Consider the following 72,089-nt stretch of genomic DNA (forward strand, 5'->3'; position numbering starts at 1 on the left):
TCTTCAATTATTTATAACATTAAAATGTACAAATGTTTGATCAATGAACTTGAAAAAAACATGCAACTACAAAAACCATTTCACAGTGTTCTAAAGTTCATGTGGCAGAGATAGAGAAGAGAAATGATTATTAGCAGACGAAGAGCAGCATCTTAATAACATTCAGACCGTAGTAATGAGGCTGACACAAGCAAGGAAATTCAAAGCCAACACTGATCCGATGCTCCCTCCTTAACACGTAGACTGTGCCTAATTTCTCAGAATATACAATATAGTAAAAAATCGCGCTCTTGTCTGAGACCCCCCTCCGCTCTGACGCACAGTGGGATGATAGCAGGATGAAATACCTTTTGTTTCGGAACTTTGTCATTTTATAGTTAAGTATTTTGACTAAATACGCAGCTATGTCTTTTTTTTTTCTTTCTCAAGTTTTACTATTGCCATTAATAGCATTTTTAAGAAAGGAAGATGTCGCTGCTGAAAATAAGAAGTTTCAGATGAAGCTGTGTCAGGCCAGTCCAGCATGCCAGCAGCTGGGTGTGGACAGGTTAGAGCTGGTGACAGCTTCTGAAGCTGCCCGGCCCCCGTGGCACACGGCGTCAAAATGCGACACACTGGCCACATATCAGGATGAGCCTCTTGACACCCAAAATGGGATTTACTGTGCGCTGCTCGCCCATTCCCTTTTCGATTGCATCTCGGGGGGTGGGACAGGAGTCACCCAGTGCTGCCAGCGGCCAGTCACCTTACGTCCCTCATGGTTAACAATGCGGTTTGAAGGGAGGCCGTTGTCCCACAAGGCTGATGGTGCTGTTTTTTCATGCAAAAACATCACTTTTGGGGCAGGAACACATTTTCATATATAAAAAAAAAATATTTTACAAATGGCAACCTTTTCCAGAAAAGCAAACACAATTGGGTCAGCCAGCTGCGGGACTGCAATAAATCCTGTTTGCTCAGCACTTTTCTCAGATAAATGTTAATTCTCATTTAAGGGCTCTGGATATTAAGACACTTCTTATGCAACAGCAAACCGAAACCGGCCTGGTTTTATTGCTCAGCACTGAAACTGCAAAGTTTCGAAGCAGAATGCGTCTGCAGAGAGGGGGGGAGCGCAGGGAGAGCAGCTCCAGAGCGCGAGGCAGGGCGAAGGTTTGATGATGCACAAGCCTGTACGTGCGATCTTGCAAGGGCGAGCAAACGATATTTGGGAAGATGCGGCAAGCTTTGCTCCCTGGTTTGCAAGAGTCAGACTTAAGTAAGAGCCGCTGTCGTACCCGGCAGCGGAGCGAGGTGCATCCTCCCCTGTGCAGGAGGGGCAGCGACAACCGTGGGAGGTGGGAGACGTGCAAGGGAGCTCCTCCGCCCCGGGGGACGCTCTCCTCGCCCCGCAGAAGGTCATTTTGGGCCCCACGCTCGCGCCCGGGTCCTGCAGCTCCTCATTATGCCACGCGCCGGGCCGTGGCTGTGAAGTCTGCTGCAGACGCAGGACGGTGACGACGATGAAAGGCAGCAACATCAAAAGTGTCAGGGAGAGGGGAAGGCAACGCCGTACCGGTGTGGAAGCTACATGCATATTCCAATTTGCTATGTGACTGTGTTGCTAATTCGGAAGGGGGGAAAAAGCAGATTATACGCAGAACGGCATCCCATAAGGTGCATCAGGAATATGCAACTGGAGAAGAGTTTCTTAACAGCAGAGTCGCCCGCGATTGAATCTAGTCTCAACACACAAATAAAGTATAATTAGGGCTCATTAGGAGAGGAATTAGGGCTGCCGGATCTCAGGTCTGTCTGCAGACACCCCAGTAGGAACAAGCGGAGAGGAAATAAGGTTACAACCTCTGCGCTTCACCGGGGAATGAGGAGGGACGGGGAAACATCATCCTTACACGTGCTCTTCTCAGAGGAAGTATTGTGTGTTTTCAACCTGGTATTGCAATATTTTTAAAATGACGAAATTAGTCTGAAGGGGGGAAAAAAAGGAAAGTTACAAAAATTCTATTAATAAAATTTACTAGATTAATAAGCATCAGTATTACATATAAAAATTTGGCATTAAATATTTAAAAATCTATTAATAAAATACTAGATTAATAAAACCTAATATTAAATATAAAAAATTAATTGGGCGCAGTTCTTCGACTTTGTAATGTGAAAACCGCAGTAAGAGATCTGCCAGCTCTAACTTGCGTGAAGGCTCGTGACTGCGGCCGTGCGATGGAGCTGGAGGGAGAGGACTTTTAGGAACCGAGCTCAGTTACCCAGCGCTAACAAGAGAGTAAAGTAACAGTGTTTACTAATCTGCAAGATTTTGAGCCTACAAGACTGTGCATCCCAATATTTTTTGAGCAGAGATCCTACTTTTAAAGCAGGCCTCCTCATGAATATGAGAGTTTTGCACGGGAAGCATTCTTCCAGGACGATGTAAACTCCCGTGGCTGGTGATGCTCTCCAAGATTTTTGCCCAGAGTCGGTAAAAACGGTACCTTTTACCTCTACTTACTCAATGTTTATAGCAAATGGTAAAATCGTGTTTAAATTAGGATAAAAATACTAAAAGTAATATTTATTGACTTTTATGTTTCATTATCATTAGAAATTAGTTTGTTCGGTTTATAGCCAGATAAAACATTTTCTGTTGACCTATTAACTGGCACGATATATTATGAAGTTTTTGACAGTCGCAGTAAAATTTACAAACAGCTATTAAACCTTTTAACATACTAGATATGTCTAAGTCTCTATAACACAGAGAAATGATTTTTTTAAGATAATCTTCTACTGATATTAAATTCCTCCAAGACTTTAATATATTGTCAAAGTTTATGGGTCATAAAATAAACCTAGAGCTTACAAAAAATTTACACAAGGATATTATTTAAGAAAAAGGACGTGTAAGTTTTAGTACAGTAAGAATAATGATATAAGCCACTGAAACATATAAAAGTACATAGCAAATACTATGTTAAAATAACATTAAATGTCTCATATAAATCCACAAGTCAAGGTTTAAGGTTTTTTACAGTGTCTGAATCTCTTATTATTGTGTCTAGATAATGACACACTCACAGTGCAGCACTTAGAAAAGCTCTCTTTTGATAGATGTAAAAGCATGAAATAATGATAGACCGAGAAATCCTAATCTTGAATTTCCTGATAATGTAAGGTTAGGGCACATATTCCAGGGGCCTGATTCAACGATGTATTACTCCTTTCTTAGCCCGATGTAAATCATTTAAAATCAATAAAATGGGTCAGCTAGCTGGTGTAAATTGGCCTAGCTTCATTATAGTCCATGGATGGATGCCAGTTTACACCAGCTGAGAAATTGGTCTGGCGTAGTTATACCCGTGTAAAACTGTCAGAACCCAGTGATTAATCAGGAACTGAACATTTACGATGCCTTTTCTTCGTTTCCTTTATATATATATGTATTTAAAAGTTGGGTGGTTCGACACTGCCCTTGAAATAAGAGTAATGTCTTGTAACCTGATCCACGTTCAATAGAGCTGTCACATTTCTCTTATTAGCGAGCATTAGGCGCTTGATGGAAACGTGTCAGAGAATGTCAGAGACGCCGTGAGACTGGGGAAATTGCAATGCTACAGCTTAAGGCATCCTTCAGATTCGGCTGCACGGATTACATCTGAGCTCGGTGTGAGCCAAGAGGTGTCTTATCTGCGCTTGCCACTGCAGCTTGCGACTTAGAAGCAGACAGGCTGCAGTGGTCCTCCTCGGGTCTTGAAAGCCAGAAGAAGGACGAGAACACCTTGTAAAGCAGAATATTACCAATATTCTTGCAGCAAGCATGTTTAGCACTGCATGTATATAGTGAGATTTGTCTGGGGACTGAAAATAGTCCCTTCAACCAGTCTTCATGCCACAGTCTGGACCGCGCTGATGAGCAAGGCTTCATAAAAAATGCATGCAGGGATCTCCTTTTTGGCAGTTTTCTCCTTTCACGGTTTTCTGAAGCTGATGAGGTTCTCCATAAACGTAAGGCCATGGCTGAAGAACTACTGAACAGGAGGTGGGGGGGGAATAAGATGGGCGAGACTTGATCTCCAACTGTCACCTTTTTTAGTGCTTATATTTTAAGAAATGAGGCAATAGTGGAGACCTGCAAAAGCGGTTGGTACAACCAGCAATGTGAGCAGCTTATCAGACAGCTACGAGGAACTGCTGTGGCTTCCCTTTGATGCCAGGTCACGCAGGTGCTTATGGTTGTCCCACCTTGAACGTAGGTTCTGCGGTAGGATGGAGCACTGATTCCAGTTTAACCGAGGTGCTGCAGGACCATCTCCTAATGCCTAAAGACCCCAAACCAATGGAGTCTGCTTGTTTTTAATGTGTTGTCCCTGCTCTGGGGCCATGGCAGGTGAGCTTCCTGCCCCTGGAGCTGGTTCTCACCGCGGGCACCCGGCGGGAGGTCTCCTGCAAGGCCAGAGCCACCCGGGCACCGCAGAGTAGAGAGGGGCTGGGAGCCGCAGTAGCTCTCTGTTGTGCGAGCACGCAATATAACTGACGTGACTTTGTGGTTTCCTATCTCAGCTTTGAAATATAGTAAACTCACAAAAGCTACTGTGGAGTTCAGAACAAACACAGGGGGTATGTTTAGTTATTTGTTTTTGTAGTAAAATAAAATATTTATTATACACAGACACCTACTGTGAACAGAGGGTAAGGCCACTGTGTTTTATCTCTAGGGTGTCATGTTTGACTTCCATTAGGGATGTATTATAGACCTGTGGGTTTTCATGAATTCAGAAAGTCCACTTTGAACACTGATTTCAAAGCCTACAGGGGGTGTGAGGGATGTAAGAACATCGCTTCGTAGGAAGGAACCTGTTGCATCTAACAAACACCTTGTGTTTGATAAGTCAGAACTGAGGTAGGCTATAGACAAAGGCAGATTTTTTTTTCCTTAGGTGGATTTTAAAGGAAGATTTCCTATTGTTTGCTTTGCAACTTTAGCCCATCTGAAAGCTCAAGGTGAAGACAATGAACGAGCTCCTGAAAAATGCACCATTACATCAGCATACTTTCTACATTTTACCCTAATTCCCTCCCAATGAATCATATGGGAGGAGAAAATGACCTAAATGATCAGGTGGACACCGATAGATCACTGTAAGTGCCTCTCAGATTAATGATGCTGTCTACAACTCTGAGTAACGTCGGAGGGAAAAGCACACCAACGCAGTCTGCGGCACAACGGTATGGTCTAGTCTGACCTGGGCAGACACATTTATCCATAATCTGCGGCAGAGTTGAACGATAAAAGCAGAATGGAGTACGTGGGGGAGTCATCCCAAGCCAGTGCAAATTGGGTGGCAAAGGAAAAGCAGAGACACAGAAGAGGGCACTGGGTGGAAGGACTTCGGTATCAAATTGGCGAAGGCAGGAGAGGCTGAGGGTCTGAGCAGGATGATGAATAAGGGTATATTCTGGATGTTCGTTTACTATTTTAATTATTTTCTTCATTTTGCTTATTGCTAGCATATGAGGGAACGCATGTGGATTTGCTTCTGCAACAGTTTCATTGAGAGGTCGAAAAACACTGAATTTAGAGAAGTTGTGCCTGTGCAGCAGTTTGGGGGCTTCTCATATACAAGGAAAAAGATTTGGCTCTGCTGACTTTCTTCAGGCTGCTCATTGTAGAAAGATCAGGGCAAAAAGTTAGTGCCTGTTAAGCTAAGCATAACTGGGACTGGAAAAAGTGTGGTAATACAACGTACACCTAGAAAGGCTTGGTCACATGAGTCCTCTGCTGCTGATGACACTTTCAGATGATGCGTCTGTCTTTTCAGTTTTACTTTACTGATACTATTTTGACATGGGATAACATGTTCAGAAGCACTTCCATCTCATCTTGCAGTAGACTGTAGTGCTTACATGCTAAATCCTGTCCAGCAGGATTTTCAAAACACCATAAAAGCCAACCTGTTGTGGTAGGCTCTTTCATAACAGCCATTTAATAGAGGAAGAAATGAACATGATAATCTACTCTATCCACCAGATAAAATTGCAGTGGGGCTGCAAAAGCAGCTAAGTTAGCCTGTAAGTATTTATTGTTTTGGTTTGGCATGATTTTCTTGGGATACATCAAGGACTCAAGCTGCCTCTGCTGAAGTCAGTAGTGAAATTCCTGTTGGCTTTGTGGAAGCCAAAGGTTTACCCCATTCCTGCAAACTGCATCACATATTAAGTTTTCTGGAGGGTACCCTCACCTTTGGAAGCCAGTTTTGGTCCTACTGCTTGCTAATGATTCTTACCCAACATCCAAGGTTGTTCATAAAGTGCAGGGCTTTTCCTGGGTCCTACACACACTAATAATAACCTGTGAGAGAGGTTAGCAGCAATAGTCATGGACAGTAAGTCCCGACTTGGTTATGTGCTTCCCGTTCCACTTGAATTCAACCATTAAATCTGAACTTCCAGTTCAAATTAAATATGTCATGACCAATGTCAGATATATGGACAACTTCAGAGTGGAATAACCCAAGGCAATCTGCTCTGATCGTATCATGCCTTAAGTCTCAGACTAAATCCAGGGGGAATTTAATAAAATAACTCAGTCAAGCATTGATCTTTTCCTGATGGTTTTTTCTTTTTTTTTTTCCTTTCCAATGGCCTTCACACTCACACTCCTCCCTCTCCTTGCAAAACAACACTGTATCATGCAAGAATAACTCAAAATATTTCAGTAGTACAGCTATTGTATCTCTGCTATCGACCTTCTCCAACCCCATCTCTCATCTGACGACAGTGTTTTAATTTGCCAGTGTTAAATCATTTCGTTTCTCTCCTTTTCTGCCAATGTGCTGCTCTGTTGTGTATTCGTTGCGTAAAGTGTGCACACTCTTGTGAGACGCGATGGTAGCACTGCAGGGAAAGCAGGACGGTGTTGCGCTGTGGTCGGTAGTGCTTGGACACAGAGCTCAGAGGTCCCATCAGACTCTTCTTACGGCTCTGTCTGTCCATCCCTGCTGTTGTGGTGGCCAGGCAAGCCAATGCAGCTCTCCAGAAAGCTCTGCCGGGGTTACTCAGCACGACTACACGGTGATCCGCAGGGGATGAGGGACTGGCAGCGCATCGTGTATCATTCCCCGGCTCAGCCAGCAGGAAAGCGGGGCCCAGGCTTGAGAGAAGCTGCTCACGTTGCTTGGTGCAGCTCCCACACGTGCTTGGAGAACAGACAGGAGCATGCAAGGAGCTCGTCACAGGTCCTGACTAGAGAAAATGGAAGTCTAGCCTTCAATAAGATACAATATCTTGTAGCGTAAGGTGCTTCAGGCAGTCATTGCTTCCCTTAACTAGTAACATGGAGATCGAGAAACTTTTCCTTTAACTTTACTGATCAATGTATAACATTTAGCACAGAATCTAAGAGTGTATCAGCGTTGTTAGACAGGACACCACCAAGTGCAATCAAGACCACTGTCGAAAAATCTTTGGAGAGTGATCACTGCTGTTACAGTGCCCGGACAATCATTCTCACCTCTTTCTTCTCCATTATTTTGCCTTCAATAAGTAGTTTTCCCAGAATGCTAGCGGAAGGCCTCGAAGCGTTCGTGCTTCGGCCCTAAACAGGCGTTCGGGGTGGAGCTGTCAGGCAGAAGCACCGATCTGCTTCTGTGGCCATTGGGCAATCGGCAGCCTGTGGAGGTCCCTGCTGGAAATCGGCTTTGAAGACAGCGGTGAAAACGCACACTACCACACCGATCGCTGACAAGCTCAACATTTACAACTCAGAGTCCAGAAAGGAGAAAGTCCCATTAGACGAGGTTACTTTAAAAATGAGTCCTTGGGTAAGATCTCGCTCTGATTTGAAACCCTTCCAGGATTTGGAAGAGTTTCAAATAAAATTAAAAGAAAAACAAAGCCCAGACTCCTGAGATAACTCAACTACATTCAGTGAGTGAGTGTGAGGGTATGTTTTGTCTCTAAAGAAAATATCAGGGCCTATAGCAGTCGAGATAGTTTATAAGCATGAACATAACTTTGAATAGCCCTAGCTCTGGTTTACCATGACCTCTACAACTCAACTCTGAATAAAAAATATTCCCTTAATACCAGCTATGCACTAAAAAGGATACTTAAACTCAGCAGATTTGAAAATCACAGGCACGTCTCATTTCTCGTGATAATGCTGATCGACCTCTTTTTCCGCATTTTATTTTATTAATTATAAAATAGACGTTTATACAGGAAACTAAGAAAATAACTCTCCTTTCCCTAAAGATGCAATCCATGCACACGTCAGGAAACACAGGCAGATAGAATATAAGGAGCCTTTCATTTTATGTTTGAAAGCTTTCCTTTGTTTCACTTCTCCTTAAGTTTTAACTCTTGCCTGTTCCTTCCCTCGCCGTGAGGTGGTTAACGCACAATCTGATTTGTTTTGTTTTCGCAAAGGCAAAATGTGACTGCTCTTTAATACACACTAGCCCTTTCACGGAGCTCGCCTTGCCATCTGAAAATGGGCAGTATTAAACCGCCAGCACAAACTTCCCTTTGTGCTTTCGTGCTATCGGGTATGGTCAGCCGCGTGAAGAAGTGGTACCGGCAGCATGGAATAATCGTTTCTGACTATAGATGGATTGTGCGCTGCTTGCCGTGCCCTGGATGCTTGCCTTTCGCTTTTTTTATCTCAGCTGTTCTTCATACCTCAGCCATGTGTTTTCTCTCCGCCGCACTCACCCCATGAAACGGGCTGTGTACTCTAACTAGTCCCTTGTAGACCTACCTAGGTATCTACTTTTTTTTTTGCCTTCGCTGAGGAATTTTCATTGTTATCTTTCTTTTCTTTGCGGTGCAGAAGAGTAATTTAAAATTTCATAAACTGAAGAAAAACTGAAGTTGAGCATTTTTCTCCAAACATTGACCCTGATCCTCAGCTCCATCTCGAAAGTACTAGGAATGTCCTACCAGGAACCTTTAAATCCCAAACCTCCTTTAGCTCTGCGGGCTCTTAAACCGGGCACCATGAGTCCCAGTGCCAGTAACATCCGCGGAAGTGGAAGGTGGCAGAAGGCGACCAACGGGACTGGTAGCTGTCGTGGTAGGGGATGAAACACAACCACAGTATGCTCCCAAACCCGTCCTTCTGTAGCGATGTTGCTAAAGCCCAGGGCATCGTCACATCAAAACTTCTCAGTCATCTGCCCCATGAATCTGTCCAAGAAGTATGCTGTAAAAGTGAAAACTGGTATTACTGTGAGTAATACTGGTGTTACTTAACAGCAAAGCCAAGAAGGGCACCAGAGGTGGATGAGGTGGATGACTTGGTGGGAGATCGCACAGGAGAACTAAGTGCCCAGCACTCCCTTTGACTATTTGCTGGGTTTTAGTGTTTCTGGCAAACAGACCAGGGCACTGTCCTTTTAGTTTCCCTTGAAGGAGTGGGTGGGAAGTCCCCGCTGGTAGAAGGGTCCACGTTGTGGTTATTCCTGACCAGAGCTGTTGGATGAGTGAGCGGCTGAGGCCAATCACACCGAGAAGTAGCTGAGATATCTGTGCTCTCTGCACCAGTCGTGAAGAAAAGCACTTTTGGAGCAGGTGCAATCATACTAAAATGGAGGTTTCCGCAGTGTTAGTGTGCGTACCCACATGCGTGCGCGTGTACGACAGAGAACTGTTTTACAATATTTCATGTTTAAAACGGTGGGGAGTGATGGAGTTTCTCTAGCGTGACCAGTTCAACCTTCTCTGTGCTGTTGGACCTCTTTCTGTGCTTGTTCATGTGTACTGCATTACTCATATCGGCAAAGATGGGATGCTGAGCAGTCTCTTTAGCAGGATTCGGAATTACCTAAAGCTAGGATGGGAGGAACTTGCGAGTTTCTGTGTTTCAAAGCATTGGAGATGATGAAAAATATCAAGTCATATTAGCTGAGCATGTGGCTCGTCAGTGGATTAACCTAGAGTGAGAAAGGACAGACCTTTTCTAACACACTGAGAAAGGGGTCACGTCGCCAAGAGCTCTGGTAAAAGCATCTCCACCTAAAACCCCAGCGTGTCGAGGAGATTTTGCTCATTCCAAGCACCTGAACTTAATGGACTTTTCTGGCAGAGCTGCCGAGTACAGAAAACAGCACAGCGGTGACCGCGCAGCGCTTCCCACCTTCGTCCTGTGCGCTTGTCCGGGACTGCTCGTGCCATAAATCACCCACGAGTTTGCTGAGGCGATCCTTACACAGTCAGTCTATATCTTTAACACAAAATCACGGGGAGAGGAAAAAGAGAAAGATATACATCCCAGTTTCCTGGAGCAGCTTTTCTGTCTCAATAAACAAATTGCAATGTCCAAGCCTATGTGAGAGCCAGTTATAAAAGCCAGAAGTATATTTAGCTTCAGCAAACACGTCAGAAAGTCCTGGGCTCGTTGTTCCCTCCACAACATCCCGCTGAGCTGGGTTTCGTCCCTCGTCTTCGCCGTTTCGCTGACTCCCTTCATGCTCTGTTTTCTTCTCCGTTTCGCTTTGGTGTCTGTCCATTTTTCTTTTGCCTCCTCCGAAAGGTACTGCTCAAGTCTGTGCAAATCCGTTACTTTATATAAATGATGCTTTTGCCTCGGATTCACAAGCAAATTCGTGTGTGCGTGTACACGCACGCAACATTTTTCCCTTTCTGGCAAAATCAATTGAACCTGTAACTGAAGCAAATCCATGAAGTTAAACATAGAGAGAACTTAACTTTGATGTTAACACTGACTTATTGCAATATATGACAGTCCATAAAGGAAACAGAGCGTACGAATAGCCATAAATATATGCATTTTTAGAAGTCTAAAACTTTATCAGCAGAGGGCATACTGCGGGTGTGAAACGCTGGCTCGTACGGCTGACGTGGTGCTGAGGACCTACCACGTTCAGCACGACGACTGCTATTTTTGCTGTTTGTACCCAACTGCAGCAGGGTAGAAATTCCCAGCATGCACAATGCTGTGTTTGCTACGAGTCCTCCCCGTAACTGCGGGATTAGCGGTGCTGAGCATGCTGTATAACAGCTCTTCTCTTACCCTGCTGTCCCCGTGCAACCAGGAGATAGCTTATTGCCTTCTAAAGGTGCTTCGGGATGAAAAGAAGTGGTGTTCAAAACCCTATATTCCCTCCCAAATGTATTTTCATGCCACAGTGAGTTCAAAAACCCAGCAAATTTAGGACTTCCTCTGTTTTGCAAAAACCTTTGTTCCATTTCACAGGTGTTATGGACCAAATGCAGCCCAAGGGCATCCCGTCATTAACTTCCAGAGGATTTGGATCAGGTGCTCTGACAGCGTGTTATATGGTTAGATACAACACTGGACAGTGTGATGTACAGTTTGCCAACTAATTTCCAAATACGATTTAAATATATTGAAATATGTGTTATTCAGTCTGAAGGACAGAAGTACATTAGGTACCAACAGTAGCAAATTATTTAGGAATCTAGACTAAAAATGGGTTTCAGACTGTTGGCAAAAGGGATGACTGTCACCAAGAAGAGGAGGACAACAGTTTTTTTGGAAGATCCTCCAAAAAAGAGTCTAGCAATAGCTTGCCAAATTTGGTATTAAAAGATAAAGCTGTCTTGAGTCGAGTTCAGAAAAAGGTCTTAATGTTAACTGTTTTCAATTTTTTTGCATTAAATGAACTGAAATTCAGCCAAACCAGATTCCTCAGATTTGGGAAAAAAAAAAGAAAAAAAGTTCCCTCCCAAGCTGAGGAGAAGCAGGCCAAGTTTCGTCCTGACAGGAACATTTTTGCCAAAGTTATAAAAACTGAAGTGAAAGTAATGGTGCTGTATCTGGCGTTTATAAAGCAGCTTCATCCCCAAAGATCCTAACACACATTACATATAATGGGTTGGATTCTCCAGTCCTTAGTCATACCTTGTTCATACAAATTTTCATTAAAATATATAGAATTTGAGGGCTCTGGCCTGGAGGTCCCGCGCAGGAGGTCGCAGTTTGGCTCTACCCCCACATCCCTGTGGCAGAGGCCCCTCATTTACACAGGACTTTTGTTTTGTCCTGGCCTATCAAGACATTGCTGTTAAATACCTTCCACATTTTTTAAATCTAAATTCAATATTTAAACCTTTCACTACCGCATTACTTTTTCCAAAACTTCCCTTGGCTTTAAAATAATTCAGTTTTCTACCCGAGTGCCTTCCTTAATTATGTGCACATATAGATTATTTCCATACACGGCACTGGAATTCCATGTTTCCTTTGTTATGGTTTTTGCAGTTCTTTCCCAAGATTTTCCCTATATTTAGGTGGGGAACTTTCCCTGTAGTCGATGAATGGGTTTTGATCTTCAGGTGCTTTGAGCTATTCACTTGTTCATTCTGCCCCACGTAATCCTGCAAAGTTCTGCGTGGAAAGAGAAAAAAAGTTCTCCTTCTCTCTCCTGGATTTGCTCATACCTAGAGCACCCGGTTCAAGGAACCGCCTTTGACACCCTGTATGAGGAATGACTGGAGAAAGGGAATTTTCTAAGAGGACTCTGCGGTCCGGAGCGCGTGTGGGCCACAGCATCCGTGGCCTCCGGTCTCATCCCACGTCTCCAGCACGAGGCTGGTCCCCAGGGTGGAGCAGGGCAATCTGACTCCCCGCATCCACGTTAACCGAGAACATCCACTTAAGTAATAAGATTTCAATTACCCAAGTCAGAATTTCACATTAAACCTTAATCTGATACATTACCAGCCCAAATTAATGTCAGAAGGTGTCTGTATAGAGACTTTCATTCATTTAATGGTGGTTAGCGTGGGGCCTAAACAAATTATTTGCAAAAATCTCCAGACCACTGTAGAAAAGGCATTTCCAATGCTAATAGTCTTTTGATTTCCAATTAGCCCTATGCTCATAGCAAAAAATAGTGTTGCTTTGAACAGTAGCGGATTTACTGTAAGCTCTTCCCCGAAAGGTCAGTGGGAAGATGTATCCTTGTGGTAGGAAACCCGTATTTAGAGACAGGTACTTTTTGCAGTATGTCAACATCAACGTATATGCAAGGAGATACTTTAACAGCACTATAGCTAAGGCAGCACATATAAATCATATGCTTGGCTTTACTCCTGCATTACACCTGAAAGAAAACTAGCAAAGAGACAGAAAATGAGCTTTTTGTCTGACTTCGAAGAAGCAAACGGTGCTGCCTGTTCCGGAAGCTGCATTTTACAAAATCCACTTGAGAAATTCTTACGATTAAAAGCCCTGATTTACATGTTTATTTTTACTAATTTTTTGCTGCTGCTTCAATTAGACTCTGCAGTCACACTATAGACAGGGTATTGGTAAGAGACAGAAGCAAATGCTGTAACTGCTACCATTTGAATTAAAATGAACCTTTCCTTATTGCTACTTTGACTGCATGAGAGCATCTCGCAGCGCTCCCCTGAAGACCTTGGGCTCGCTCTTCCACCGCTCTTTCCAGCATTAAGGCTTGTCGTTATTTTTTTTTAACACCTTCGACCCGCAGGTCCGTACAGAATTAACTACAAAGTCCTGAGAAAGGGTTAACGCTCGCTGGCGGTTTGGTCATATTAGAACAATTACAGTGATTCATTGTCTATGTCTAATGGCATAATCTGATTGTAAAGACAGCAGAGTGGGCGTTGGAAAATATACAGCAGCCCACTGTAGTCAGTGTGAGGCATAACAGGAAATGGTTGTGGGTGTTAACCATGTCACAAATGGTTGGATTAAATGCTGACTCCACAGCCGAGAAGCCAAATAAAGATATGGGAAAGCGACCGTATATGTTTCAGTAACAATTAGGAGGTTATCTAATATTGTTTTTAGCCACAGAAAAGAAAGCGGCGGCGAAAAAACCATAGCAGGTGATTCTGCTTAAAATCGTATTTACTATCTTTTCATTGTATTAGCCAATAAGTAAAACCGTTTAGAATAATTTGCCGTGATTTGCTCAGAAAGCAAGGTATTTTACACTGAAATAAATAGGAAATATAACTCCTGATTATGATATTGTCATTAAGGTACTTATTTTCAATTAAGAATTTTTATTAGCTCTCATCAAGTTGAGTAATGAAAGTGCCGTAAAATATACTTCCTTTCCCACCCTGCCCGCTCCCCTCCCAGCCCTTTGGAAAAGGCCTCACCTTTCTGCAAAGGCAAAAAAAAATAAAAATAAAAATAAAAAATAAAGAGAAAGAGAAGGGGGGAAAAGTACAATTTACCAGTGTCCTGGGCTGGTTTTCCTCCCACCCGGGAGGCTGGTGGGTGCCCTCAGACACCCCCGGGTGCAGCCTCCCCAGCTCCCTCACAGGAAAAGGAGCCTTATTCTGCACTGATAATTTAATGAAAATGGGCGCATTCATTAAGATTTTTTTATTTTTTATTTTTTTTTTACATTTTTGGCCTCTTGGAGGAGCTAACACAAAGCGAACACTTTTTTTTTTTTATGCAAAGGCTTTAAAATCACAATAAACCCATTTTGATTGTAAATATATTTTCAGCTACATTTTATCAAATAATCTTACTCAAAAAAAATCTGCTTTATGAAGTTATGATGATCTAAATTGTTCTTTATCTTTCTCTCTCTTTCTCTCTCTCCTTTTTCACACATATTCTCTGGAGGATCTAAAAATAAGCCTCTAGCTATACAAGTCAGTGCTCCAGGTTTATCCCAGAGCCTAAGCAGTATTTCACAAAATACCTTTATTATTTTCTGGTGTTCCTCTGCATTGTGCGAAAACTCCAAGGTTATTTGAGATCAGGAGCGTAAGGCAAATGGACGCACCTGAGGCGAGGCTTGGGCAGGGGAATTTTGCAGAAACTCTGCTGTATAAACTGAAAGTGTGAACTTTTTTATTTTTTTGGTGCTTGTGTTATACTTTCAGTGGTTTCCATTCCCTTTCGGTAATGGAAAAGACTCCACTAATTGGCTGATGAATGTGAAGATATTCAGAGTGCTAAGAAATGTTGTGTCCTGCCTCTGCATAAATAAACTCCAATAGCCTCAGAAAAGCGTGCTTCTCCATCGTCATCCCAAATTACACTCCATCAACTTTTTGGCTATGCAGTATGCAGCAAAAAGAGGGGTTTTATGTCATTATGGGTGGAAGTGAAGCTATAAAAGCCAAGTTCAGTACCTCAGAAGTGTTAGATGAGAGGCTGGTGGGAAAAAAAAGCAGTTTTATAATGTCCAGAACCAGCACCCAGTGAAACTGCCCCCCAAATAACTGCAAATTCCCCCCTTCGCCCAGACGCTCAGGCCCCGCTGCCGCAGCTCACGCTGCAACAGGCACCCACCCATCACGCTTAGCTCTTTTCCTCTTATTCCCAGGATGGAAAATTATTTTCTTTTCCTTTTTTTTTTCCTCCCTGAACAGGCTTTTTTATTTCAGATGTTGGGTTTTGATTCTATACCATTGAACATAACGAGAGGGCAACCACTATGCTCAGCTGGAGTAGAATAAGACCCGAAAAAAGAGTATTAATTTAAGCAGGTTTTATGAGATAGCAGAATAGCATTGTTAGAGGGGTTTTTTTTCTCCCTTAATGAAATCTGAATATCCACGCAGTAAGTACCCATCCAGGTAACACAACGTTGCACGGCTTATCTTGGCGAGATGAAGGAAGGGAGACCAAACGGCCGGCGTGAGCGGCTTGCAGATGCCCAGGTTACTGCATCCCACCGCGACATTTCACTGCCGTCCTCTGGCAACACGCTCCATACCGAGGGCAGCTGCCAGTCTTTAGTGAGAACCAAAAAACAGCCCAGCCACGCAGGTTAAAACATAACCGAGTTATCGCTGTTGCTTACAAGCATAAATAACGTGCGTTTCCTGCATTTCTGTCCATGACCGGACCGAATAGGCGAGCGCAGAACGTAGCCCGACTGAGTAATGCAAAGGTGTATAGCTGTACACAGCTACAGAAACCCTTCCTCGAAGAACTAACAGGTTTTTATTACAGGAAGAATAAAACAGGATTTCACAGTCACTTGTCTTTGCAGTAACCGGCTTCGCACTTCCCTCAGCACTCTCGAGGGGTTAATGGCTACTTCAGGTGCGCTCCTCTCTTTACAGCCCTACGGCAATATCCCTTTCCCCTGAATCCGCTCATTCTGGCTGCTGGGGCAGCTTTCCCGGTGGGAAGGCGGCTTCGGGTGGCCTCGCGATGAGGTTAACGTGCTGGTTTGGGTTTTGCCACCCGTCGGCACGTCGTGGTTGTGGGGGGCGAGGATAAATCTCGCGAGTCCGAGACGGGCGCTGGATTCCCACGGCGCGGGATTCCCACGGCACGTGCGTCGGGAGGCCAGCTCCAACATTTGCTGGAAGAGTTTTTTCTCTCCTATTTCTGCTTCCCCTTGTCCAATTCAGTGACAAAAAAGGTGGATTTTACTCTTCCATCAGTTTGTTTCCAAAATTCTCTCTTCTGTAAAGGCACAAAATGACACAGATACAAAGTTTCCCACTCCTAATCTTAACACAGCAGTAAAATGTAGTAAAAGGTGGAAGGTGCAATGTAGGGAGCCCACCGAACACCCAGGGAAGGGTGGCATTTGTCTCCCTCTAATGCACTGTATCTCCCTGGAGTAAATAGGAGTCTGTCATGGAAATTAGTGAGAGCAATGCTTGCCCCTGAGACAACGTGTAAAATGAAATGGAAGCTAATTTCACCTAGACGCCTCAGCTCAGCTTTGCAGCATCCTTGCGCAGACGGGAATTGGAGCTGCTGATTTTATTTAGCCCAAATACAACTCGGAGACTAGAGACGGTCGCTTGCACGGCAAAGTCCTCAGCATGCAGGAGAGGAACCATTTATACCTGTCTTAAAGCTCCCAGTGTCTGTGAGACTATTTTTAAGGAGGGAAAAGCTGACAAGCACAGGTCTTGCCGATAAAGTTTGACTACTGCTTTTTGAAGCAGAGTTTTATAGCATCGAAACTGTGCCTGCCGTCTTATGTAGCCTTGTCACCGGGAGTGATGTGTCTCTGCTGGTAGTGTGAATCACCTCAGTAAAAAACCGGTAGAAATTGATGTACGAACTCTCAAAAAAATATTTAGGTATTGAAAACCAATTGTGCAAATTTCCGCCCAAAGTTTGTTTTCCCTTCGCAGCTCTGTTTATAACTCTGTGAGATATTTATACCGTCTCAACTTGTCCAAATGCCAACAAATCGCGTTAAAGAGGGGGGGCGCGTGAGGCATGTCGCTTAATTGTCACTGGTACGATGGAATGAGTCTCTGTTTGTAAATGAGCATGCATACCCCTCCTGTGATTTACTATATTCCTACAGTAAATTTTCTTGCGGGAGATTTTATGGTGCCTTGTTGAATAGTGAATGTTAAGTCAAACCTTCCTATAGCCGAGGAAAATAGAAGCCAGATCTGCAGAGAAAAGTAACAAGGAGTTTTTGTTAATGTGTATTCCTGCTTGCAGGAATACAACAGTAATTCTGCCCTAATGAAAATTGAATTTACTACCTTTTGTTTGTAGTTGTATCTTAAAAAAAAAGCCACACTCCTGTTAATCCCCAGGAACAGTTCTCTTCAACCATCAGAATGATAAAAGAGCACTAAAATACTTTGGCCAGGTTCCAGGTGGGTTTTTTTGAGGACTTTCCGAAGAAAATTCACATAACATGCTTTTTTCCATGGGAAGCATGTTTTTCCATGATTCATAAACCCGCTTTTATCCAGTCCATGAAAGGACCTCTCTCCATTATGTAGACCAGAGCTGACACATTTATGTGCAAAATTGCTGGAGCATTTACACCACTATTCATCAAGGCAGTGTCTGTGCTCCAGGAATATTACAATCACCTGGCACAATCGCTTTGACACACATGCACAAATTCTTGGAAGACTGTTATTATAACACACAACAAAATAAAACAACCTCTGTACTACCGGCCCACGTGTATAAAAAGTTATTTTTGATTTCCTGATGATGCACAGCCATACAAATTAGCAAATGTCATTGTGTTGTTGATGTAATATTGACTAATAAGTAGTGTATTGACTAATAAGTATTGACTAATTAGTAGTTTAGCTTCCACCTCGGCTCTGTTTCAGACCCACGCTAATCCGCGATCGTCAAAAAAATGACGCATTTATTCTGCAGTGTCAGGGTAGCTGCCATTGCCCCGAATGCTGACTTTATACCAGGAAAACACAGCGTTAGCATCCCCAAACATGATGCAGTCAGTTTTCACAGACGTGGGAGGGGCGAGCTTTTTGCTTCTCAAAATCGCCGTGGCTGTCATGTGAGCAAAGCATTTATTTTCGTGAGGATTTTCACTGAGCGTACTAGTAAAGATTTTTAAAAATTGCCTAAATAAGTATTTACATGATACTGCAACCCAGAATGGTTTCAAAGGAGCCTTTATGATCTGTCAGGTCAATAATCTGCATTTTTAAAAGTCCCTGAATACATATTTGCATGATCTGTATTTCAAAAGCTCTAGTAAATATGCATTTGCACAATAGACCATAACAATCTCTTTTAAGCCATCATGGTCTATATATAGCATTAATCCTCATATATTCCAGAGGAGTTTTATTTTCCAAAATAGCTTTTATTAATAAGATGTTCAGATGCCGTGGTTCTGAGGGTGATAGAGGGATGTAATCAGAAGGGATGAGGAGGGCTTTTCATGCAATTAAAAACTCATTTAAAAGTTAGACCAACAGTGCAAGCAAGCACTTGTTTCTTGACTTCCCTTTTAGGCAGTGGAGTTGTCCCAGAAACCTCCCCTTTGCAGGTTGTCGTCTGCTTTATTCTGCCTTGGCAATGGGCTATACCTTCCCGAATAGTCATTTCTGACAGGCAAGTGGCAATCTTTGCGTCGCAAATCCTTCTGTTGTGCTCTAGGCAGGAGAAACGGGGCAGAAAGTCTTGAATCGGGGATCTACAGAAGGTACCAGTGCAATACCTCGGTGGACACACAGCGTGCTCTTACCGAGGCAGCATTGCTGCTTCCCTCCTAGCCTGCAAAAAAAGACCCAGAGCGCTCTGTTGCAGAGGCACGTGGGCTTCGGCTAAAAAATAGGAAGGCTGATTTTGCTGGGACCAGCAGGAGCATCATTTTGCAGCAGGAGGATTGTTGCTCCTGCCCAAACCAAGCGCGGCTCCAGGTCGTTATCCGAGGAAGCCTGCAGTGCACTGCATGGATTCGGGACTGGAAACGAACTCCTTTTCCCCTTAAGTTTCGGCACGCTCAGATTTGGGGTTGCAGCCTGGCTGTTGTGCTTAGAGACGTTGGGCGCGAAACCCCAGTGCTGGTCCCGGATGATCCGCTATCGGCATCCCAGGGTCAGGGCCAGGTTTAAAACTGCCGTTCTGTCTCCATCAGCTCTCGTTAGCAGTTGCAGTCACGTTTCTTCACTTCTGCCAGGCCTGGCTTTGCCGTACACTGCGCAGAGGGACGTGGTACCGTGTCCCCCCATGTTCGGGCAGGCATCGTTTTGACACCAAGTAGCAAGATTAAAATTATGGGACAAAATCTGTCTTCAGATTTGGGGGTTCTTCCAGGCGAAGGCCACATGCATCTCAATCAGGCATCTTTTATTCCAGTTAACTCTGCTGATGGTGCATATGAACTTCTTGAACAGGGACACTGTTCAGTTCTGAGATATTTTAAGATTTAGGATCTCGTCCTGTCTTTGTATACTTCAGTAGCAAATTTCCTGCAGCTATATCCAGGCTTCAGCTCCCGTTTTCCATAGCCCGTGTGTGCTTACGGCTGTGGAGTCATGGTGTCAGGCACACAGCAGAGGTGGGTGCTCTTCTGTCACTGCCAAGAAAATTATTATGAAATTATCCATTGTAACAACGCATTTCTTTAAATACCTGTTCCTGAATTTACATTGCCTTTAGATATGATTAGAAATTATTTCATGTGAAAAACTTAGAGTGGGTTTGATGACTTTAGCTGTTTTTGCTGTGAACAGATGCTCTATTTCTCTGGCAACTTGTATTATTTGCGCAGTTTTTCGTGTGTTTTGCATTAAACTGACTTATTTTAGTGGAACAGCTTCAGCTTGAGGGCTTCAGTCCCCACGGCCAGTAGTTTGACGACTGCAGCATTCAGTTGGGACATTGGGGGGACAAAGTGTAAATACAGCAATCTGGGGACACGAACCTTGGTCTTCCACAGCCCTCCTGAGTGCTGCATCCGCTGGGAGAGTATACGTGTGCATACGTGAGACTGCACGGGTCCGCGTGTGTGCATCCCGCTGCACGTGTGCATTTCTCTACCCCCGTGAAAATCATTGGAAGAGCGACATCTCCTTCTAAGGAAGGATAAGACCCTTCCGCAGCGTAGGAAAACCATTCCCCATTTCGCTGGAAGTGACGGAAGGGTCTGTCCCCCGGTGCTCGGCCACCCCACGACGAGGCGGCGGGGACGTCGGCGGAGGCGGCGCGCGGCATCCCGCTACTCCTCTCCGGCTCCGCGGCATCTGGTGCAGGTAAGAGAAGGAGCCTGCACATATTGTTTCTGTTTGCGGAGGAAGTACACTCTGCACTTTCCCTCGACATAAATCCAGCCCGAGCGCTATGTCATTAATCAGGTGCAGAATCTGGAAAAATCATACCGAGACTTCGTGTCTTATATTAAAAGCAGCAACTTGCGGCTGGTTAGTTTGTTTATTGAAAATGTTTTATTAACACTGCACCTTACAGGCTGCGAAGAATAGGACAAAATAAGATTATTTCTGCATCCGCCTCCAGCTCAGATTTTTCTGCGTAAACAATTTGGATCACAGACTCTTAAGAATACATGTCTTGGTGCCACAGTCTGCACAGAGCGTAAGTCTATCAGATCACGGGGAATGGTAAAACACAGCGCAAGGTATTTCCAGACTTAGAAGGCTTCCTAGCATAAATCTGAGGCACAGATTAACCTCAAGCTTCATAAAGCTCACCTAGCTTCCCGTACCAGGCTATGAAACAGCCCCTTGGCTTCCCAGCGTCTCGCTCGGGATAGCCTGCTCCGGTTTTCCGTGGGATTGCAGCGGGAAGCCGCCCCGACCCGCTGTCGCTGCCAGCCCCAAGTGCTCCGGAGAGGCGCGGGCTGGGCAAGCACACAAGCACGCGCTCAGCACCCCGCGCTTAGCAAAATTAACCAAATGCAAATCGAACCCCCTTTCCTAATGGTAGAGCCCCAGCGCACAAAGATTTTCTTGCTCCATTAAAAAGACAATTTTGCCCGTGCGGTAATGGAAAACGTCAGACTCAAATAGGAAAGTGGGTGCCTCCAAGTATTTCATATTTTACAGAAATATGTTTTAAATGAAATACTGCCTGACAGATAAATTACATTGGCTTTGCGTACGTACCCGGCTGATTTAGTGCTACCAGCAGTGCAGATGGTTGGCGACAACTTTGTAGGTGCTTAAACATCTTAGTACATGAATGCAATTTTTGCACTAATGCAAAACAGTTGTGGAGTGACCCCTACTATGTAATGTTTTCCATTTAGAGAACTGATTTGGACTTACGGAGAAAAAAGTAATATACAAATTGCTGCAGGTAACCTGTAGCCTTTAAAAAGAAAAGAAATGCAATTATATCTGCTCTCTGCAACCGCAGTTTAATGAAAACTGAAGACTGAAATGGTCTCTCTAAGTTTCAGAACTTACAGCAGGTCCCTGCTTATTAACGGCACAGTTGTACTAGCAATTTGTTTTCATAATTATGTTCTTTGTGGTCTACACAGTTTTCAAATAGTGATGCAAAAAGGACAGCTGGAAATACTGCTAGTTGCTTACCTAATCCCCAGTGAGCATAAAAATAGATAGCAGTAAATGAGACCGTATGTAGGCAGCTAAATTAACAGTCAAAGCTGGGATTCTTTTTTAGACATAGTATACTTCAATGTATGCATTAAAAGATGGAGATGAAATGTATTAAATATCAGTAGGAATACTGGGCCCTTTGATTACACGAGCGAGGAGCAGAGCTCGTTCCGTGACTTAGAACACCCTGGTCTCGTACAAAGCAAATAATGAGCTTGACCACCCGAGTCCTAATATTTCCCACACAAAAAGTGAACACCAGGACAAATGGTTGCTTGTGGAGCAGTGCTAGTCCTCCTTCCTCGGCTGATGTTTATTCTCGATAGTAACGACACAGATCCGTGTTTAAGCCGCAATTTGAATAGGCTTCAAAGACGGTCACTCCTCCGGCAGCAGCCTTTTACCTGGCAGCACCGCTGGGTGCACGTGTCCCTTTTTGAGGCGGTGGCAAAGCTGAGCCTCAGGGGAGGCTTGGAAATGCTCAGTTTTAGGAGAAATTCAGCCAACTTTAGAAAGCCTGGAGATAAATAAAATCCGGCTCCGGCGCTGCACAGCCGCCCAACCCGTCATCACCGGGATACCCTTCCTTTGGTTTTCTCAGTGCCACTTTCCTTATTTATTTTTAATTCCTGGGAGTCGATATGTCTCGTCACCACCTAAATTTCCTCAAAGCGTCAGCATTAAAGGGCCAAGTCCATCCGTAACTGCGCTCTGTGGGTCATCCCACCTGAACGAATAATTGCCACGGATGTGGGCCACAATTAATAGAAATTGTCCCTAGGTGCTGCCAGGGCTGGGAGAGCTTCTCATGTCCAATACAAGCAAGATCAGCATGTCACCATCCGTAGCCACTGCAAGTGTGTGCATGTCTTTCCCTCCATAAGGGCCACAAAGGCTTTAAAACTCTAGATTAATGCAGATTTCACCTGCATTGGAATAACCAACTAGTGGGTCAGTTGTACAAATATATATAGAAATAAGCGTTTCATTATGCCGCTTTTCATTAGCTGAGGAGATGACCTGCACTACTGCCTCCTGCAAAACACCATCTAGTAGCTGTCATTGCATTGAAGCTACGAAGGTAAAAGTGGGGTGAAGCTGAGACGTGACATTTGCTACCAAAAAGCGTGCACATGGCTGCAGCCTCGTCACTCGTGGTGGAGGAAAACATACTCTCAAGGCTCGTGACTTCATTTCCCGACGTTCACCTTCCTCTTGAATATTCCTAGCAGATCTGGGCTGGGGAACTCAGCTGCAGAAAAACACTGAAATGCACGAAGCGGAGCCAAGAGGAAATTCGAATTTTACCAAAAGCCAGAGCCAAGCGAGGTGCCGCGGTCCAAGCTAATGCTCACGGTGAGATCACCGCGTCTCGGGCTCGCTCCGCAGCCGCAAACTGGGTGCGGCAAAGTTGCGCGAGGCAAATCCTGGGTCACGCAGCGATCATCTCCAAAGGGGGACGTTTAAGGTCCTGATCCGGAAGGCGCTGAAACCAGAAGAAAGGCTCCTGTTGGTTTAAGAGCAGAAAGCAAAAAAATTGCCTAAGCCCTGAAACGGTGCCGTTAAATATATCATTTTCTGGAAGTGTCCAAAAGGTCAGTGAGAGCAGCTGCGTTGCAAAATAATTCCTTGAATTTCTCCAGTAGAGCAGATACTCTGAGAGCTCAGTGCTAACCCGTTAGCTGTCAGTTTTACACACCCAGCTTTCTAAAACGGAGTGCATCCCTTCCTCTTTATCTTGACATCTAATGAACACGCAGCTAAAATAACCGAAATCCTTACCCTGCCCTGGAGACAGGGAGGAGCGCGCTTGCTCCAGGCACAGAAACCTTGGCTGCGTGGGGGGCGGGAGGGGAGCGTTCTTTAAGTATCCAAAGACCCAGTATGACGTGCATTAGGTTTTCTGGAGAAGCGGACCTCGGCGGGCTCGGCGGCTGGCTTCGGTCCCTGCGGGCAGCCGGGACGCTCAGCTGAGCCAGCTGCAGCTCCAGCCGGCGCGGAAGCCTCCCCGTTCTGCCCCGTTTCCCCAGTCTCAGGAGCTGCGTGTTTCTGCTCACCTACGCGGATCTGGCCTTGTTCCACCGCTCGTTCTGACTCCAGATGGCAGGGCCAGGTCGCCTCGGTTTGATCTGCGCTAGAACAGACTTTTAAGCAGTGTTTTGTTACTACCGTTTCCAGCCCTGAGCTCAGCTGCAGTCTCTGAAAGAGCACCGGTTGGAAAAGAGGAAAAAAGCCCCAAAACACTGTTGAGAGTAGAATGTAAATAGCTTGGGCGATGTTACATCGGAGGTTTAGTTCTTGTTTCATCCCTGCATAGATGGGAGATATATCTGAATCAGATATATTGAAAATTTGACTGGACAATCTCATCTCATTGGACCAGCTCCGAGCGGGATATTGGACTCTCTGACCTCTGGACAATCCTCCCAGCAAAATCAGTGTAGCCTAAGAACCTGTTATTCATAGTCTTAAAAACTGACTCGTGAAGCGTGTGCTTTGATTACATACCCTACACCAGCAGGTCTGTGCAAGGCTAGCTAATGCGCATGGCGATACAAAATGCCCAAAAGGCAGGCCTGTTCTGCGTATCTGCTCCATCAAGCTGAACTATTAAGGACACTATGAGAAAAAAACCCAAACCAGAAAAAAAAAAGTGCATCTTTTCCTTTCCTACGATCTACGCAATATAACCAAAACAGGAACATGTAATACTCATGGAGGAGGGGGGCTGCAGAAGAGAGGCAGTCTGGATATCCAAAGCAAAATGGTTTTTGATGATTATGGACCTATTTCATTTCCTCCTTGTAGGGCATTATAGGTCGTCTTGCGCGCACTGCCAGGTAGTCCTGGGATGCCCTCAAAGTCCTTCGGTGGCTCCAAAGGTGGGGCAGAACGAGGCTTTTCAACACTTTTAAGACCATTGTAGAAATAAGAGCAATATTACGCTTGGTTTAACAGCAGCATTCTGGTGTAAGTAGTCTTGGGGAAATTTAATGACACTTATATTCTTTCTACTGCTTTCACTTAACAAATCGCTAGCCAAGCCAGGGCCAGCAGCCCACACCGCTTGTTTTCCAGCCCCACAAGTCATCCTCGGCTCAGCGATTTCTCCCGCTGTCTTCCCACGGCGTTTTGTAGTTTTTCTGGCTTTTATGCTTTGCATTGGAGGGCGTCAAGCCCGTAGGGCAGGACTGACACAGCGCTCGCGGTGTAAGGGTATATGCCCTGGGGACCTTTCTGGACAGAGCTCGATTATACGGTTCCCCGAGACCGGAGGGAGCGGGACTCCGTGCTTGGGTTATCCCGTCTCCTTCTGTATTCCCGATAACTGCCCTTCCTGCCGGATTTCCTTCCCGTCTTCTCACCATTTGGGTTGGGAAGTTTTGACCCTCAGTGTCATTGCACGCGAGGAAAAGGCTGGGAAAGTCAGGAAAGAAAACACCTCCCAGATGGCTCAGAGACCCCTGGCTCTCGTAGAGAAGGTGAGACCCAGGCTCAGGCGTGGCTCTTACCATGCAAGCTAGACCAGAGATGGTGCACAAATCTTGGGGGAAAAAAAAAAGTTTGGCAAAACCAGCAAACATTAAAAGAGATGAGTTGTCAGCGGCATCGGCAGGCTGTGCCAGGAGCAAGGTCTGTGCAACTGAGCCGCGGAAGAAGCCAAATTCCCCTGTCGGGGGAGCTCCGGCCGCACGTGCTTGGCATTTTGCAGGAGAAAAAAAAGAAAAAGCCTTCATCCCTTTTCCTGGTGCAAGGACCGCTATGCAGATAAAATTTACTGGGAGGATAAAGCACGAGCATGAGTTTCTCCGCGGGCAGTGAGCCCACTGCCGTCTTGGAAAGGGCTGGCGAAGCGGGCACGGGCGCCGCGGCTGAAGCACCGAGCCTGCTGCGGCGGAGAGCCAGCGCCAGCAGCCTTCCCCTGCCTCTTCCCGGGCAGGAACGGGAGCGATCTCCCGAAAATCAGCCTCGCTGGCAAGCCCTCGCTCCGGCAGCCGTGTGCCAGCGCTGTCGGGCCGCGCGTGAGCCACTTGTGGTCCATCTACAGAGCATCGCGCGTGCCAGGCGCTGCGCCCGGGGTGGGCTGCGAGGGGGGAGCCATCCGAGGAAAAAGCCCACAGCATCTTTAAAAAAAAAAGCTTTTTCTTGCTGCCCTGATACTTCGTTTTAAAAATTTCGTTTAAAATTCGCTGTTGGCTTTAATCAAACTCAGGCAAGATTCGCAAGCCTGGTCGATTTAGGGATTTACAAAAAAAAAAAGATTTTTTTTTTAAACCAAAGGGAAAAAAAAGCGGAGTTTGCTTGCCAAGCAGGTTTTCCCAAGTTCTCATAGCTCTACATTATGTGGCTCTGTGTCTGGATCAAGTTCCAAGCCTGAATTCCAAATGACCTGGAAGGAGTCCTAAACTAACGTGGATGCAGGCATTTCAAAGCCCCGCTCCGCCGATAGCGACAAGGGTGAGGCAGGAACACTAAAGAAGACAAATAGGAATTCAGAAGCGGGCCAAGCTCGGAGATCTCCGCTTGTCTGAATGACCAAACAGGCTTCTGCCTCCCTGCTACCTGCCGCGGGGCATCTGCAAAGTCCCCTGCGCGGCCCCCAGCCCGGCAGCGCGGCATCACCGGGGGACGCCGGCGATCCTGTCCACGGGCTCCCCGCACACCTCTGAACCGGCCACCAACAGGTTTATGGATATCTTGGCTCAATTCTCCTGTCTAATATCTCATAAAGGGTTTTTGAGGCCATTTTCTGTTTGGCAGATGCAATTAGGGCAATTCTCCGAAGAGGGGTTTATCACCAGAAGTCTTTCCCTCCAGAGATGCTAGTCAAAGTAACCTGAAGTCAAACTGAATAAACAGAATTATTTTGCTAAAAGTTGCTGCATGGAATGATGTCCCTTGACGCGGGCGCTGCAGCAGGTTGCAGTCTCCTTTCGCAGTGAGCCTGACTCGGTGGTGGGAAGCGGGCGCGAGAAGCGTGTCCTGCAGTCCTGAAACTCGTGGTGGCCTCAGAGCTTTGCGAGAGTCAGGATCAATTGCATTTCACTGCCAAAAATCAGACAGACTCGGAGACTCGGGGCATGCTGTTTTAAACCTTGTATTTGGCAGCACTGTTTTACTAGAGAAGGCTAAGTAATACCCAGCTTAACGCCTTGAGTAAATAAAAGCAAAGTTACTACATCATCAAATTATCTCTGTGAAATAAAGGGTAGTAAATAGAAGGCTACAATTGCTTTTTACCTTCCTATCACTCTAAATATTGGATCTAGCCATGGCTGAGTCCCAGATGGTGAAGCATTTAACTTCATTTTCTAACCTCTTTTGGGGCTCGGTTTAATTTATTAACAGGTTACTCTCAGGACAGTTCATGCAACACGTAAGTGTAAATTGAACCAGGTATATCTGTGATTTACTAACCGGGTGACTTTCAAGCCCAGAAATAGTAGTCCCCTAGCCACCAGCACGTATCAGGTGCCCACGGAGAGGGCAAGGATGGGGTCTGAAGCCCGGAGGTGGCCCTCAGCCACTGCACAGGTCGCCGTGCCATCTTCTGACTTCAGGGTGCACCAGGAGCGTGGTCACCTCCAGGAAGGACATTCCGTGTTTCGACTTCAGTAGCAGGTGGACCTGAGCATCTCCTGCAGGACAGCCGAGCAAAGCTGGGCAAGGAAGCAGTCCTCTCTTTTCTCCTTGCTCTTCACAACCTCCTGCGGTGATGGCTGCTTCGTGGGCGATGCTACCTGTCATCTAAGGCAGATACGGAGTTAGCTGGGATTTCATTTCCATTCATGGGCTTGACATTGGCCTGGAAGGTCCAGCAGCCCCGTTGAGAAATGCAGTTAACTCCTCTGAGTCTAGAGTGAGCGGTATTTCCTTTTTTTCTCCTTCTTCTGTGATCACACAGTCCGCCGCCTGACCTTCCTGATGCCTGCTGAGTTGAATATGCATCAGAGCTGGGAAGCAGTCTCCACTTTCCCATCTTTTTATGCTGCCTTAAGTATCCCTTCCCATGTCAGCGTCTTTCCTCGCAGCACACCTCGGTTTCGTGATGTGCCGCTGCATTATCACCGCATGCCGTCCTGCTGACAAAAGCCACTTATGGGTCCCCTGCACCATGGTGGGATGCTCGAATGTCCACGCTTACGTGCTTCTCAGGGCAACGGTACATGCAGTCACACTTGCAGTCACCGTGCTAGTCCAAAAAGCCAGAAATTTTCAGGATATCAGGCCAATGCACACTGAATATATGGATATTATGAAATGAATAGTAAACTCAGGGCAGAGTTGGTGTGAAAATGCTATTTCTCCTTCACTGCAGCAGGGTTCATCTTGTAGAAGGAAGGCTAGGAACCTCCTGGCCATTTCCCAGGTGAGGAAAGAGTGACCAAGCACTTGGCTGGGTCTGAGAAAAGGGGAAACCGTGCTCCAGAGCAAGGTGGGGGATGCGATCGGGTTGCTTTCTCCTTTGTCACTATTTTATTGTAGCTTTTGGAATGCGTCGGCGTTGTGGTTATTAATTTATTGTTATGTGAATTCCAGCTGCTGGCCACGTGCTTTACCCACGAGCAGAAAACTAGCCGCTTGCTCCGGCTGAAAGAAGCTGTTTTAACGAATTTTGAGCGTCGTTGTTAAAGATAACCGGTGCTGGCTGGCACGGCGCGGTCGGCCGCGGGCGGGAGATGTGACGGACTCGGAGTGCCGCAGCCGGGCCGGGGACCGGGCGGGATTCCCGCAGCTGCGGGGAGCTGAAGGGCTGCCGAAACGTGCCGTGGTCTCCGTGAACATGGGCAGCGCAACGGAACAGCCGTGAGCTTTGGGCCAGTCGCTATGAGCTACTGCCGCTCTTGCTCCAGCGCTGCATCGAAGATGAAGCAAGCATATTTTACAGGAGCAGTAGAGCCGGTGTCTCGGCTTTCCGGAATGGGAAAGAGCTTTTTCGCTAGAGGGATCTTCCCAGCAGCTCCAGCAAATAAGCCCAATCCGGCCACTCTTGGCCACGTCGAGCAGCTTTTCGCAAGAACAGCAGACCTCGTGCCTTCAGCTTTCCCCGTCCAGGGTTCATACCTGCTGTTTAAATCACTTACATAGACTTTTCAGCCCCTTTCGCATGCCAGCACATGGCCCTTGCAAGCCTTCAGGGTTGGGGGCGACGAGGGGGGTGGCTTTTGCAAGCAGCGTGTACATTAATTCCAATGTAAAGAGCTGCAGTAAATCACTTAATGCCTGCATCAAGTTAGTTGTTGTTGTTTGGGCGAATTGGGACCATATTTGGTCCTGTAATAACCTAATAATGGACAGTGCAGGCATAGACCACACTGTAATGTATATTGTAGGGGAATATGGTAATAGTCTGAAATGGCAATTCTCCTAAATAAATAGCACATCAACTTACTTAAACCTAATCATAAATGGGACAAATTGGACCCATGTGCAAACAGAAATCCGAGCAGAACGGCGGAGTTAAAGAACCCATTGTTTTCCAGCCCGACCCTGGGCAGAGAAAGCCTGGGTCAGGTTACATCTGTTAAAATGATTCTAATGCCAGCCCAGTATTTTAATTATAAATATATAAAACATTTAATAAGAAGACATTCTGGGCTCACTAAGCCTTTAAAAACTGGATGTGGGCGGAGTGGGTAGAATGGTATTCCATGTGCCCCAGATAGAGTGCCAGCATATAATGATTGAATGTTTTCCTGTAATAAATTGAAAAAATCTGGTTTGTAAGAATGGATCCAAATCACTTGGCATTAGAAAGGTAATTTGTTACCTAGCTTCCTCTTGGAAACGAACTGGTTCCAAGTTTGCTGGAACTTCGTTTCTAGGGACTGCGAGGTCCAAAAAGAGAGAGAAAGAACGACCAGGATGCTTATGGCTCTGATCTTAAAATCCGCACACATACACACTGCCTCACCGGTTTTCTGCCTCTCTCTCTCGCTCTCTCTCTTTTTTTTTTTTTTTCACAGTTTTTCAGTGCTCCCTCTCATGGCTCCAAACGCAGGATTCAGCAGCCAAAAAAGAAAAAAAGAGGTTACTCAGGACAAAAGCCAGATCTATAGCCACCTTCTTTGTACCTTTCCAAATCTCAAGCCTGCTTAATTATGATTAATTGCCACATGGATAATCAGATACAGTTTCAAAAGGTTGGAGATGACAGTCCAAGGACACCAGGGAAGAAGGGAGGTTCGCCTTTGTTACAAGAAAAAAAATATCAGGTCCCTTCCTCAGCCCATAACCTTTTCTTATTTTAACAATTCCAAACGGAATTAATACCATCAGTATATTGTTCCCGCTCCTGGGAATTGAACTTCAACTGTACAATTTCTGCAGCTGTCACTTTTTTCAGCCCTGCTGTCAATAACGCGATGTTGGGGTGCCCTTCTTCCCCACCGAAAGCCGTCTCAGGTTTCTGCTTCATGTCTGTGCTTTCTGGGTGGTGTGACATGATGAGAAAGTATAAAAAATAATAACAGCAGTTAAAAAGCTTCCACTCTTGACTTAACTGGATCAAATGTAATAGACTACAGTCTTTTCTCCTGATTTCCTTTGCTTGTTTTAGAAAACACTGTGAAAAGTGCAGGAGATTTTGTCTTGCCAGCTCTTTCCTCCATTTAAAATCCCTTTGGCTAAGTCAAGGATCACAGTATGTCATTTCCAGCCTAACAGAAGTGCTGGGCCTTGTTCAGCTCCTATTACTAGGAGGCAAATCCCTAGGTTCCCGGCGCCAGTGTTTCTGCTTTTGGCTCCTTTCCCGGTATTGTTTCCTTCATTACATTCCAGAGTGCCTCTCAGCCAGTTAATGTTTGCACTGGGAGGTCCAAATATCCAGCAATCAGCACTGAACTTTTCTCTTTTTGTTGAGAATTGCAGGTTTCAAATGCAATCACTGGCTTTAAAGAAAAACTTACAGGTGAACACAACAGCACTAATTTCCATTTTATTCACAAACAGTTATATTTTCTGCAGTTTCGCCATATGCACTCGTAAAACAGTTTGAGGAGATGTCTGGCTTTTTCGGAGCTTGCGGAGGCTGGGATTGCTTTACGGATTTGGGGGTAAACATGCCCCTCTTCCTAGCACGCTGCCGCGTTTTAGCCTGCGAGCTCTCGCGCTCAGACCCCATCCCTGGGTGTTATTCCTGGTAATACTGCAGCATGCTCCCTTTCCTCGAAAATGTCACAAGCTGAAACTGGACAAAATAATTTGGATCGTGTAAAGGGCCAAAATGTGTGAGGGTTCGCAAAGACGCGTGCCTTGCCCCTGCGAGCAACGGCTGGGGGAGATGGTTGCTGAATTACTGTTGAGATCATTTAGCTCCTAAGAGGGAGGGCAGGTCGCCTTTTTTTGTGCTACCTGTTCTTATCTAAGCCCCCGAAAGGCATGGGGGCAATTTGTGTGATGGGTTAATGCTGATTTTTGCATTTTGGCTGCATTTTGGAAGGAAGCTGGTTTGGGTCCGGTTTTGAACAAGCTGCTGCTGCTGCGGCTGTTGCCGCTGCTGTCCCTGTCGCTGCTGAGCATCCGCAAAGGATGAGGCCCTTTTTCCTAAAAAACCGTGCGAGGCTCTGCCTTGTGCGATCAGAGTCGTGCTATGAAGTGAAGACTTTGGATAGGACAGCTAGCCCCGTGCAACTAGTTTTCTGTGGGTTTAGTGTTAAGTTTCTACAACTAGCCATGGGACTAGGCTTGATGAAGCAATTAAAGAAGTCCACTACGCTTCATTGTGGGGGGAAAAAAGTGTACAGGTTGGGAAATCCTCAGTGCTTTCCGCAACGCCTCCAGCTATGCTTCCACCCGTGATCGTATGTCATATGGATGGTGTCACCATGTCCTAAGGGTGCTAGCTCGCAGCGATGGTATTGAATTTGTGGAACCGTATATGCTCAGGGAGAATACTAATGTTAACTCGGTCTAAATAACAACACTGCCAAAGGAGGAAAGCAAAAGATGAAATGCAGTGGATTTCAGGAGGCAACAAGCTCTCATTTATTAAGATCACAGGCATTTTACAGGTTACAAATCACAAAGCAGAAATAACTTCATAATATACAGGTCAGGAATGTGCCTGGGATATTGAGGAACTATTTCCTTGGCAATAATCTGCCACAAATAGGCAGAAGCGTGTATTTTCTGGCACACAAATCATTGCTGATTAATTTTGTCTGCCTTTGTCTCGGAGAAGCAACAAGACACTTCCCCGTGTATTTTGTACTTACTCTACTTCTACAGTATTCTTTTTCAATGCATAATTTTTTGCAAGATAGGCCAAATACAATACTCTTTGTTTTACCTCTTTGACATCATTTTTGCGTGTCTGCACTCAGTATGGTTCAGCATGAAAAGCAAAGGTACCGTCTCTTGTGACCGGACAATCCAGAGACTGACACGGATCAGAGCCCACTTGAGGATTTATTTATTCAGAGCCCGGCAGAGCAACTCAAGTGGGGCGAGAGGAGGAATCCCCCTGTGCCGCTTGCTGGAAACGTGTCCGTCCCCGTGATTGCTTCGTCGGCTTGGAAGAGCGCGGTAGATACCTGTGTTCATGTAAACACCCGCAAAAGATTTCTTGACCCCGTGTTTAAACAGCTTTACAGATTAACACCGGCAAGGTCCTTAGCTACCGGGCTAATTTTAGTCCATGTCCTTATCAGCACCCTCTTTGACACGCAAGTACCTATCAGGAGAGCACTTAAAATGGTCTAGATCTTCCTGAAGCTGGTGGCACCTTAAGCTTAAAGTTAAGTGCTAGGACATGGCCCTAAAGAGGGGCCTAATCGAATAGCATGTGTCCTTACACTTCAACCAGCAGTGGCGGCAAGCCGGGTATTTTTTCCTCTCTGCTGCCAATTAGGGCTGCGTCCCAGGGAGGACAGGGGAAATACCGCAAGAAGAGAAACGGGAATTTTTCACTGCGGTAGCACCAAGCTTGGGGCTGGACGCAGCTGCGATGTCAGGGATGGACCTCAGGGCAGTGCAGCGCCTTCCCCTGTGCTTTTTGTATTGCGTCCTAAACCGAGCTGGGCTGGATGGTGGTCCTCCTCACACGAGAACTTGACGCCGTCCCCAGAAGGACAGTAGACACGATGAATGCCACGGGCTGCGTCGAAAACCATAACTTCCCTTTTTCACAGCTATCAAACATCAACAGACCAGGAATAGAGCAGGTGTAAACTTCTCCAGGTTCCCCGTGCCGCTGACGTGAGACATCCAGGCGTGTTATAATTTTTAAGTGTTCTCTCCAGTTTCTCAAAGTTTCTGCACACTTGGTAGAGATTTCCACTCCCAGCTGCATTCTCCGCGCTGGTTATAATGAATCACTCTGAAACAGGCTGCGGGAGAAACTTTTCCAGAAGTGAGAGAGGGGCAGTAAGTCAGAGGCTCGGGAGAACTAAGTCAGACAAGAGTAACTGCTGCGATAGAAAAATATAAAACAGAAACAGCCAAAGGAGAGGGATTTTGGAAATCTGTTCATCAGTGGAGAGCATAGCCAAGGGAGGTGGGAGGGGATGAACAGTGCCCTTGCAAAACCATAATTACAAGGTAACCAAAATATTTTATTTAATGATTTGTCAACACTTAGAGGCAGACTCTGTGAGAAAGATGATTTCTGTCATTCCCCCATAAAATGCCCCAAATCCTCTCCATAGTTCGCAAGCCCTCCGGGTCACGACACGGAAAGGCAAGATCGGCTTGGGGCTGGGCGGAGGAAGGTGGTAGCACCCAGCCCTCCTGCAGAAGAAGCTCCAGCTGTGTAAGCCACCCACCTCTGCACGTGCGTGTGCTCAGGTGGCCACGGAGAAGCCCTTGGAGCTCCGCTTGGCCAGCGAGGCTCCTGGCCTTGGCCTTGCCTCAGCTGAAGTTGTTTGGGGTTTTTTGTTGTTTTTCTTTTTTTTTTTAGTACATGGTGGTATCTTGCCAAGTCTTCTGCCGTATCTCCAAAATGCGAATGAGAAAACTAACAAAACGTGACCCTTGGCTGCTGCTGCCCTGAGCAGTGTCAGTGGGGGAAGCCGGCTATTACTGCCATTAATGTCCGTGACAATTCCCATTACTCCTTCTTTCACTTGGAAACCGCAGGAACTTTTAATGGAAGAGCTTTGTAACTGAGGCTGATAGAAAAGTGGAAAGGTGGTGTGTTTCTCTCTTTACCTAATTTATCTTCCACGGGATTGAAGTCATCACTAAAACAGCGTTGTTGTTACGGCTTCTGTTGTCGATGCTAGCCTCATATTTGCCTTCCCCAAGCTCCCACCTTCCTCCTCCTCGGCTGCTCCCTTCAGAATTAGAACAAAACGGAAAACAATGTGCTCATAATATTTCCTCTGATTCCAGAAAAAAGAAAGAAAACAAACAGCGAGCAGATGCTGATTTTCTCACTTAACTGCACATATTTTATAGTAATTCTCTCTGATTTTCTCCCAAGACACCCACCTGACCTTCCTTTCTCTCCAGTCTCTCCCAGTTGTGGCCAAACACTGCTAAGCATGTAAGATTCAGCCCATGAAAACAGGCTGCTACTAAGTGAAATTTGCCCTTTGACCTTAACGCCTTCGCAAGCACAATAGAGCGCAAGACGTATCTTTGCTAAATGGAATGCATTTTCATTGGCAAAAACTGGTTTTGTACGAAACCAAGTTAATTTTGAAGAGAATGCATTTTTCAGGATTTCACAAAAGCAAAAAAAAAAGAAGAAAAGGAAAAAAACAGCGATTTTCAAATGAAAAATGACAAGATACATTTTCCAAGAATTTTTGAGGAAATAAAAATAGAACATACTAAGTATTTTTCCTTCTCTCTGTGTATCCCAAAGTGATTTACAAGCAGGAATTAATTTTGAGTTCATGTGCTGTGATGAAGTAGGGATTAGGCAGCCCAGCATTTTTCAGAGTTTTCTGCCCGCCTTCAGCACACACCCTTTACCACATCTGATGGGGGGCTAACGTCTCTACGGCATCTAAAACAATGATCCATGTTGGCAAAGAGAAAGTTTGTAAAACTATTGAAATGAATTTTAGCTGCCTTTGTCATCTGAAAGCAAGGAGGAGGCTCCACATCATGTAAGAAGCCCGTTTTTCGTGCATCAGCAAGTGCTTTGCAGGACATCGGTCAGCCATGGCAAGCCCAGTCTCATTGCGGGATGGACAGACGGACGCCGTGAGCCGAAGTGAAGCGTCTGTGTTCACACACAGAGTCTGTTGCAAGACCTGGGAACAGCACTTTTCTGCTTTTCCCATCCGCAAAGAGCAAAGCTTGTGTTTTTCAGTCTAGATTATTATTTTCTTTTTCGGATTAAGGAAAACAAAAATGAGAGCGAAAGAAAAGCGGTGACTCATTGCAGTTTCTTTGCTGAAACACAGCTGCCCTTGTCACAGGAACATGATTCTTAGAGCCTGCATCCAAAATTTATTGCAAAATAAAATCGAAACTTTTAAAAACAATCAGGGCTAATGATGTTCCTAATTCTTTTTTAATACGTCTTCGTGGGTGTAGGTCCAGGCTCCAGCCAGGATCGAGGGCAGAACTGGAAACTTGGGAGAAACTAAGTTCTTGTGAAACTTTCAGAAAAATTTTGCAAACCCAAGTAGCTTATATTGGTTGGACAAGCTTCAAAATATGTAAGCACTCTTTCTTGTTTGTGATGCTTCTGGGCCTGCTGGGAATCCTTCAGTGACAGGTCGGTATAACAGCGCCCACGGCACTGCTGGGAGGAAATGCTGCATTTATTTTCCAGGTATTGATTTTGAAAATTTAGAATAAGCTGAGTCCAAAGATCCCAATTCAGAACATCATTGCATTGCTACCTCTCTAATAGCATTAATAATTTACTCATTAGCGCGGTGCCGGACTTCTGCGAATGAACCTGCTCCTTGTGGATGCTCCTGCCTCGTTGGGGAAGGCGGTGGCTGCCAGATGGAGAAGTATCTCCTGCGCCTGAAGCGACGATGTTATTTAAATAAGAATAACATGGCCAGCACCGCGTCGTACCCCAACATGAGGGAACGAAAGTATATGAGGGAATTTAGAAGAAGCGTGCCTCTGAAGGAGCTTTTGCTCATTCTGAGTAAAAGAAAAGAAAAAATTTCCTACGTGAGTAATCCAGGTGTGACTGGGATTCGCAGGCCCCCTTCATTTCGGGAACCCGTTCAATAAGAAAACGTGTCTTTGAGGTGTGGAGGGAGGCAGTGCAGAAGAAGGCATGAGAAGGCAGTGGGAGAAGGATGACCTGGATTTGCTTCCAGTCTAATTTTACATCACTTCAGCTATATTTAGTTACATTTATATCTGATACGGTTGCAAGTATTGGACTGTGATATTTTTGTTGTTGTTTTCTGAGTAATTTAGGTTTCTGAGAGTTTTTTTCTTTTTTTCCCTAAGACTTTGTGACCTTCTTCCATGAGTTTATTTTAGGTATAGTGGAATGTCCCAGAGAAAATTCCAAATGGTCCTTACTACACGAAATGTTTCCAGAAATGAAAAATTCTCAGTGGACTATGAAGCTATTTTTCAATCAGGGTGTATGGCACACAAACCACAGCTGAGCTTTTTTGACAGGAAACTATTGCCCAGTGGGTTAAAAGAAAATAAAGGATAATGGGATTTTTCCGTAAGGCTGGAGCCACTCACAGGGGTTTTCCTCCCCACTAGATGTCACTGGAACTGTTTGAAATGTTTGACGTGAACTGCCCTAAATTCCCCAGTTTTGAGCTTTGTTACAAATGTGAGACTTGGACCAGCTTTCTTTGAGGTCTGCTCTGGTTCACAAGCCTTTCAAGGGAACCTGGCCTAATCATGCAAAACTCATGGTTTGGCACGGATTTGAGGACGACGCAGGTGAAACTGATGAAGTTTGGCGTTTCGCTCTGAGATTTTGGCCTCCTTTGGGGGTCCCAAATGGAGTCAGAGGACACGTCTGGTTACCTTGGGCCGGGAGGTCTCCAAAGAAAGGGCCAGGTCCTGCAGAAAGTGGTGTTGCTTTTCCGAAAGTGGCATGCCTCTTCCAGAGCCAGACATGACCCAGTGCTGGGACAGTCGTGCCACGAAGTGCAGCCGGGTTTTGGGTGTTCATTTGACCTGCTCTCTTTCTCAGGAGTACCAATGTTAACCCCATGCCACTAAGGAAAGCAGTTCCTTCTCAGATTATTAGGTCTACTATTTAAATTCTCCCTGTAGTTCCAATTGACTACAGGAATCTTCTTCCATTCTTATTCAAAATTCAGTTTAGTGTGATTATGTGGCCATGCATCAAATATGGCAGTATAATATGTCCTTTCATCTACTTGCCATAATACATCCCTTTTAGTGCCACATAAATCCCTGAAAATATTGCTGCCTTCTGCTCTTGAGATCCTTCATGTGCCTCTTTGCCTTACTGCCTTCCTCTTCTATTGTTTCTCCAAGCTGAATTAATTCATTTTTCCCAACCTTGCTACTGCTTTTAAATGGACAAGAGGGAAATATCCGTCCTTCCAGGGGAAGACAGGAGCCAAGGACAGGCCAGCTGCAGCATGACATCCTTCTCCTGCCGTTTGGTGCGCTGGGCCCTGAGCTACTGCCTTTCCATCGGTCCAGCAGTGGCTTTTAGCAACAGCTAAATTCATGCACGTCGGTTACCTTACAACAAGCTCTATTTACTTTGCGTGGGTAAATGCGGGTGGACACCAAACACGGTGAAGCTCTCTCCATCCACAGAAGCGCAAGTATCGCACCAACATAGATGGCAGCAGTCTCTTTATAAAAACTCCTTTTTATAACTCTTCATCTGGGATGGTCTTCATCACACTGGCTAGTGCTCATGGTCTCACTGAGGCCAATGTGTATCTAGACTGCCCTTGGCCAGACTCAAAACAAAAACAAGACATCAAGGATGATGCCAGGCATGGCGAGAGCACACAGTCTCCGGCAGACGGGCAGATGGGAGCGAGCCCTGTGCCCAGGAGCCACTCTACATCCTAAGAGGACATGCCAGCTTTGACTTGTTTCGTTACTTAATAACCTAATAGTTTTTGTTAATTAATAACCTAATAGTAGCCCCTGAGCGTAACCGTCTCGTAGACATGGTTGATCCGCATGTGGCAGGTAAAACAAAAAAAGTATATTCCCCTGTATAACTCTCGTATTATGTTGTCATTATATTAAGGTAGTTCAGCCTGCTCAATATTCAGTAAATTTAAGGGAATGAATTGAAGCTATTTGCCTATTTTAATATGTACTCTCAAAGACATTTTCCAATTTTTCGTGGTTTAATTAAAGCCTCATGGCAATGGTATGCTTCTTTCTACTGCCTATGCCAGTGGTTAAAAAATTATGGGGCTTCAGGTACCCTGCCTGTCATTAATTGCACTGTTGCAGATTAAAGGATAGCAATATTTTTCCACAAATGCTACAACAGGCAAAATTAAAAATGCCCCTTGCCCGCTTAAGTGGTGACAGTGCTCTGAGCGCCCGGCAGCAGGATGGGCCAGCACGGCCCCGGGTCAGCCCTGCCCGGGACTTGCCACTTGCACGCGAGCTGGGTGCTGCTAGTCTCACCCCACTTAAATCCGTGGCCTTTCATTTTGCAGGCCATTGCGCTGAAAATTTTCCTGCACGTCCCGACGAGTGGAAGAACTTTCCCACCCCACTTCTTAATATTAGAAAGAATAAAGTCTAGAAATCTCGGAATTAAGAAAAGTACCGCTGGAGTACATTCGGTGCAGGACAATGCGGAGGAAGGTTACAAGTATATTAGGATAAGGGCACCACAATTATATGAAGAAGTCTGGAGAGAAAAGATTACATTGTTCTGACAACAACATTTTTCAAACATTTAGACCTTTAATATCATTAATTTAAAGTACAAGATTAAATATTTTATGCAAATATTCGACAACAGCAAAGAGCTCCACATATTAGGATTTAAAACAAATTGAAAGCATGCAAGACATATTCATTCCTTAAGCAGTTTAGTTAAAAAATCGGTATTGTCTCTATTAGGATTAACTGACAGTAACTCTTTGTGTTCAAATGGATTTAACTTCACTGTGGTTTGTTTTCCAGATATCATTGTCCTCCAATAATCATGGATAAAGGGAAATGTAAAAGGACAGATCAAGTAAAAATATATCTTCACATCATAAACACAGAATTATGTTTAAATTTCATTACTAAATGGGATTTCGGCTTCATATACCATGCCTAATCCTGCACTATAAAAGATGTATAAAACCTCTTGACAAATTCTAACAGACTTTGTGGAAGTTGCACATATATTGATTAAAACATCAAGCAGTTACATACAAACCAATAATGAATTACTTCTTGTTGGAAGATAAAACTTTGTGATATTTAAAATTACAGACTTGAAAGTAAGTAAAATTACCCCTAATTATGCAGAAGGGAGCAACACCTTAGCAGTAAACAAGATAAGCACCTCAAACAGCACTAATAATTTTAATTAACATTTTCTAGTTTCCTTTCACCTCCTTTCAAGGTCATCTGCCGCCTTCTCCTAGTGCAACATTACAGCACAGTGTTAAAAACTTACATTCCATTACTAATCACTTTGATAAGCCAAAAAAATTACTTTCCAAGACGGATTTTTTTTTCTTTTTAAATCACTTAATCATGTGCAAAAGCAAATATTTCACTGTGTAGAACTGTCAGAAAGGTCTTTTGGAAAACTGCTCTCAGAAGTCATATCCCAGCAGCCGCGTTTCAGCTGGTCATTTGGGGCCCGATTCTGAAAAGCCGAGGAAAAAAAATCATCTGGGACTGTTGCCTGGGAAAAAAGTGCGAGGCAAATCCTGCTAGCATTTCAGAGGTGAGTTTAAAAAATAGGACTGTGCCTGATCTGTTGCATATCCAGATTGTATTCCAAGTTCAAGAGAATCCTAAACTGTAAACACGGTAAATGAAAATTTGGCATAGCACGATAATCTACACGGTATCGGTATTCCTTTTTTTGAGCACCAATTAATAAATGTGTGCTCGAGATTTGTGATTTTGTTAAACTGTCCTTTTCTGTTTTTAAAATCCAAAACTTGGTAAGAAAAGGGCTTTGTTATATCAGTGGGTTTGTTCCATGCCACAAATTTAATGTATGAGGTCACTTGGAATATAATGTGTAGTGAAAGAATCTCATTAGGCTAAAATGAATGTAAAATGTGTCAATTTGATCCAAATGAGAACTGTAGTAAAACCATGTTTGATGTTCATGTGCAATAAATCTTTAACATTTGTCTGTAAAGTATTAGAGAACCCATAGGGAAATCTCTATTTGTGATAGCTGCACATTTTCAATGATTTTTTCTATAATCCTTTGTTGACATTTAGCATATGGTAACAGAAAGTAAGATCCTAAAATGAGAATTATTAATTATTATTCTAAGGTAAACAAGATGGACACCTTCCATACAGCTATGAGGTTTTTGAGAGAGACAGAATTTATTAAAGCAACTCACTGTCCTACATTTACTAGTGACTGGTCATCTTTCCTTCATTTCTAGGTTAAAAAAAGTACCAAATCAAAGATACCCCACCTGGACCTTAGTGGATTCAGTGTTAAAATGTCCGATGGCCGTATCCTGCCACTTCAGTTTTATTTTGATATATTCATATTGTTAATTACTGTTGTATTTCAATTTTCTCTCTAGTATTTTTGTTCATTCATAATAGCTTTATGGTTCAGTGGACCGAAATGACTAAAATGAAAGATTTCCAAGATTTCTTCTGGGAGTAATTTACAAAAGACCACAATTTTTTAATTGCTCCTGATGTTTAGTTCTGGATATTTGCAAGAGGGGAAATCAGCCCAACTCTTTTAGTTGCCACACCAACCGTGTCAAATATATATTTTTGATCTCTCTTGATTACTTCATTTCTTGCAGTCCACCGTCCATATTTTCGGGACTCTGCTATAGCAATGCCATGGTGTTTATATTTCTGCAGCTCCCACTTGCTTTCGCAGGAGATTTACTAGCTCTTTAGGTCCTTTGAGGAGGCTCGGGGAATAATGGGTGAAATGTCAGAAACAATTAAGAAAAATGGAGGCATTTCATTTAAGCAGTAGAAGAAATACATAACTTTCGCTGAATGACTGAACTCCAAGTGCCACAAGATTGCTACAATATGAGCTCTGGCTCCTGATTATCACAAAGTTTTTTAACAAAAACAACCTTACAACACTTGCATGCCAAAGGTTGCAACACAGGCTTTGGCAGGAAACGCGAAAATGCTCTAGCCTGGGAAAAGTCTTCGAGCAAACTCGCAGCCGTGCTGATTTACGTTTTTTACAGCGGTACACGCTATACGGTGAAGCAACAGCAGCTTTCCGAGGCCAAGAAATGACTTTAGGAAGGCGGCTGCGATAGGCACGGGAAGCCGCGCAGCATCACCGCAGCCGTGCCCCGACGAGCCCTCCTCCCCGACCCCTCCGCGACGTGCCAGCCCTTTCCACAGCGTTTGTCCATCTCGTGATGGCTGTCCGGGCCCTTTATCAATAACTGTGGTGTTCTCGGTCGCGTTTTCTTTGGCTTGCAGTCTGCTTTACAAAACCGCTGCATACTTGACAGTTTGCCCTAGCTAAAAATTCCTTGGTCGGAGAAAGCACGGAGAATGAAACAGTATCTGGTGTTGTAAAATCCTGACCAGATTCTGAAATATTGCCTAAGCCCCTGTCAACTGGAAGGTGATTTCTCCAGGTCATGGTTTTTGAGGGGAATTGATGGTACAGTGCGTGCTCTGCGCACGGCTTGGTCTGCACTGTATCTTCTTCAGCAATATCTATAGCCACCTTTGGTACTCGCCGCTTCCCGCTGTGTTTTTGGCACTACATTTACTTGCGTACGTAGATTACGTGTTGAACATAGGAAAGCGAATCAAGAAAAAAAGCCTATCTGCCTACTGGGTTTTCATTTCTCTATTTTTATCTGAGGGATAATCAATTACCTAATAACCCTGGGAAAAAAAATCCATCCGAGGCGAAGTTAGTGGTAATAATACCCAGCATTTATAGTTTGTTAGTAGCTCTCATGGCACTTTTCTGAAGATGTTGAGCCCGTTACCCTCACTTCTACAGATGAGGAAACTGAGGCACAAATGAGGCGGTGCACCCAAGGAAGCCAAGGCAAGCTGGATGCAAAATACAAAATCCAGTGCGGTGCCCTTTCAGGACTGCCAGCATGAAATGAGAGACCAGGTTCATGGCATCTCTGGCAGCCCAAAACCTGAAAGCCATCCAGCATGATAAAAAGGGCCTCTCCTGCTCCAATTTCTAAGTTTGCAACCTAAGGTGCTATGGATGAGCATATGAAATTTTGGATATTTTCAGTGCCAGACCTGAATAGTCAAAGTCCTTCTGTCAACAAGAACTTTATGTGCTGACTTTCAAGCATCTGCTTAAAATTGTGCTGAAATGGAACACAGGCTTTGGTATTTTGCCTAGCATTTTGCCTGATATTAATAATTGCCTGATATTTTGAACAGTCAGATTGTCCAGCTGTATCCATTATAAGTCAATACATTAAAATTAAGTTCTATGTACTTACGTCATAAGCTCTGACTATTGCAATTTTGCAGGGAATTGTCCCAAAGGCAAATTACCTCGTACCTACCACATCTTCCCACGGAGAATTGGGGGCAAAGTCCAAGGCAAGTCCACCAGATAATCTGTCCAGTTCAGTGGCAATTCCTACAGCCTTAATTAGAAGGGAAAAGACCTAGTTTTGCATTTCCTTATCAGCCCCAGGCTTCTTTTCTGCTGTGTTACTGGTTTTCTTAAATTCTCAGTGCTGAACCCACATGTCCACCCTGCCACCAGCCTCTGGGGAGGCCACGGTCGAGAAATTAAACCTGCTTCCACCGCCCGTGTAGAGACTCTCTGAGGTTGCTAGGAGGTTCCCATTAGGAGGACATGTTCCTGGGGCCCAAGACGTGTCTCCCACGGCTTTCCAGGCACTGGTGTTAGTGAATCTGGCACATCATTGTTTTTAATATTCTTACTAGTTCTTTTTCGTTGGCCTCACTTTCTTCCACTCATTTTGAAACTCTCGACAAGCTTTCATCAAATGCTTCTGACAAACTCAAAGAATATCTACAATAGGCACCAAAAATTTAGTACTGTAATTTTATGGCTATGCTGAAGTTCCTGAGTATTACTATTATTTTATGGAATGATTTTTCCTCCCCTTCTTTAGTCCTTCTTCCTATGTTCTTCTGTAGAATTATAGGTGAAATGTATTTCTTGGCTGCTGTTTCATCTTTTGTTCATACAGTTAAATATTGCACTAGTTAAGGATTGCACGAGGGCCCCACATTAAAATTTTATTGTATTTTTGTATTTATTTTTGGCCCGGATCTGGAGGCCTCTCAGGCCCAGGCCTTGTGTAATTTTATTGGCTTGTGGGTGGAGGAAAGGACAAAAATGAGGTTTGTGGCCAGAATGTTATCTTTGGCTATATGTGTATATCTGAGGGCCTGATTCTTTTCTGATTTGTAAGCATGTAAATCACAAGCAGCTCCAATGGCAATGCAAAAGTTCAAGTGATGTAAAACCCATGTAAATTAGATCAGAATTACCACTGTGACGAATGCAATGTAAGCATTTTGCTATTTATGATTTAACTCTGAGCTGTTGACTAGCCTCTCTAAAGATAAGAGCTACATATAACTCAATTGCGGGTATCTTTTTTTTTTTTTCTTTTTGCCTAATGACAGCTAGCCGAACCGAAGAGCAGAACGGCTCTTTTTGTGAGCTCTACTGTCTCGTAGTAACAGAGCTGAGAACACAGAACTCATCAGGCCAAGGCTCGGAGCTGAAGTTTGCTAGCCTCGCTTTTTGAGTGAAAAGCACTTTATTTTACCCTAATTCCATTTGCAGATATTGTTTAATTCAAGCGCTGCAAAACATGGATTTGAGCATTAATCGCTTCATTTTAAAAGGGAGTGTCCATGTGGCCAACACATAGGGAGCTGATGGACTCCGCTTAAACATCCGTGCCTACATGCTTACCGCAAAGGCTATTTGTTCCCTTAAGGGCGACCTCAGTAAGATAAGAACCGGGCTATATCTCTGCTGTGTTACAGCAGTGCTGGAGGTCTGATCCCTACTTGGACCAACCATCCTTGCCCTCTCTGCCCTCTCTCTCCAAATTATAGACCACTCTATCACTAAAATCATCTTCCTGGCCCATACTCTGGTCTGCCCCATGCATTGCTCACCCGCTTGAATCACAGCACCTCACTCATCCTCCCCTTCCTCTTCCCGTCGCAGTCCCCCCATGCTCCTTCCTACAGCGCTGCCTGGCTCTCTTCCTTCACCAAGGCCTCTTTCCTCACCAAAACCTGTCTTTCTCTCACGTTTTTGCACATTTTCTGCATGTCAGGGCTTTGGCGTGGAAACCACTTCTCCTGTGAGCCAAACCTCCTTATTCTACACTTTAAAATCCTTATGAAATTTGGCTTGCCTTCCTAAGCTAAGCCTCAGCTCCCTTGTTACTCTTCTAAATATAAAACATTTTTATTGCATTAAGCTATGTCAAAAAGAAAAAAAAAAGAAAAAGAAAATCCCTGGACCCAATATGAAGCAAACGTGCAGAATTACATAACAGGGTATCACGTGTCTTTCTGTTTTGTCTCCCGCTTGCGCACTCTTTGGGGCTCGCTGTCTGTGTTCCTCCTTGTCTGCCTCCAGCACTGAAAAATCCATAGCAATCATCACTAAAGGAGTTGTTTCCAGACTAAAATAGAAAGTTCTTGGAAATGGGAAAACCCATCCCGTTATTGATCACGCTGCATCACTTTCTGAGAGAGAAATCTGTTTTCTAGGGTATTCACTTAGCACCTTTCAGCTACATTAAACTTCACTTTTCCATACAACTTAAGGCACCATTTAATGGGCTTATTTATATTTTTATATACACTTTTCATTCATTATTTCAAATGTAATTTTAATCATTTCATCAAAGAGGCACCTTAATTTCCCAATAATGGCACTTGTTACTTTAAATATTAAAATTCACATTAGGAATTCCCCTGACTGCATATGCATTATTTGCATTATAGATTGCGTGCATGTCTCTGTGTGCATATATGTATATATAGAAAAATATATATATAACGTGCACACATTTATATACATATACATAATTTAAAAAAAATCAGATAGTCTTAAATGCTCCTACTGCTGATTTGCAAGCAGAGAGCAAATGCCAAAGAAATTAGTGATAAACAAGGTCCTAACACTCCAAAATTAAAAGCTCCTAATTTTCAACTTTAAATAAATCCTTATTGTATAGCAGAAATAATTTCTCATAAAGTGTTTCCAGCATACAGAGAATGCTTTTAGGACATACAGCATTAACATAATTTTTTCGACTGGGGTTCTCACAGGACATCTGATGAAGTCTCTACCCTTAATTTTAATTGCGTAGGCTGCATTCTTAATTAAAAACTGTACAAATGGATTTTATGCCATGCCAAAAGAAATCTGAGTTCATTAGTTATAAAACCTTTTAAAAATTGATGTAAATATGTGAATTCTTTAAAAGTTTGAACTCGCAGTCCTCATTTTAAGTTGAGTAGGCTTTTATCTAGAGAATAATGAAGCCAATATAAATTAAGATAGTCTAAGTTTTTCTTCGCCGTCATTTTCCTTTTCTTTCTTTTTCCTTATGCGGTTGGTGGGAGTCAAAGAGTGTGGGGGTTATGTCTTTATGCCATTATGCTTCTCCTTGAAGAATCAAATTCGTTTAAATCTAAACTGTGAAGAAAATTAGAGGGGGAAATGCATTGACCCTTTTGTACTGGGTTATATAAATAGAAGTTCATATATCTTTTATTAATTCTTCATATTAAAACACAATCACACCATCTCAAGCCAATAAAATTAATGGAAATCTGTCAAACTGTAACTTTGGAGGCAAACTCTGGACATTGCTTAAAGAAATATGTGCGCCTTATTGATTTTTATTTTAAAATCTGTGAGCTGTTAATTAAAATGCTTTTCCATAACTTGACAAGTCTTCAAATAACAAATGGGAAACTATGAGAGGTTTGTTTAACCTGACAAATTACTAACCTTTCATTTTGCTGGCCATTCATCTGGCTGAACGGGACCTTTCCTCGTCCGTGACTGGCAGTCGGGAGCTATCACTTTGCCTTTTCTCGTAGGTGACACCAAACCGATATCGGCTGTGGTCACACAAAATACTAATGACTTTAAAAAAAAGAAAAAAAAAAAGGCATGAGAACTGAGGGCTGAGACTGAGGCCAGCTTTTCCTGGGTTTCAAATTAATCCGTAGGATTTCCTGAGGAGGGTGTGCAGGAGCAGCCCAGCCGGCGCTCGGGACCACACCGTGTCCTCACACCCCGCGTCTGCGGACTTTCGTGCCCTGGCTAGGGGCAAACAAAGTGGAGAAAAAGTGAAATTTAAGTGACGGTGTTTCCACTTGGTAGTCAAACGTATTTTAGCAAGAATGCAAATTAAACGATAAATACAACAAACTGTACAAGGAACCGCTCTGCTTCTTCCCGTCCCCTTCATTGTTTGGTGTTTTTGAACATCTCTCTGCTTCTGAGCTCCAGCCGAGCGTGGCAGCAGGGGTGTTGAAATACCACATGAAAAGCTGTGTAAGTGCTTGTGACATTTACAACATGATCTGAAACAGGAAGCACCAGAAATCTCACAGGAGATAAGTTCTCATGAGTTTCCAACCCAATTTGGCACAATGAAGAAGTTAGACAGTCTTTGGCCAGGCATCTTAATTTTCTTTTTTTGATGCATATTTCAGGCAACAAAACCTCTGCACCTTTTGAGATTTGCCCATTACTGCATCCTACAGATCGTCAAAACAATATCCCAGTATAACTGAATATTTTCGTTTAGAAGCAAACCAAGCAGGGAAGCAGGCTGGCTTTCCATCAGCAGGATCCTCCACCTTGCACACAAACCTCAGCTACCCAGTGAGCGCTTTGGCCCGCGAGTAAGCTGTAGGGTTGATTCATCGGCAAGTTCAGGCCAACAGACTTCTCCACGTATGAAAACGCCTTTTACTGCACTATTTTACTGTTTGAAATTTCTGAACACATTCATAAAGCTTACCATGAGAGAGCAGCCAGAAGGAATCGCTGAATTTAATACCTTAAGGAAGCAGGCAATTGTAAATTTGCTTTAACAAGGTCCAACAGTGCTGCTCGTGCTGGAGTGGAAAGTGGCATTAAAACACCGTCACGATACACTTTGAAACTTGTGTTTTTTTTTTTTTCCTATCTTTCCTAGTAGGAAGGAGAATTTGAGGCCAGACAAATTGAGAGGTGTTACATCAGCAAGAAAGGCAAAACAACAGCAGACCTGCCCTGAGCACAGATGCCTGAAAGTAGCATCCTAAACACCTCACTTCCTAGGAAAATTAGGCTAGATTGCTTAGAAAGTAGAGGTGGAGAGGAATGTGCAGTCTGTAGCACATCCTGCACATTGCAGTGATTTTTGGATGGTTTAAGCTGAAATTAATGGCACTATAAGGAATTTTAAAAACAGGAGGGGCTCTGCTCATATTCTTTACTATATGTATTTTTCCTTTCAGATGTAAGAGAGCTTGAGGAAGGGGAAAATGAAGCAGGCACCTAGAAGTCGTTCCCCTCCTTCGTGACAGCACCGGCCATGGCTGAACACACCGAGATGGTGAGTAGCTTCTCATGTCCCACCCCGCCAAACAGAGGAGGAAAAAGGAAGCCACGTCTCTGACTTTCGTTTCATTTTATATTTGACCTCTTTCCTTTCCTTTCGCCCCTCTGCCACTCCACGGGCCAAATGTCAGTCCCCTGGCACTAGCTGCTCATTCGTTTCCTCCCTGACCTCTGTCGCTCTCCTTTCCACCGCTGTCCTTTTCCTTTGATGTAAAAGCCAGTTTGGGATAATTACGGAAGGAATCAGGATTTTAGGGCAAATAGAATATAGGTTTTAGGAGAATCACAAAAATCTTTAATCTTTCCATTCTGGCATTTGCTTAAGTCTTTGCCATCTAGAAAGAGGAATATGAAGCACAAAATGGTTTCTTTCACTTTTGAAGCGCAGTAAGTTCCTTCACGTGCCGCCCACTTCAGCCTGCGTTCATCTCATCTACCTTTAAAACCTCTAATTTAAATTAAATTAAGAACCAAGAAGGTATAGATGGCACATGGTCTCAGTAGAGTTGAAGTCAAGAAGCAGGAATCTCCAAAGGCTGCATGAGGCTTTGAGTGGGCTTCACCATCCTCTGGAGATGCCTCCAGTGCTGCAGGGAACCAAAATGCTAAATGGGGCATCTCACCCTTCGCCTGAAGCTGGGTGGTGTAACCCTGCTCCTATTAAGAAAGTCATATTTAAATACCGCTCGCTGCAGTATAAGCAAATACATTTTTGAATGGGAAATGGGAAAAAAAATAACACCAAGGGGTCCTATCTCTCAAATAGTCTACAAAACAAACAAACAAAAACATCCACTGTCATTGCACTCAAAACATTGCCTTCAAAGAACGGCAGAGCGACTCATCTGCAAAATGGCAGAGATTCACAAACTCTTGATCCATGCACCTATTTCACAGCAGCCAGACTCGTTTCTCCCGTGATAACTGCTCTGTGAATGAAACCACAATATGTTTGCTAAGCAGATCTTCAGCCTCTTGTTTATATTCACATACCAGTTTCTATGCCAGCTCCATGGTCTACCCAGAAGTAAAGCAAAACATTTGTTCTCCAGAAAAATTCACAGAAATGGACACAAACAGTCCCATATAATTGATAGTTTTATGAGATTGAACTCTGTAAATTTTTTTAATCTTATCCCTCTAGATCCAGTTTATATGCACATTTGAACAATGACTTCATATCCTTTCCAAACAGAGATTCTGGGATTCAGTCTCATCATTTGGCCAACAAAAATCCCCGAGTGCCAAGAATTTCTAGTTTTGTTTTGTTTTATATTTGTCTCTTACTTGTTCGTTTACAGGATTCCTCGTCAAACCAGTCAGTCAGTGGAATCCTTCCAGTTTGCACCAGAGGCAGATGCATAAATCTCTAAAATATTTTGAAAAATCGAGTGTTTTTGTTATCTCAGTCTCTCGTAATCCAGATTCCAATTCTAAATCTTAATTATTAATCTACTGTAAAGAAATGAGTTTGCAGATGACTGAAACATTTACTTTTGGATCATGTTCACCAGAAAACCGGGAGAAATGCTGCTTGAATTTTCCGACACCTTTCCATTTATTAAGCTAGCATTAGTGCACTGCTCTGCCTGCACCCAAGAGCTGCCACAGCCGCCCGCGGAGTACATGGTACTTGTCACAGTCGCCAGCTATACATTTTTTCACAAAATTATTCTTTTTGTTTATGTCATAAGCTGTGGCCACAATAACATCTCTAATTTTTTCTAGAGGCTGTTTTCCGGCCAAACCAGGTCCCTGAAGATGTATGCTGTCTCTGAGTGGATTATATTACATTTGTGAGACGCAGTCCACTAAAAAAACCCTCCTTGTATTTCCACAGCATTTTTTTTTCTGGCCACCTAGACATATAAATGTGAAGCTTCGTTACGAAGCTTATGAGCCAGTTTGTGGCATATTTTCGCCACCAGTTGGGAAACAGATGACCTTGCAAGACTGCTCTTCCTTACAGCATCACTTTGGGTCAGGACATTGCCTTGCTCGAGATGGCTCAAGTCTTCTGCAGTTAGAGAGGAGGCCAGCGAGCTACCAGGAATGAAAATCCCAGGGAATATTCCCATGAGAAGTCACATTTTGATGCCAGTTTTGTGATGAAGTTCTGTGCGTTTTTCTGACTGCGGAGAAAAACCGTTGAAGGGAAAGGTGAAAGAGGCTCTTGAGATGCCCAGGCTGCCTCTCGGAGCCAGGAGTAATGCGGCCAAATTAGCGCGGTGCTAAGCCCGAGATAATTAGCATGGAGGACATGAATGATAGAGCACATCTGGGAGGGCGGCAGGAGGCAAAAATAGCTTGGAAAGTATCAACTTTGGCTCATTTGAACATTCTGGCCATTTATCCTGGTATCTCTAACAAAGCTCAAATAGCGGTGTTTTTCCTCACCAAAACCATTCCAGGCCCAACAGGGAGCAACAGAGCCTCCATTTTTCTTCCTAAACTACCATGAAGTGTTTCTATATGCTGTCACACATCTATGTTTTCCACTTTAAAATTTTATTCTCGAATATAATAGGAAAGCTTAGTTAATTGAAGGACTGTGAGACAGCTGGAAGAAAGACGTCGCAGACAAACTGCGAGCTGGTAAAAACAGTGCTACTCGAGCAGGCGGGACCTCGACTTTCGCTCAGATAAATTCACATTGCAGTTTCGCCTGAGCACAGACCGCTGAAAACATAAGGGAATGGAGATTTGTTCTATGATGGATGAGAACGCTTCTGTATTTCATTATGTGAGACATTCATAGTTACTTAAACGAGTAATTTTTTTAGCAAGTTTGAGTAGCGATAAATGAGAGGGACCTAATTCATTCACATCGTGCACGTGAGTGCCTTCATTCTTGTCCATGCCGATGCAATCAGTAGTAATGTTTCCTCTTGGTCCAAAGATCGCTTATAGTCAAACAGTAGAGCCTAAGAGGGTGGCCTTGGAGGGGCAGTACCCATGAGCCAGAGCCGCTGGTGCCCGTGGGGTGGGGACCGCATTTGGGACACCCAGCCACTGAAAAACATACTGAAACGAGCCAGCAACCCATTCGAGCAGAGCGCTGGAGAACTGTTAGGTGGTAACAGCTTCTGGTGAACATGACTAATCTCAACAATATTTGAACCAATAACCTCGCGGCGAACAACTTCACAGCCCCTGAGCGTTTTCTCAGCCTCCCTAGTTTGATATTTTCGTTCCCAGACCTGCCTATAAATAGATCTCTGTTTTTAAAATTTTGCTTGTTTTGCATAACGTATCTTCTCTGGAATACAATTTATATATTATCCCGGGGAACAACTGCCGTATTAAACTGCCGTGTATTTCTCCTTGGATAATTAATGTAGATCCCAGTTTTGACAAAAGATATGCTGGTGCTCTTACAGGACATATCTTAATGTAATTAACTGTATTGCATTCCAGCAATCATAAATATTGAAATTCAGCCCTTATACATCTGTAAACTTCATAGCTACCTAAAAAAACACAGGTTGCTTATTTTCTATTGCTATTATTTTAACTAGGAATGAACAGATGTACACAAAAAACATTGTTGTTTTCTAAGATGGGTTCAAACCCGGTTTCAGCCAGAAGCGTCTGCCAATATTAATGGACCGGTGAAGCCAGAAGTTGCTTATCTGAGAAGAAACCCTGCAATCGTATGAGGAAGGAAGACGCCAATTACTAGTCGAGAGAGGAGCTATCGCGGAATAAGAAGAGGTTCCGTTTTCTCTTCTTTCGCATCTTTATTTCAGGGTTCAAATTGGCGCAGGAATCAGGCGGCTCAGGAGAGCTAGGCAAGCGCGGCCACAGGAGAATTTTAATTTATTGATGGCTCTTGCCCTACTGTACGCTCGCTGCTGCTATTTGAGTGTAATGGCTGAAACAGATGTTTGACACCGCAGCACCTCTTCATAACTCCACTCTTCAAAAACAGTTTTACAAGTGCTCGCTCGCGCTGGTTCCCATTCGGCACAGGAAACTGAGGTCATGGCGAAACATGAGGCCCGGGCAGGAGCCTGAACTCATGTGCACTGCAGCTGGGCCCGCCTCGTCCCAGCCCGTTAGCAATTTATGAAACAGGCATAATTTCAAACCTACGGACAAAGAAATGAAAGTGTTGACACCATTATTGTAACATCTGTGGAGGGAAAAATATGAGCCCTTTGCTGGGTGTACAAATGACTCAAGAACTATACAGATTTTTTACGGTTAATTTTATTCTTTATCAGGTGTAATTAGTTTTAATATGAAAAGTTCCCTCAAGTTTCGGGATCAACCCTGAGCAGTTGCTTTCTGGATCATAGGTTTTGTGGTATTGCTCAGAAGCACTAATTCAAAAAGCAAGTGACTTTTCCGATACTCCGAGCTTTTTTCTTTCTTGATGATTATCTTAACATATGCTCATCTCTGAATATGTCCAAAAATCTTCCCAGGCATACAATATAGGTAATTCCATAGCTCATTTTAATAAAGATAACAGATGATCTGTGCAGTTAGATACACTGGTTACCCTTTGTTAGCTTTGCTGGCTCTTATCTTCTCTATGAAATCAGTGAGGGTATCACCAGGCATCGGGGAATATTCCTGCTGGTAATACAGCCTGTTTTACCAAAAATTTTGGCCATGCAGCAGTAATGACCCTGGCCCTAAACTCGCATGGGCCGGGGGGTAAAGTCACGAGTGCGGTTCACGGTATTGCTTTCTCAGCCTCTAGCACATGTTTGGTTGCTCCGTGTCCATCCGCATCCCAGAGTTATGAGAATAGCTGTGAGATAAAGAACAAGTGGAGATTTTTTTCCTCTCCCTCTTTCCTATCCTTACGCTTTGATAAGCGACTCGGTGCTTGCTCTGTTGCTGGCACGGATCCGAAGTCCGGTAAAATCAATGGAAAGATTTCATTCACGTCCACGGGTTTTCCACAGGGCTTGTGCTAATTTACAGCAACGGTGCCAGTTAGCTGCTCTGCTCTAATGCCGGGTTAAAACATCTGCTGAGACCTCACGGCATCCAAGGGACAAAGCCTGCAAATGCTAATATTTCATGTTAGGCAGCCTTCCTGCTCTTGAGTTGGAAAACACATGATAGGAAAGGTTTCACAATTAAAGGCAAGCCCACATAGTTTGGTTTGTTGATAGTCTTGCAAAAGCAAACAAAATAATTCCTTACCAAGCTTTGCAAGGAGCCCATAGTTTTTTCCTACGGGAACACAAAATTGTTCCATAAAACTGTGGGGAAAAGTTGAGCTGACAGCCAGAGATTAAATTCACTTTTCTAATTCTGAGATGGCGACAAGTTTAACTGCTCTGGCTTGGCGCAGATGACTCGGGTTGTGGGCTGTGTTTGTCTGCTGGCGAGGCGAGCTGTGATGCCCGGACCGGGTTTCAAGGGCGACCTCAGGGTCCCTCTTTCCCAGGCTTAGGCAGGGCAAATGTCACGTGCAAGCGCTAAGGTTGGCCTTCCCGGAGCGTGCCAGAGCCGCCGCTGCTCCAGCAGCAACCCCCCAAAAGCAGCATTTTCAGCCCATTTAGAACTGCGCTCACCTAAGCCTATATCTAAGTGACTGTATATATCTAAATGACTACTGGAGGCAGAAGACTTACTTTGCCGTTTTTTTAAAGGAGCTCTTTGAGGTATGCACGCATCGATAGAGTTTTTAAAGAAAATAGCTCTTATTAAAAAGGATGTAAATGCTGGGTTTTGAAGGAAGGTTCTTGGTGGCAGATCATCCCCAAGTGCGGTGGCCCAGAGACGGCTGGGCTGGCGTTAGAGGGTAAAGTCCTTCCCTCACGGACACCCTGGGGCCGATGTTGGCAGATTACGGTCAGTGCCCTCTCCTCCTCTCCCTCCGCGCTCAGCCCCACTGACCTGAGCTATGGGCAGCTGTAACCGCTTTTGATTAGATCTTGGAAACTCTGGGATTTCGTCACGCCGCCGGACCGCTGGGCCCTAGCACTCTCGCTGCCTACAGCCGCTCCTGATATTACATTTTGGTTTAAATCTCAGCACAGATGTGAAATAAGACTTCTGCGCTCTTTGGAAAAGTTATTAGGTTTACAATTAGTAAACTGAACAATGTCAGGCTCTATGTAAAGATTACAAGTGTGAAATCTAGTTCTGCCAGTAAATTGCTACCTCTTCTTTAGCATTGCAAGCCATGCTCTCAAGTTTATTTGAACACATAAAATATGCTAAATGTTTAGCAGCACCACTGTGTAAAGAAGAGTTGGATGAAGTATATATTTTTAAATACAGCAAGTAATAAAATGTTGAGTAAATTCCCAAGAACATCATTTTGGGGCAAGTACAATAGAATGCTTAATGGAATAAATTCCCAGGTCTGCTGTTTTTATTCCTTTTTTTTTTCCTGCTTTAATCTCCTTGCCCAGCCAGTGGTGGCTGTTATGGGAGCTTCAAGAAAGGCGTTTCATCCGTTGGCATTTTCGATATCTCTTCTGCCTAGCAGCTCGCGCGGGGAGGATGCTTTGCTCCATCTCCACCGGCGCGGCCCCCGCGTCTGTCGGGCAGCACGCTACGTGGGCCGGAGGCTGGCATGGATCTAAATAATTGTTCACAGTAGGACCACAGAAGACAAAGAAAATTATAAAGCAAATGTAAAAAAAAAAGAGGCAAAGAAGCCTCCCTCATCACAGATTCATTTGCTCCAAATTTATTTCCTTCTCATTTAACTTTGTGGAGATAAGTCCCAGTGGGCTTCATCGGAAAATCAATCTCTCCGTGTTAAGTTCTAAATGGAGTTCTCAGCAGATAACCCCGGCGAGCAAAGCGGTGCAAGAGAGCCGAGTTCTCACCGAAACAGTGTGCGTGTTGTTTCGAGCCCCTACTGCAGGTTAGAGAAAAAAGCTGTAATCAGTATTGCCTCTTCCCAAACCACTGTTTTGGGGGTAAGTCAGGTGACATGCTGCCCAGTTCCTCTAGCACTTTCTCATATAAACCTTTCTGCAGCTGGGCTTTTGTATGAATAAAGCATGCAAATTTAGGACCTTGCCCTTCCCTAAACAGCTTCCTATTTCGGGGCGGAGTCTTTCTTTTTTTTGCTTTTGTTTGACTTTTCACAAATCAACTTTTAACCTATTGCAGCACAGTTATACTCCAGGCAGCACAGTGCTCTCCTATACCTATTGTTCTAGTTGTTTGCATGCTTTTGCTTTCAAGATAAATATTTGTAGGTTATTTTTCATGTTAAAAACTGGCTGCTGTACAGTAGCTCTGAGATGATGCTCCCAAATTGTTCTTATTTCTCTTGCTGTTTTTCTGGACTAACCGTTCTGGAGCGTGCAAATTTTAATTCAGTGTAATTGCACTAGAATAAGCACACTAATTGCAGGAGACATAATACGGAAAAAACAGTTTCTAACATTAAAGTTCTTATACTTTATTTTTGTCAAAGCTTTCTAGTGTGTTGATTTTTAGTAGTTAGAGTGGCGTATTACATTGATTTTGAAACATCATCAAAATACCTTTATAAAAAATTGCTCCACTGATCTAGTTTAAATATCTTTACTTCTAGATAATTTTTTTCCTGGAGACGGTATTGAGCAATATATTTTCTATACTGTATTTGAGCTATCACCTAGTACAGTGCAGTACTAATAGTATCATAGATGTCCAAGTTGCAAATATTTAGCACAGAGCAGTGTCTGGAGTCGTGAGGGCTACATGCAATAGTGTTGGCTGGACTGACCCATCTTGCAGTATATTTGGGGACTGAATTTTACCCCTGTGTACTTGTTCATCTCCCATCAGTTTCAACAGGCTGGAAGAGCGCCCTTGTAAAGAAAAACATCTCAGCGTCACTAATATGGGGTCAGTTCCCAAGTGCCACGGCATCTCCAGGCTAAATCCGGCGGCGATCTGCGTTGGTGGGAGCACTGCTGGTGGACGTCTGTCTCCATGCAGAACTGCACTGGCAATTTGGTAGGGCTCCGTTTCTCTTCTTTAATGCATTTTTCTTTTAGGTGTGAAGACGATTTTGGCCTAGCTGCCCATGAGCAAAAGCTCAGAGGTAGCACTGCCCGTCTGCCTTCCCCAGCCGTCTTCTGCGTGACCACGGGTATCACCGAAAGTCGACCATTCGCCATTCAAAGCAGAAAGGAGGGAAAAAGTACGGTCCCTGTGCAGATAAAAGGTAACCTGGTAATGAGGATGCACCAGCTGATAATTAATAACCACAGTTTTCTCTGTCTAATTTACCTGCCCAGGGCAGGAAGGTGTATTCTACATGAGTTTAAGTGCTGCTCCTTTCAAGAGGGATGAGCTCAACCTGATGAGATCTAACGAACTCTTTGTAGTGAACAGCGCAGGTGCTAAGGATGGGCTTTCCCCTCTCCAGCTCCAACAGGAGATTTAAACTTGTCAGCAGAAAAACAAACCAGAGCATTTAAACCCCCTGTTAGCACTGCTCAAGGAAATCCTTGGAGTCAGACCCCGAGGAACACTCAAGACCTATGTTCCCCACAATTTAGCAATAGCAAGTGCACTTGCATGGTACTTCCATCTGCAGGACAGCAGTAGTGTTGGAAGTACCCAAGAAATTTAAAAAAAACCTCAGCATTTATGCAGATTTACAGAAATTTTAAGGATTTATTCTGTGCCTGAACAAGAACCAAAGTGCAGCTGAAAATATCAATAGCTTTGTTTGGTTTTAGAATGATGTCAAATATCAGTTAACTTTTAGGTAAACTAAATTCTTAACTCTGATAGTGAACAAAAAAGAAAGAAGAAAAGGACAAATATCCCCCATCTCCACATCGAATAACCTAGAGTGATACCCCTTTTATATACAAATGCAAAAAAAGTAGAAAAAAATCTGTATAAATAATAGAAAGAAGGAAGAGAAAGATAATGCAACTTATACTGCAAGGTTTACAGGTGAATTTACACAGAAACAACCAGGCAACAAAAAAAGGTCCCTGTGCCTAACATTGGAGAGAATTTCCACTTAAGGATCAATCACTGCGCTCTTCTTCGAGGCACCCTTCTATGGTCAGTAGAAAATTCCCGATGAGGAAACAGTGATGTGAATGCAATATTCTTTCATTCCAACAAATGCTAAAAAAATGCCACTATGTTAAGGCGGCCAAGGAAAGGCCATCCAAGCTCTCCCAGCACCTGCTTTTTTTAGGGATTTGCACTGTCACCTGCAATTGTGGTGTCCGGGCACTTTCTTTGTAAAATTACTATAAATACTCAGCCTCTGGGGTTTAATACACGCTCTGGTCTTTCCTCTGCTTTAGAGTAAAAAGCCTGACTTTTTAAATCCTTTTCCTTGTGTTTTTTTAACCAAAAGGAATTTATTCATAGAGATGTATTATTCTTATAGTCAGAGGCTTTTTACACTGAACATGTGCTTGATTTTGTACAAATGCAGCCAGCTTTAAACAGTGCAAACATTTACATGCACACACACTGGAAGTAGTATTTTCTACTCCTGTAACAGGAGAATGTGTCAGTGTTACTCATTTTGCACAGAGAAATATGTATTTTTCTATGTGCATTCAGCAGGATGCACACAAATTGAGGATAATTGGGGAAGACTCTCTTTTTAGTAACTAAGCCCATTGAATTTGGTTTCTGAATCTTTTGAGACCGTTTTCGGAGCTTCATATGAAAAAGCTTTCTATAAATTCCTAGAAATAAAACCATTAAACTGTTAGTGCCGCCTATGCAATCACATAGAAGACCCATAACCTGCTGGAGACGGGCTCAAAAACAAACCGTACAAAAGAACTTTTCTTAATACGGACCCTATAGATTTTTATAAGTCACTTTTCAAATGTCAGTACAATCTTTTGGTTGAGTTTCCTTAATGCCATTATGCAGAGCAATTCTACATAATGAAGGGAAAGAATGAATATAAACATGTTTTAGCATGACTTAAGGATTCCAGACTCCTGCTTCCTTAATAAGGCTATTTCTCCTTGTGCCATGGGTCTGCACTGTTAAAGACCTTGCTAAGAAATAAGGGGAAGTTGGGGAGAAGAGGAGAATAAGCCCGGTTCTCCTAGAAAAGTCGCTTATTGAAGGCACACTGCAATGTGCACGTATTGAAGGCAGGCAACAAGGTGCACACAAAACAATGCATTCACGTGCTTTATGAAACCAGTGAAGTAGTTTTGAGGCAGAAAGCAGCCTCCGCTTCCAAGTGGGGATCCCACACTTCAAACAGACAAAGCGTAAGGACAGGCTGGGCATGAGAAGCCCGGCTTAGCACCGCAGCCAGAGCGGATCGTGACGGGGATGCCCTGCCTGGGGCGGTGAGACCGCATTGCCGCGTTCAGCGATGCTTTCAGCACATTCCCATATAGCATATGATGCATTTGACAGTTAATTCATCATAAAGGTAAGCAGCTTCTAATAACAGACATTTCCAATGACACAAAATCCAGTGTTCAATGTGAAACAACTCCTGGCGATGGGGAGCCCCCTGCTCCATAGAGCTTCCCAGCCCCGGATGGGACGCGGGGGGTAAATCCCGGGATGCCCGGGACAAATTCACCGATGTTTCGCTTGTGGATGTCTGTGTTTACTTTTAGTGGCTTTCTTCCACAGTAGGTTAAGTTGCTCTGTGGCATGTTTTACGTGTAGCTGAAAAAACTCGGGTTCTCTCCTTACCCAGTATTTTGTTTGGATTTGACCCATTCTCCAACTTTATGATAAAATGAGAGCATAATTCACATATTAGCATTTCAAAACCTGTACAGCTGCAGAATGAGTAAACAGTGGAGTGAGTAATCATTGCTAATCTGCAGTGGAGAAGGGGAGAGAGAGAGGGAAAAAAAGGCACATAATTTTGTGGTGTGCTAACCTAAAAAAATATGTTTTGCACTTCTTAAAACATCTCAAATTCTTTTTTTATCTGTGTTTCAGAAGTGACAGAGAAAAATCTATCTTTTAGCCGAGTTAATCTCAAATAAATTAATATCCATTTTCATAAAAATTTGTTTGGGGAAACTTGAAACTGTAGCATAACCTATTGATTACATTGTTTGAATTAAGTTTTAGAAATCCTACAGCTGTTTGCTGTCAGAGCTTAAACCTACTGTCTATTTTCAGCTGTGCACTTAATACACATTTCACCTGGTGACTCAATAACATTTTAATATAAAAGTACATGATCACGGAACATATGTTCAGCGTTCATATGAAGCTTAATAGCAACAGAAGGGGTAACAATTAACAGTTCTGTTTTTCTGGGTACGCATGGTCCAAGTTTAAAGTTTTTCCTGGGCTGCGTCCAAAAAATCTTTGTTCCTAGTTCCTTGACCTTTTCGGAGTTTGGAATCAATGAGCCACGTTGCCTTCCATAAGGGTGTCAAGTGCAGAATAAAAAACTGCATCACATCATTTTTCACTGTGGCCAGATGAGGTCTGAGTGAAGGAACAAGGAACAGGAAAGCAAGAACATCTGAAAAATTGACTCTGCAAGCTGGAATGTGATTCCGCAATAAGGGGCAACCCTTTTTCTTCCTTTTTTTTTGCTGGAGTAGGCAGGTTGCAGACAGATCTGGGTCTTAGCCTGCCACCCCAAGGGCCCCAGTGTCAAGCAACAGTGAGAGAACACCGTTCATTTGCGCAACATCTGCAACGCATACAGCGAAGTATTAATAGCTCAATATGCCAATCTGCCACTGTGCGTTTTGACCTAGCAGGGACCAGAAGCACCGAGGTCTGCGAGGCAGATGTGAAAATGGCAGTGGCTATAGAAATTAAGCGCAGACACTGCGAGTCTGTGTGCACATCATCGTGGAGCGGTAGTTCTCCTGGAAGAGGCTAATGCTTCCAGCTCAGTTAAGAGGTTAATAGAGCTAATCTTCTGTATCACTATTATTTATAACATGTTGTTGGACTTAATGTTTATGAAGCTCAAGCTGTATAGTGCACATCCAATTATGCTTTCTTACAGCCATGGAGGGTTTTATGAAAAGGAATATTGAGTGAATGCTTTATTGCTTAAAAATATTGTATTGGTTAGAAAGGAAGTTAATACAATAGGAGGAAAAACAGTAACAAAGACCACAGCAAATACGAGATGCTTTAAATTCATTGCATGACATTCTCACCCTAATTATTAGCCCGCACTGGGAATAGAAACAGCACCCTCATCCTCAAGTTATCATTTTTTTTCCTTCCTCATTTTTATTGCGCATTTACATAAAACTTGTATGCCTTGTACTTCTTCCAGGCTCGCAAGTTTATAAGGTTTCTTTTAACCCTTTGCTTCTCTTTACGAAGCTGTGCAGGAGGTCTAAATTGCTCCCGCAGAGGCTGGGGAAGGAAGGTGGCAAGAGAAAGACACAGCCGTGCGCGGGGTGGACGGTGGGGCTGTGTCCCTCGGGTCCGGAAAGCTGGAAAGGAAAACCTTTGAGGAACAGCGTTTCGGTGCGATTTCCAGTATTTCCTGCTCCTAATTGGACCAGAAATATTGCAAGAGCAGATCTTTCTCATGGTATTGAGGTCCAGCCCCACACCTGGCAACACAAACTTACAGTAGATGGTTGAGAAAGGAAAAAAATACTCTGCGAAAAAATGCCCTGACTCTCATGAAAGCCCGTTGTTTTTATAGCGAGCGAGAAGAGGAAGAATGAAGTGGGGGCTGTGGTTTGCACCGTGCGCTTAATATAAGGAGCGCTAAAGAAAGTATGACTGAAGGAAAGAGAGGGAAGGAAGGAAGATTAGTCAGTTAATAAAGGAGATTTATGTTAGTGATGGTAGGTAGGCAAATTGCCCTGCTAAATGGGGTATGGACTTCTTTTATGTGGACAGAAGAGTGCATCAATTTTATTTAGCTGAAACTGAACCAGAGGCCCCTCCTCAGGGCCTTGGCAGGAGGAAGGGAAGCACCCACCACGCGAGAAACCGGCGGCACCGTCCTGCCTGGAAATCCCTGGGCAAAAACGCAGGCAGGTTAGGAGCAGCGCTGTCACTTGCGTGTTGGAGACCTGTTTTCCATCAGGCAGTTTTGCAGTGGAAGGTGGATTAACGAGGAGTATCTTATGTTGAGGTTTTGATCAGGGCTTGGGAAATGTTTAGCTTTGTCTCATGAGCCCCCGGCCTTTATTCATCAACCTGCTGCAGAAATCCCACTTTTTCAGCGAGTAGCTCAGGAGGGCTGAGCAAGGCCGTCTGGGAGACGCACTTTGGAGCCTGAGAAGGTTTTGGTTGGTGATGGGAGTACTCTTTGCCGTCATCGTTGGCAAACACAGACTAGCACAAAGGTGCAGCCGCACGAAGCACGGCCAGACAGTTGGTGTCCGACACGTGTCCAGTGGACTCCCTTTAGGATTGCTTCTCCAGTGTGCTGGGATGCCTCAGCATCTTCCCTTTCGTTCTTGCAGATAAATCTAGGTAGCCAATGCCTAATGAATTTACTTGGTAACATTCATGATTTGAGCATGTATGATGTATGTTCCCAGCTACACATGGATTTCTGGGAATACATGATTTTTTCTGTACACCATTATTAAATTGAGTGCTTTCAGCAGGAATTTAGCTCCTCACGTTACAGGTGATGAGAGCTGATGAACTCATGTGCAAGTGCTATGTACCATAAGTCACGAAGGCTGCTGCTCCAGAACGGGGTTTGCCAGCACGTGCCCATCCAAGGTCAGGAATTACGGAGGAATCCTCCTCCTCCACCAGCCATGCTGCCGTGGCCCCACTTCCCTCCAAGCCCTGACACAGGTGTAGCGACAGGATCGGGGTCTTACACGCAAATCAGAGTAGAGCAAAAGGCAGTTGTTCTTCTGTGGCTAGAAATAAATAATACCCTGTTGCCGGTATTTCATTTATCATTTATGCACTTGAATCTATACTCACCTAAATCCTATACATATGTCCTTAAATGCCTGCAGAACTCTCAGATTTCTCCTCTTCAATTACAGGTACCATATGAAGCCTGTTTTCTATTAAAAAAAAAAAAAGTATTCAGAAAAATGCATTCTTTCTCAATCCCTAAGCCATTTGGCGTTTCAGAAAATCATTACAGAAGTGTGCTTTGCAAAACCAAAAATATTTCCCTCAAAAACCCTCCCTCTTTTCTAGCGTCTTCTGGGAAAGTAGCACAGACAAATGCAATGACAAGAATAAAAAGTGAATGGGGAGCCAGAAGAGGAGCAGACGTTTGCAAAAGGTGAAGGTGAAGGTGGGAGCCAAAAGAACTAGGAAAAAAGTTGCCATCACCAGCTCCTTTCAGGGGAGGATTTGTGTCAGAAACACGTTGAACACCCGTTTTCTTGTTGAATCCTGTAGATGTACAGAAGTTGGCTCAGGACTAGCAGCAGCACATAAAAATGCCTTATGTTTAGTTTTGAGAGAAAACACAGTTTTCTCTCTCAAAAAAAAATCTTCAGATAAGGTTGAGGTCAGGGTTCAAAATAATAGGAGCTTGGCTTCCTTGGTCTGTGGCTAGAGTTAGGGGTAGCAAAAAGAGGTCTAGTTGGGCTGATCTTCTTGCTAGACCTTCTCAACCCTTTAGACCCATTGCTTGCTGCAGGAAGATGCATATTTACATCTTTGTGATGTATTTACATTTGAAGTAAATATAGCTGAAATGCCCAGAGATGGGATAAAAAGCAGGGTTAGGGTCTGGAACAAAAAGGTGGAAAAGTGATTTTAATAATTTATCTTCTGGGACCTGGAGACCTGCAGTGGCACTGGAATCAGCTGAAGTTGAATCATTATTTGTGAAGTAATTATACCTGATCGATCTCTAATTGATTCTAAGATTAAAGTTAGGATTAAGCTTGGAAAAAAGCAGTGAAGGGTAGCTCAAATTATTACTGCATACTTCCAGAACAGAAGAGTAGATTGTAAATTGGCACTGGAATGAGCTTAAGAGGTTTATTTAATTTGGGGATAATTATGGAGGATCTGAAGGTAGGGGTTAAAACAAGACTTTGGGGAAAATAAAGGCTAGGAGACACATTTTTATTGTTATATCCACACAGAGCTTGAGATTCACAGAGCAAAATACTGTTCAAAGTGCCAAACTTATTTTTTAAGATGATCTGAGGAGGTTTGGGTCTGCTGCTACCATAACCCGTCCCCAGCACAGCCCTCCTCCATCAGCAGCACTCACCTCCTACGCCCCAAATCGAGACCTCCTCCATGGCTCAGTCCAGGACATCGCCTTCAGAGCAGGGCTGGGGACCGCAAGGGCTGAAGACCAAATTCTAGAGGTTTTCCACAAGTCCTCTGTAGTTTAGGATATGGGACTTTGATGGGGCGAAATGCAACGCCGAAGCAGCGAAGCATTTGTTGCTCGGTGATCTCTGCAGCCTGCAGCGTGTGCGTTTGAGTCAGCACCTTCCATGATTCAAGGCAATTTATTATTCAGTTAAAAAGTCACACAAGAAGCCCAAGCACATTTTGTCACATCCTAAGTATTTTTGGTCAGCGACTGCATGAAAGTCCTGGCACTGCTAAATGATCTGAATTTTTGTGACGCCGAGAGTAACTGGGACGAGCCCTAACCGTTTCGTAAGTGAGAGCGTTTCAAAGGGGACAAAAGCGCCATCCCCAAAGTCAAGTCATACCGTAAGAATTTCAATTTCATGAGCGCAAAGAAAAGTGTGTGTGATTTAAGTGCACACAGCACTCGGTGAATACGATTCCAGGTTCTCTCCGCGGTCTGAGGCACTGTCAGGATTCCTATTTACTGCTCCTTCCCGCCTCTGCCTTCCATTAATAGATATTAAATAACAATAGGATAGCTTCTAAGGATGATTTTTCTTCATCATTTTAAGGGGACATCTTTAAGGACTTGAACACAAGTCAATTGGCAACGATTCCCTTTTTCTGTTGGTTTCAGAGGGACGGGGACTGAGCGCCAAGAAGTTTCACTAATCCCACCCCAACAGGACCTTTTAGGAGGGTTTTGTCTGCACGATGGAAAAAGCTCACGTCCGCCTGCATTCATGACACTACTCATAGAAAGCTTCCTACCATCTTCTCCACTACAATTTAATACAAATAAAACTAGGCCTTTAATTTTCCTATTAAGGCGTCCACATCCTTCCTGAGAACTTCAACAACCACATAACTGACCTGAAAGTTATATAAAAATGGTAGCTATATTATCTGAGATATTTTTAAGTGGAACAAAAGCAGACAGATTCAGGATTAGTCACCTCCTTATCACTTACAACGTTCAGAAGAATGGAATCTCATATCACTAGATTTTGAACAGCAAACAAATTTTGAACTATCTCCGTTTTGAGAGCCCAAGTGAATCTGATGCTTCAGGGACTTGCTGTTGTAGCACGGCATCATTCAACAGCCAGATATTCAAAATAATCTAATTGGAGAAATAGTGCCCATACTGATGGCATAGCATTTTATAGGAAAGGAAAAAAATGGAAGCCTCTTTATCAAAAATAATTCAAAAAAAAACAGAGAGAATGACAAAACTTCAGCTCCTGTGTTGTTTCACGTCACTACATGCAAGCAGCATACCGGACATAAGGCATCCCTCTTCCCCGAGGCCCACTGGGCTCCTTCCAACCTGGGGTTACATTTTTCCTACACATATGCGGTTTTTGCAGATGGCTTCTCCTGGTTTCATGATTAACTGCCACGCTTACGCTGTATTATGCATGGCACCCATTTTGGGACGTAAGAAGTTCTGAGAAACAATCCATTTCTGTTCTCCGCACTAAGTCTGCTTGCCCGTGAGTGAGCACAACATGTAGCACTTTATTTTTCCCTCTGACTCCTCCTAAATCTGATTCACTTTTGCAGTTTGGGTTTGGGGGGGTTGCAGCCCCTCTGTGTGGAGCCCTCTTTGGTTTGAAGTTTTTGGTAGGGCAGCAAAACAAAAGAAGCATTTTTTTGCTCTGCCGGGTGATCCATTACGTCCTGGCCTTCGCTTCGCCCCATGGCACCCAAGTGATGGAGGACGTGATCCATTAATGGCCACTAATGCCCGGCATGTCGTATATTAGGCAATGTGATCCTGTATTCAGTACTTGCAAGTGTTGAATGAAACATTTGGGAGTTCCAGAATAAAATGATGAATCTGAAAGGGTGAACGTTGCATGTGAAGTGTTTTGAGCTGTAAGACATGCGGACCTACTCCTACCGCTTTCTTTCCAGGGAGGATACAAACCATGAAGGCCTCCCTTTCCGTGCTGTGGTCTAAAAGCATCCAGGAACGATTCTGCCCAACAGGTTTAGAAATACTGGGGAGCTGCAGGAGGCAGCATGACAGCCTGAGATCCTGCAAACAGAGAAAATGAGTTCTCTTCAAGTTTACTACAAAACGTCTGTGAAACGTAGTTGTCTTAATAGTACAAACTAAAGGCATTCGGGTTGACTGAAGTTTTACTCGTCTGCGATTTCCCTTATACTAGTGAAAGTTGGAGGAACGTGAGTACATAATGCGGCGTGACGTCTAGCATCACGCTACACAACTGCCCATACCCATCGACAGGCGCCTACCAACCATACCATTAATGTAAGAAATCTGTGGATAAGGTGATACTGTTTTTCACTGGCTTTAATAAGCATTATAACGATACGTTTGACCTGCTCTCTAAAGGATGCACATTTCCTCCTCTCCAAACTGCCGGCTCGCTCGCTGCGAATGCATTGCAAAGAGGTGGAGAATTTCTCCAGTAATCACCCTCGCATATCCAAATACTTCTCTCCGACGCGCAGCGGGTTAAAAGTCAGGGGGCTGTGTTTTTGCAGGACCTCTGGAGAGCCGTGCATGTGCGGCGCGGCGCTGGGGCGGCTGGCAAAGTTCAGCGGCCCCGGCCTCCCGCTGCATTCCTGCGCCGTACCGGAGGCGGCGAGGCAGGGGGTCCGAGCAGAGGTTACGCGGGGCCGCTCTCCCCGCTGCAAACAGGAACCTCCAGCAATACCAAACAAATCAGGCTGCCAAGGTTTTTCTCTCTTTTTTTTTTTTTTTTTTTTTTTTTTTTTGTTCCTAACTTTCCCATAAAAAGATTCAGGTAAATGTAGCATGACGAGCCAATTTAAGCCAATTTCAAAGTTATTTGAGTAATTGGTTATTAAGATAACACTCTCAAATTTCAATTCAGCAATTATCCTCTTAAAGATACAGAATGTAAGTATAGGAAAAAAAGCGTATGCATTAAAGCTACAGCACCCCTTTTTTAAAAAAATAAGATGTGTAGGCATTTGAAAAAAACACGTAGCTTTTAATCTTATTGAACTGAGACTTATCTTCTAACATACGCAACCCTTCTATGCTGAGAGCAAGTGTTTCTAAATTTTGGAAACAGAGTTGACTATTATTGGTGCTTATGAAGATTAAGGGACTAAGTGAAGACCCTCCTTTTAATATATGTAAGCTCCTTACCCATAACTTAAGAACCACAAGGGGACAGAACATTGTCTTCCCCCAAGGCTGCACTGCAGACTGATGCAGAGTGTGATGATGGAAATAATGGCTTTGGCAGAAGTACTTGGTTGGGAGCCAATTTCTCCATCCTAATGAATGGTGGAATTACCACAGAAAAGCTTTACAGTTAAAGAAAAAAAAAAAAGGGAAAGGGGAAAAATGTGCAGCTTATTCCCAGTTAATCAACCCCATAGGATGGATGGCCATGACCAATTATTATTCCCAGATACTACTGGTTAATCACAAAGCGCACAGTTAAAAGGACGTGCGTTAGCTATTTGGCTGCTAAAAGCAGTCGTGTAGCATCTGCAAATGTTCACCAGAAGATTAAGGTTATGCAAATGCAGTAAAGTTTCCGAAATTAGAAAAGTTGCCTTTCGGAAAGGTGAAATGTTCTTGGTCTCAGGGTGGCACCAGACCTGGGCTCAGGAAACGTCCACGGCAGCAGGATCCTGCTCCCTTTACGTGGTGCAGCTACACCTCAAGGCAAAGGTGACTGTCTCCTGATGAAAGTTAACCAGCTTGCACCGGAAATTTCCAAGGAGCTAACCCAGTTTTCTCCAGCTGAGAATCAGGCCCTTTTGTGTTCAGAGCAGTCGTAATAATTAAACGATATATTAAGACAGCAGAAAACACAGTGCAATGAGGACTGGAAAAAAAATACTTCAGAGTTATTTTAGCTTTAGTCTTTATTTCTTGTGACTGAGATTGTTCAAGTAATATGTCTCTAGTGGATTCAGCAAAAATATAGATTCTAATTTGAATATAGATAAACACTGGATTATGTATCACAAAATATGCTGGTATATCATATGCAGTACATGCAACATGTTAACAGCAAGTATTACGTAACCACAGTACCAAGCCAACTTGCTTTTATCGTGCTAATGTATTTTTTACCTCCAAACATTAATATTTTTATATCTATATATATGTACTGCTACAATGCCATATTCTCAGATTTTACAGTTTCACTGCATTTTTCTGGCATAGGTTACAATGCAGGAAAAACGCCAACTGGAACATGTCGAAAAACAAGATCATAAGGTTTCACTCAAGTTGCTTAAATTATTATGTAGGAGGTATATTATCGACCTTTTAATAAAAACCTTTACAGTCTCCATGGAAACATTTTTACATTGACATATAAAAACATAAATGGAAAAAAAATGTTGTAAAAAAATGAATCTGGTCTCCTGTTCATAAATTAGAGGCTGTCCTTACCGTGCAGTGCCTTATCTTCCTTCGGTTATGCAAATGCCGCTGCACAATGATGATTCATTAGCTGAGCATCTTACTGTAACCTGTGTAGTAAGCCAAGGTATTCAAGTTGTTTAATCCTCAAATAGCAGTAACTGTTGTTGTAACGCAGCTTCTTACCTGCTTTTACACTGGAGCAGAGCATTAGGGTGTTTGGGCTCCGGTTAAGCATGCGGTAGCTCGAACAGCATTTGAAAGTACCAACTCATAAAATTCGAAGCTCGCCAACAAGTGCTCTCCTGGTTTTCTTCCTGTTTAAAATCAGAGCATCTCGTCCTAACGGGACTGAGTTACCAGCAGCTCGCAGTCCTCAGGGGTAGAGAAAACTCCTACCGTAGCCTCAAAACCGTGAGCGCAAGCACGAGCATGGCTGGGAGCTGCTTGGGGAACGTGCAGCCCATCGTTTGCGATGAAGACCCGTCTCTGGATTTGAATTCGGGAGCTCTCCGCCAAGGGCGACTGACATCCCTCCCTCCAGCACTCGTGACGTTTGCTGGCGGCGATATACCGTTTCTATCATTTGCAGCTCCAGCGGCCAGATGACAAGACGCAAAGACAGTAGGATACTGATTATAACAAAAAGAAAGAAGTTTGGGGTGTTAAAAGAGGAGCACAACAAGAAGGATGCAGAGATTGTTCTCTGAGACGCATGTGTTTAAGCACAGTCCTAGATGTGCTTTTATTTACAGAAAATTCCTGGAATGTTTCTCTTTTGGTCTCATCTCTCTATTCCTCCTTCGATCAACGCAGATTTCTGCCAGCCATTTGCAGGAGTGTTCTTCACATGAGCAGGCACGACGTGGCTTTTGGAGGAGCCTGAAGAAATAAACTTGTCCAAGTTTACTAAAGTAAGCAGAAGCACTATTCAAGTAAGTGCTAATGATACATTTATCTGTCCCATATACTATGATAAAGAACAATAAAATTCTAAAAGAAAGCCATACAGCTTTCCACCAATTTGCAGGTTAAAAAAAAAAAAAAAACAGACAGAAGCGATTAACACATAGATTTTAAAAAGTTTATGAATAGTTTTTACAAATTGACCTATGTAATATTTTCTGAATACAGTAGATACATATAGATGAATCACATAAGTATTTAGAAAGGCCAGTGAAATTACTGAGTGACTTTGGATATTCTGCAGCAGCATCAGATAAATAACTTTTAAACAGAATTAAATATCAAAGCAAATAGCTGTCCTCCCATAAGCAACAAGAAGCACAATATTTGTGCCTCTATCTATACACACACACACTTTAGTTATTCAAACTCATTTTTGATAGCTCTTTTTTTGCAGTTCCTGTCTGGTGTAAGCCATGCTTACTGTGATTAACAGGTGTCTTTCCACTGATTTCAGTCAAAGAATCTAACTTGAACATGACATCCTAATTTTCCGTAACGGGCTAGCTTTTGCTTTGTGGTATTAACTAACACTGTGAAGGAAATATTGATTTTCACAAAGTGCTCAGCACCACTTCCCTAAACACCAAAACCTCCTACAAGCGCACTGTCCAGTCTGACCCAGAAAAAACACAAACAAAAAAGCTGTTATGCAAAGCTGGAAAGATCGAAGGAATATATGTGTAGATATATGGGGATATTTATGGACGTTTATACATACACACACTCATACATGCACAAAAACCTGGTGGCATAGAGCTCCTCTCTGGGATGTGTAAGGACTGAGCCAACACCGACCTTCAGGTTTCAACCTCAAGCTGACATTGTAGGGCAGTATTTGAGAGCTCGGGGAACAGCTCTGTCTTAAATAAGGTATTAAAGAATTTCTTCAATCTTATTTGTGGCTACTATTAGTTAGAAAGACCCCACCGTACATTTAGAAAAAGCATGGGCATAACTTGATTATTGTGCTCAGGATGTGATTCATGAACACCTGCGCTTTCCATAGCCTTTAATAAATACTACTGAAACATGTAAAGACATTTTTCCACGTGTAAGGGGAGAGCCCTTTATTCACTTGACGGACTGAACAATGATATAATGAGGCTCACATCTGGAAAAATATATCAAATTCTAGAAAATATGGCTTAAAAGCAAAGCCCATGTGTTCTGGCTGTTCACAATTAGCTGCCTTTTTCAGTTGTCCACTTAACTAAATTTTACCTTTTTTTGTGTGTTGGCCAGTAAAAAAATACCTAAAAGGTGGCCAAACGTTTCACCTGGGAAAAGATTAAAGATCAGTCTTGCTGTTCCGCCTTGCGGAGGAAGAGCCCAAGCCAGAGCACAGCTGAGCTGGCACCGCGCAGGCATCTGTTTTGCCTTTGTGGAGGGGACAAGGTGGTAGCTCCAGCACTTGGACCCCGAGGGTTGGGTGGCTAATGGAGCCCATGGTCCCCCAAGCAGACCTTGAGGTGACTTGTTCTTCAGTCCCGTCATTCCCAGCGTGGACCACGGCTTATAACCGCAAATTGGCCCCTAGCTAGGAACTTAATACACGGCTGTGGGGCCAACAAAAACGTGCCAACGTTTTTGGCAAATCTTCCCGCAGTGTTTGTGCAGATCTCTGCAGGTCATTAACCTTACATCACCAGCGATAAGAGGCTGGGCATTGCAAATGCATTTGCTCGGTCTCCGAGGCTCAGCCCTTGTCAATCCAAGCAGCCAGTGCCAGGCGCAGCAGCAGTTAGACGGAGAAGCCGCTCGCCCATCCTCCTGACCGAGGCAAAAGCGTTGCATTGTAATTGCAACAAAGGAAGAAGGACCAGAATAGGAAAAAGGGGAAAACTGCCAAGGAAAATCACTGTGAACAGCCCCCGCAGCACCTTACACGAGGGCCCAGCACTTCGTGAGCCTCCCCATATCCAATGCCCAGCTCCTGCCGTCCCGCGCAAGGGAGGTCCTCACCCTCTCCTTCCCCATGCGACAATGTGCTGCCATTGCAAATTCACGCCCATTCAGTCCTGGAGATGTTCCAGAGGTGGGAAGTACACCCCAAAGCAGGTCAAATATCCTATTTCTTCTTATAACAGCTTGCATTTTTTTCCCCTCAGGTTTTGCCTGTGGACATGAGGATGTGCCTATTACAGTATCTACACTTAAAACACGGGCAATCTGTTAATCTCTCCCATAAACTCAACATCCATCTAGCAAAGGTTCATTCTTCAGATTTGTATCTCTAAGGAACCTAACATGATTTAGGGAATGAATCCCTTGATACTTTTATATATTTCTTTTAAATAGACGGAATAACACTTAGCAAGTCACGTTGAAAAATGGTACAGGTACATACAGTACCAGAAAAGTTGTGCTTTCCGATGTGACCATAGAGCCAATAGACACAACACATCGTCCCCTTGGTCCACAAGCGTACCAGGATTCAAAAAATGCCCCAAACAGGAGAGTGTGTCTGCACCACGGGCAAGGCTTACAGAGAGACACCAACCCAGCAGTGCTACCTTCTCTCTTTCTTTCCCTACAAAACCCCAGAAGGGAAAATGATTATGCAGCAGGGCTAGTAGAAAGCACTTACAAACCTGGAGGCTACTGGGCGCTGGTGGGGGCAGCTATAGGTTTGACAATGGGTAGAGGACAGCTACTTCCCTAACCTGTAGCTTGGAGGGATATTCAGTCCGCCGGCCAAGACCTACCTTCACAGCTAAAGTAAAGAACAGCAGTCTGGTTGACTATCTGCCAAGCACCAGTTCTCAGCAGGATATCAGCTAGCGGGTTATGATTTTGGAGAAAGAGGGGAAAAGCTCCGGAGCCTGTGAACCAGATCTTTCAACTGTGTACAAATTCAGCTCTTACATAGTCCAGGGGGTTTTGGTACCCCTGATTAGCAGACAATGCAAGCACCCATGCATTGGATATGGTCTATGAGTGGTTACGGTTGTAAGGTCACGTCTCAGAATCATCTGTGCCTGTGCGTCTGATCCAAATGCAAAACAAGATAACTCTAAAGGAAAAAAATACTGGCAATGGTAAAAACTCACGTTCATGTTCAGCAGTGACCCTGGTGGCTACAACATCTTAACTTTTTTTTAATGTAGTGCAAGAAACCTTTGTTTGCTAAACCATTGTAGGCCACTGGTAGGCACATGCAAGTCTCTTAACGTGAACTCGGTGTGTCAGATGCAAAGAAGATCCAAGTGTCTGCGTAATTGCCTGTTGCTTACGGGTCATCTCAAACTTCATTTTACACCTTCTTTTGACACTGAAGGTGGTTACAACATGACCCCGGTAGGGATCAGTAAACAAACCTAAGTTATTTTCAGAAATATCTGCTATATCCAGTTACATCACATCTGAATTTGCTTGTAAGCAACAATGTGTTTTTAGCCCACTTCACCTCCGTTTGGAAGCAGTTTTTATACTGAGCAGGAAGACTCATGTTCACTGGTCCTAAAGTCATAGGCCTGCATATTTTTGCGCATGTGTATGTGTTTCTGTCTGCGATTTCCCAATATTCCTGGCTACTACAGTGAGAGCCATTGAACTGCTCAGCATTGCATGCAATAAAACACTGAAGGCATCTGGGTTTTTTTGGACACATGTCTTGGCATGAAGCTGTGCTTAAAGTGCTGGATTCTCTTCGCACAGTTTGGAGACCAGCATGTTTCCAGTGGAGCTGGAAACCTGTAACCACTCATATCCTCTGCTGGGTATTTTGTTATAGCTGAGCACTGTTTGGGTTTGTTTTCAAGTTGAAAAAAAAATTTAAGGGGGGAAATATAAGAAAGAACAGATGCTAATACTGTAATGTTAGAGCTAAGAATTATTATCACAGTTCAGGGAGCTATCTAACAGGCCTTTTTAGACCAAATCTGGCTTGAAAGTGGCATGAAAGCAAGTGTATTAAGTATTGTAAAAACAACTTCCCCTTCCCCCCGCTCCTATGCCTGGTGAAATAGGGTTTCTTTGGTACCTCACATGGCTCCGATTCAGCCTCGCCATCTACCACCCCTGTTTCACTGAAGTCTGGGGCTGCCTTCGACAAAAAGGTGTTAGCACTTGGCCACCTGTCCATGAAGGATGCAGCATTTTGAGCATCTCCTTCTA

General features: G+C 43.8%; 1 long non-coding RNA gene across 1 annotated transcript; it reads left to right on the forward strand.

Moving 5' to 3' along the window:
- The first annotated feature begins 38,546 nt into the window (after positions 1-38,546).
- LOC135328770 (uncharacterized) lies at positions 38,547-55,772 on the forward strand. The gene is made up of 3 exons (XR_010389809.1): positions 38,547-39,565; positions 47,326-47,423; positions 55,402-55,772. It is a non-coding gene; the product is annotated as an uncharacterized LOC135328770 (long non-coding RNA).
- Positions 55,773-72,089: the final 16,317 nt, after the last annotated feature.

Source organism: Dromaius novaehollandiae, chromosome 6 (assembly GCF_036370855.1).
Source record: "Dromaius novaehollandiae isolate bDroNov1 chromosome 6, bDroNov1.hap1, whole genome shotgun sequence".
NCBI classification, from domain to species: Eukaryota; Metazoa; Chordata; class Aves; order Casuariiformes; family Dromaiidae; genus Dromaius; species Dromaius novaehollandiae.